This window comes from Apis mellifera, linkage group LG2 (genome assembly GCF_003254395.2).
Source record: "Apis mellifera strain DH4 linkage group LG2, Amel_HAv3.1, whole genome shotgun sequence".
NCBI classification, from domain to species: Eukaryota; Metazoa; Arthropoda; class Insecta; order Hymenoptera; family Apidae; genus Apis; species Apis mellifera.
In genome coordinates this window covers 2,562,339-2,634,427 of record NC_037639.1, presented here as the reverse complement: position 1 = coordinate 2,634,427, position 72,089 = coordinate 2,562,339, and the positions used below count along the sequence as shown (strand labels likewise).

The following is a 72,089-nucleotide window of genomic DNA, read 5'->3' as shown; positions in this document are numbered from 1 at the left end:
GAAATTTTTTATTTTTTATAATATTTTGTATATTTTAATTTTTTGTTTTATGTTTATGTATTTTAGATACATAATATTGTAATTTGAATAAGAAGATAAAAAATTACATGCATGTAAAAATTTTGAGAATTTTTTAGTGAATCATATATTTCAATTTCTGATATATTACTATTATTTTGTACGATGTAAATATAAAATTGAAATATATGTGATTCTCATTGCATAATATCGTATAAGATAAAATTAATTAATCGAAATAATACAATTTCTGGTTGAAAAATATTCGATCCTTTTTCAAAATAGAATAATTTTTAAATTTTAAAATTGGATTAAACAAAACGAATTAAATAGATGACGTATAACAAATTTTTTGAAAAAATTATAATTATGATCGAAAACAGAAAGAAATAAAAGATTCTATTATATATTCTTCAATTTTCTTATCTGAAATTGTAATAAAAAATCAAACAATACGTATTGTAAATTTATATCAGTTATATACGAAAAATTTAATCGAAATCTGTCGATGCAGAGACAAGTGACAAGTATCGAAAAATATATTTTAAGACTGATTAAATATTTTCAACCAAAGATTATATTTTTTCTTGATATATTATATCAAAAAGATTTATTGTATTGGATATTAATTTATTATATAATTTTTCATTAAAAATTTAATCATTTGTATATGTACGTGATATAATTATAATTTTTAAGAAATGAAAGAAGAACTATACAACTGTTATTGTAAATTATCATTAAGATGAGTACATACATATTTTGTTTGTTTTGTGTGCTCTTCTAAAGAATGATGAAGAATGAGTGAAGTTATAAAAGTGAAAAGAACAAATTTTGACGTAGATCATTCGTTCGAAGAAAGTTAATAAATATGTGTAATATTACCTGGAGCATTCAGCTTAATGGATTGTTTGTTGCATGGGAAATGATCCTATGTAATGTAAAATTGAATAATCGAATTGGTGATTTTCGTTGGCCGAATAATAAATCAATATAACAATATATCGATAAATCTTTTTTCTTCGGATAATAATGATATACACGCACGAGTTTCTCTAGAAAATTACATGTATTACAGCTAAATCACCGTCCGATTGAATTTAATTCGTCGATAGTTAATGTTCTCCTTTTGTGCTCCGATGAAAACTTTTATCGAAAACGTAATAAGCTTTGTAATTCATGATACATATCTGTACCTATTTAATTGCGCAGTCGAATTTTTCTACAAAAATGCTCATACGATCGGTAATTTTTATCTTGATTGATAAGATAACCGACTATGTAAGAAAAACAATAAAAGAATAATAAAAATGTATAAAAAAAAAGAAAAATTCTAAAATCTCATAGTAATTTTTAATGTATTTGTGATTCATATCTTTCGTTTCGAATTTGTAAGAAATTTCATATCTTCAATGATCTTAAAGATAATTTTACAAAAAAAAAGTATTTTGAAGTTTTTCTTCAGTTTTTTTTTTTTCATGAAACTATTCTTCTAAAAATATATTTGTTTAATTATCATATATTTATCATATATTTGTTTAATAACAGAATTGAAAATTCTTTTCAATATTCGAAAATAAAATTAAGATATGATTCAATATTTAATAAATTAATTGAAAATTATGTAGAAGAAATATTAAATTTCTGATGAACAGAATTATTTATTCTAAAAAAGTAGTGTAAAAAAGTTTTAAATGCTGTTACGTCTAGTAAAAAAAGTAATTAAGCGAACTTGCCGTATCATAAAATTATTTGATTAGATCTGAATGATTGAATTTCGTTTTGTATATTGTATATATTCATTTTTTATTTTTATAATCTTATTGAAAATAAAATTGAATTACAAATTTACCAAATTTATGAATGAATCAAGTATTACGTTTTTTCTTCTCAAAAGTATTATTATTCTTCGTTTCTAGATGCTTAATTTTTCGTAACATATCGGACTAATTTGAAGAAAAAGAATTTTGAATTATCATTATTATTAATATCGAGATTAATTTAAATTTAAAACACGATAGTTTGAAATAGAATTGTAATTAATAATATTATATTTTTGTGATAAAAAAAAGAGGAAGAAGAAACATAGTGATATGAAATATTCACCATATTTTTCCTCACGAATTTAATAATAATGAATACAATAATAGCATAGGTATGTACTCATTTGAACATTATATATTTGTTATTAACTTCTTTCAAATTTCACTCTTTTGTATCTATAGACAAAAAATTCTAATAGATGAAATAAACTTAATGGATAGCTATAAGATTACTATTCCCAACATCTCAACAAAGAAATATAGTGTTTTATCCATTATAAAACGGAAAATAAAACGGATGAGATATTAATATATCGTCAACGCTAATATCGCAAATATCATTAATCTCTATGTCTCAATTCCAGTATTAACCTGAATGCTGTATCTTCTCTGGTTTTCATAATTTTCAACCAATCACCGCATGTCTTTTTCCAATTTTTCTTTGTATTGCAAATTTTTTTCGTTATTCAATTACACGTTTCATGTCATTGAAAAAAAAACGATAAATTCATTTTTGTACTTTTACATTATTGTAAATTGCTTTTAAAAGAAAATAATTTTAATATATTATTTGAGAAAAAGAGAAATCGATTCATTAACACGATATTTTCAAAATTGATAAAATATCAAAAGTCATGATTATTAATATTTTTTAAATAAAAATCTCTACGATCAAATAAAGAAAAACGTTTTACCGATACAAAAATTAAAGATTATTCTTTTATAAAAGAATATGAAACATGATTTTCATTTTATAAACAGATATAAAATCATGATAATGTTCGGATACTATTTTATTTTATTGAATTTTTTACGAAAGCATTATTTAAATCATTATTTCTCATTATTTTTTATATCAATAATAATATGAATTTTTTGTAATGTAATACATTTTAAACAAGATAATATCGAACTTTGTGAAAAGTTTTTTCTATAAAGAAAGTACAAATTTAATATTTTGTAGCATAGTTTTTCGTTCAATGACTTTATTCAAGCATCTTAATATATTTAAAATAATTTTTTTTAATATAATTTTTTTTTTAAAAATCTGTGGAAATAAATATTAATTCTGCAATGACATTTTATGTTTTTTTATGTTCCCTGTGAAATGTTCGTTTATATCGTTATTGTATCACAAAATTGTTGCAAACTTGTACAATTTTCTTTTCAACATTTACTTATAATAGAATCTCTATTATTTGAATTAATTTTCTAATAATTTGTTGTTCGAATTGTGCATTGTAATTGTAATTATATTCTCTATTTACAATAATATAAATAAAATTTAATTTAAAATTTGGACATATTCACATAATGCATACAAAAATATTAAGTAACGAAACGAAATTGGAAATACTTAAGAAATTATTAGGAAATAATGAGAGTAGCGTTAAAAAATAGATGGATGAAATTAGAAAATTATTTGCAGAATGCACGTTCTTTTAAATATTACAAAAATTTATGCAATTTGACCATAAAAAAAACGGTAGAGTGAGATTCCTACTTTTATAATGCAAACCGTCTTTTATACTATTATCTCAATTATATTATGCATAAACGTATTATTTTCCTCAAAATATAAAATAATTCATCTAAGAAAAATCTATATTCCATTATTCAAAAATTTTCTTATTCTTGTCTTCCTATTAATTCAGATAATCGAGATTCTGTTATATGCAATCTAAAATAGGTAAATATTTAAAAATTTTGAGAAAATTCTTATGCGATATAATTAATGTGAAAAAGAAGATACAATATGATTTCATTGTATTGAAAAAATAATATACTATTGCACATATGTTGATAAGAATTTTTTTAATCTATTTATGAATTATAATAATTCATATTTTTATACAAATAATAAGAAATCAAAAAACAGAAACATCTGTATTCTTTTCCTGTAATTGTCATTTCTTTTCTATAATTCATCTTTTTATCAAATAACTGTGTAACAATTAAAACTGAAAATTAGTTTTCATTCATTTTATTAAAATAATTTTCTCAATCTCAGCCTAACTTAAGAGATTTATTGAGATATTCACTTAATAAAAATTAAATATCAAATGTCTAAATATATTCAATTCTTTGAACACTCTCTTATTCAAATATAGAATCTGATTAATTGAGATTCATTGTTTTAGTAAATTTCTTTTTTAAATTATGTTCAACGTAAATTTAATAAGATAATTTTCATATTTGATGATTCATGAATATTCTGAGTAATTAAATAATTATTATTCATAAAAGGATACATTTTACCAATTTCAATGATCTTGAAATATATTGTTGAAGTCAACATTCTGAATGATTTTTCTCAGTACCTATAATCGTTATTTAGCCATAATTTTCGTGACATTCACAAAAATATATTCGATATTATGTATTATATCTGTATATATGCATGCTAGATTTTAATCTAACTTAATTTCATAAGTAAAAATCGTATGTTATAAAATAAATTGAATATTCTATGGATCCTTTTGAAATGCGATAATAAAATAATTGATATATTTATCATTGCAATTTCGCTTAAACATTGTTTTATATTTTATTTTCATATTTCGTATGGAATATTCGTGTCTTCCAAAATTCAACAAACTGTCAAAAAGTTCTTACTTTTTAACAGTTCACCCGTTATGTATTCTAGTTGCCTGTCTTGCAATGTGTTTCTATAAACAATAGATAAGATGATATGATATTGACGCATGTATTATGAACGTATATAGACGAAATTCAATGACAACTATTTCTTACAAATATCACAGAAAAAATTCCTGCCTAACATAATATTATTCCAAATTGTTAAAACCAATTGTTAAATTCCTATTTATCACGAAATAAAAAACGTAGTCAGAGAAATTATCGCCGTCCCTTTTCCTTTTCTCGTATTTCGCCTATACAATACATACTTAACCTAAAATCTCGAACGATAAACAGTATCACAAACGTGGAAACTATCGCGTGTAACATCCAAATATGCGTATATTTTTGCGGTATCAAGATATATCTAAAAAAAAAAAAAGAAAAAAAAGTCAGAATCATGACTCACCGACAACACATTTCAAGGTCATTGAGATCAACGAGGCGTACCTATTTCGTGAATAATTACCATAAAATCATTTAATCTGTAATTCAGATCCACATACCGTCGTAAGAAGTAACGATCGAACTCGAGCCGAATTGAGCAAAAGGCATTTTCTTTCTCGTGTTTCAGGAGAACAGCGGCGTTCAAGATAGTGTCGAGGGGGAGGCATTGTTCACGATACGTGCGTGGCCGCGTGCGTGCGTGCATGGAAGAGAGAAACGGACGAAGGACCTCGAGGTACGAAGGAGAACGAGGCGGAGCAAGGTGGCTCCGCTAACGGCACGAGCGGCGGTGAAAAAATGTCGAGCGCCGCGGACAGTCCTGATGGGATGGCTTTGCAGTCGCACTATTCCTTACGATGGAACAATCATCAGACGCATATACTCCAGGCCTTCGAGGCGTTGCTACACGCGGAATTACTCGTCGACGTGACCCTGGTCTGCGCCGAGACTAGTCTCAGGGCGCACAAGGTTGTTCTTAGTGCCTGCAGGTAAGAAAACATTGTAAGAAACATTTTCGTGTCGATTTTTCGTGTGCGTGTGTGTGTGTGTGTATGAAGGGCAAAGATACCTAATATGACATAGCAAAAGTTGATTTGCGTACTCTCTGCGTTCTTGCAGAGAGAGAAGATAAAGAAGAATAAATTGTATTGCTTTGTGAAAAATTTTGTATTATTAGAATTTGGAATTTGATTTAATCTTATTGTGAATGTAAGTCAAAGTATTAAATGAAGATGATTGACATTTTTACATCTAATTGATGTTCAAATAAAGAGAAATTATTTGTATTTTATATAGAATAAGTTAGAACTATTGAAAGATAGAAAAGGTATATCGAATATGATTTACTTAAAAGATACTGATTCGGTATATGCTAATTATTATATTATGAAGTTATTTTTATACGTGTCTTTATTATTTATATAAATGTTTTTAAATAGTTTTTATTATATTAATTTTATTGATGTAATAAATAGTAAATTGAAATTATGATTAAGTCATACTAGAAACACACAGTATATTGAGAGAAAAGAAAAAAAACTTTTCCAATTAAGATAAAAAAAATAATCTTTCAGTCGATTAAACTGTTCAAGCATATTATTAATTATATTGCTCTAGTATGTATACATGCATTTACGAAATTCCAAAATGTGACAAAATTATCAGAGATTCAATAATTTTTAGATTTAATAAAGTTCAAGTTTATTGAAGTACTTTTCTTTTTATAATTATTGATTACATGGCATTACAATTTATCTTTTTATACATATCATTAAATACTAATACAAAATGATAAATTTTAGCACTTTCTTTATATGATGAAATGATACGAGTGACCATATTACGTACCTTTACCCTATCTTTGTTCGCATCTTTTACCTTATCTGCTGAAATATCATTATTTTACTTGTTTTCTTTAAGTCGTGATATTTGTTGATAATTGAAAATGTTTTGTCTTGAATAACATATAAATAAAATACTTGAACAATGATATATTTAAATAATTAAATGTATCATGTTATTTGGATTGGTCATTTTTAAATAAAAAATAATATGCGGAAATGAATCAATTTACTTTATATTCATGTTTAAAATATTAAAAATATGTATAAAATATTTTAAATATTTTAAATATATATATAAATATTTATTTTTTAAAACTATTATATAATTTACTGCATTTTTATTTATTTATTTATTTTTTTTAATGTTTATTGGGAACTTATTCATGAACATATATACCTTAGATTATATCATTTTGTAATTCGAAATTCTTAAACCGTTTATTGATAACTAAACTCAAACGATTTACAATACAATATAATACAATATACAATATACACAATATAAAATAAGTTACAATATAAGTTTAAGATATTTATGTTTACAATATTATTCTTAGAAATAATTGTATTAAATATCAAGAGATTGAAAATAAATTATTTTCACATGCTGAATCTCCATTGATTTCTAAACTGTTTTTTAAATTAGCTTAAGAAAAAATAGTTTTCTCAGATTTCTAAGTTAAAAAATAACAGTAATTTTCTAAGATTTCTATGATAAATTGATTTTTATCTAACTGTTATATATAATTATATATAATTAATATTTGTAATTGATTTCTAAACTTATAAAAAATATATATATTTGATACATATTTTTTTCTTTTTATCGATTAAATTTCATTTTAAGATGAAAATGTGAAATTATTCTGTAAAATTGAAAATTGAAAACATATTTTTTTGAAATATCTTATTAGGATTTAGGGAATTAGACTATAAAAAATTTTTTTTTCTTAAAGTGCATTTTTGAATTAGAAATCATATAAGAAATTTTAACTTATAAAATTAACTTTTTTTATATTATATATTAAAGATTTTGAATTTTTATTAATTTTTTTTTAATAAATATTAAGTTAGACTAATAATAATTTATGTATGGAAACTACAAGTCAAAATAGAAGATACATATTTTTGTTTCTTGATTTTATTACGAATTTTATAAATATTATTATTATTTTATATAATGTTTGAAATAATGTTTGAAAGTTTTTGAAAAATGTAAAATATAAATCTTTATATATAAGAATAATGATACAATTGCAATTAATCATTATAGTTGATTTAAAAACAAAAATTTCACGAGATTTTTAAATTTTCCTGAATAATTATAGTAAAATGATTACAACAAAAACATTAAATATCAAAATAAAATTATGTTATAACAATTAATTAATTAATTAATTAATATATTGTAACAATTAAGAGAATAATATGAAGTTATTACAGAATTGATTACAGATCAATGATATACATTTCAATTATATTATTTTTGAATAATATAATAAATTGATATTTAATATAATGATAAAATCTATATCTATAATAAAATCTATACGTCAAGAAGATACTTGAATAAGTGAACTAAGACAATTTTAGAATACAACAATACAAACATTTATTGAAATAAGAGAACAAAAGATATAGATAATGAACATAAATCAAAGAATAAATTTAAAAGGATTTCAAATTTCCATGTATTATTTATCATGAAATTCATATCTTTAAATGTAATTTAAAAAAAGACAAGCTTATTATTTATCATCATATCCACAATTTGATACAATATAATACAAATTTTGTATAAATAAATATTTTGAAATAGATTATTTAAAAAATTAAAAACATTTGAAAATAATATTTATAATAATTACAATTCAAATATCATTAGTACTAATATCATTAGTACTAATATATAGAGTTAAGTTAACTTTCAAATATTATCGTATCGTGTTCTTATACAATTCACTTCGACAAAGTATGCATAGTTACACAATTCCATCCACGGTTTCAGCAAGTGGTCAATTACTTTCACCACTTTCATTGTTGTTAAAAGAAATAAGTAGATAGTTGGGGGACCATACATTCGACAAAATGTGTTCACAGCTCTGAATATACATGGAATATACATAAAATATACATTACGAAATCTAGGAAATTAACGAAAAAGTTATTTGTCTATCAAAGATTTTATTCCCAATGATTCTGACAACGTGATCTTATTACTATCTTTATTTAACTTCAATCTTTTTCTACCATCTATTTCAGTTTTTGATACAGAGATACAGCAAAGAAATTGTACAAGCTCATGAGGATAAATAATTGAAAATTATTGACAAGAAATATAATGCTATTCCAATTATTCAACCGTTGATGTAGATAGATTTTACAATATAGTCGTCATATTAAATATGAATATCAATTTATATTCAAAAAGTAATATAATTGAAATGCAGTTATTGATTCATAATTAATTATTATATTATAGACAATTATTTTGATACACTTGGTCTCATTATATAAGGAAATGTATGAAAATCTTGTGAAATTCTGTTTTAAAAAATTGACTGTGACAATCATTATCAGACAAAAGTAGAATATCTTAAGAATATAGAATTCTAATATAGAAGCCAAATACTAAAAATCAAGATAAGATTCCTATCAATTATTTAAACAAACACAATTTTTCTTTGAATTATTTTATAATTTAAAATAATTTTTTTTATTTTATTTATGAAACTTCATAGCAAGTATTGCTTGATATAATTTCTCATATATTTTTTTGATTCTTAATATTATCAATTGCATTAGAAATATAGACTTCTTTTATATTCTCACAATCACAAGATTGTAATAAAATTGCCTATTATTGAATTTAAATGAATTAAATGAATTAATTCGAATAAAAATTTATTTGTAAAAATGATTCTTCTTCATCTGAATATAAAATAAATTACTTAAATATAAAATTAGTTGAGATAATAGTTCCAAATTATTGAATATTATTTTCAAATAATATTCAAATAATAATTTTCAAATAAAATGAGTGTTTGTTGATAATTTGTTGATAATATTTGTTGATAATATTCAATAGTTGCACTGAAAATAGCATATTTCTATTGAAAAGAAAATAGCTGATAACAATCTTAGATAGAGGCAAAAAATTCATTAACAAGATATTAAAGTAAAACAAGTTTCTTTTCGTAATGGAAAAGTTATATATAAAAAAAAACTATTACAATTATATGAAAATATATTTTAAATGCTAATAAATATATTTTAAATGTATCTTAAATGCAAGCTGATGTAATGGATTTCTATTGCATAAATAATGTTGTAAGAGCCAAAATTTAATTTCTATCATAGTGAATATATAATGTAAATAAAAACTTATAATATTCTTTTGATGAAGAAGTGAGAACTATATTAAAAAATATATTAAAAAGTCTTATATTAAAAAGTATAGAAAAAATTATTATATATTCTATTATACAGTATACTATAATATAATGTATAATATAATATAATGTATAATATATAAATATAATATAATATAATAAAACTATTAATATTATATTAGTATACTATTATATTATATAATATTATATATACTAGTTCAAACGATGTGATGTTTTTGAATTATATGTGTTTTAATTATTAAATATATCATTTTACATTCACAATTTCATATTTATCTAATCCAATTTTTATATGTATTGTCTCTAAAAAGCAATAAGATTAGATATTATAAAAACATAGATCTTTTTGAAAAATATACATTATTTTCCTCGAAATAATTTTTTTTGAAACTATACACCAACGGAGACACTGTTTCAATCTTAGTAACAATGTTAAAATGCATCTATTGCTATACAACATTTTAGACATTGCCCATTGTTTCCAAATCTTGATATGGTTTTTAAATTTCGAGAAGAAAAAAAAAAGAAAATTACGTAAATTTAAATTTGGAAGAATATAAAAAGTGTGAAATGAATACATTTGATTGTATACAATTTGATAGAATTTTCATAACGTTGGCTTAATATTATTATTTTATTTTTATTATAGTTATTTTTAGTACACATAATGTATTTAATTACTTAAATAGTAATTAATACACTTTTATAAAAATGACTCATATTATTCCAATCGAATTGAAATTGATATTGAAAAGATATATATTTTTTTAAATAACAAAATGGCGTTTATAATGTTGTCAAATGTTTATTCTGTATATCCTATATATTTGTTTTACCAAGAATTCATATTTCTTTTTTTTATTTCATATAGTTTGAACATATTTTCTTATTTATGTAATATTTATATATTTACTTAAAATAATAAAAGTTAAAAAATAAATCAATCATTCATAAAGTTTTTTATATTTTTTATCTTTGCTCTTCAAACACATTCAAAAAAAAATTTATTACTTATTGATGTATAACCTTTGTTATGTTATTTTTAATTTCAATCAGTTTATCTGAGAAGATAAAAGATATAAATAAATTCGCATGCGATTAGTCTGTTTCTTAATTTTTGTTAGAAAGTGTATATGTTTAATGAAATAAATTTCATTATTCCAATATAAATATACTATTAAGATATCCATATAATTTTCTTACCGAATTTCTTTGAACTTTGAGTTACATAATAAATATTCCTCTGATTATTGACAAAAATGAATGATTCGTGATCTTGTCGTGTACACATGTAAAATTACACAAGATGATGAAACAATTGATTCAACAACTCGAATCGGTCAAAAAACCGCATCGTTTAAATTATGCATGACAAATACATAATATATAGAAGAAAAAATATTTATAGAGGAAAATATATTGATAATGATCTAACTCGCATCATATTAAAGGATTAAAAATAATTTTACAAAGGATCAATTCGATAAATCATTTGAAAAATGAGAATAAAATTGAAATATGATCCGATATTTCTGTTTATCAATAAACATTTTAAATTGTTTGATTTTATTTTATTTAAGATATTTACTATTAGATAATAAAAAATTTTTATTTGTAAATTCAAAATATTTTTTTAGTATTATTGTTTCTTTCATGAAAGAAATATATGATAAAAATTTTTGGATATTTTTAGAAATAACTACAAATGATTGTTGAGATTTTAAATCGAATGATTGAATTGGATTATATTTAAAATTTTGCATTTCTTATTGTGCATACTTATTATACAAATTATTATACAAATATTGATTATTGAAATATTATACAAATTATAATGAATATGGAAAAGATTTCCAAAATGTTGTTATAAAAATAAAGATTCAATAAAAAAGAATTCCTCGTTCGATTCATGTTCTTTTAAATTTTTCCTTTTGTCTTTCATTTATACACAATTTTTGTCAAAGCTAAACGATTATCAGAATTAAAAATAGAATGTCGTACAAAACTTTTTTACTTTTCGAAATCGTAATCTTATAAATCGATAATATATTCATAATTTTTTCCTCCTCTCCTTAAGCAAAAATAGATAAGAATAATTGTTTTAATAAATGAAAATTTATTTTTTTAATCTTTTACATTTTTCTTTTTTGTTATAAAAAAATAACAAAACTGTTTTGATTGATATTTGATTCTAAATTAACGATACTTTTTTAATCAGAATACTTAATGCTATTGCAATTTGAAATCTAAAATCTTTATTTTCATTTTCATTATTAGATATGTTTCTCAAACAGATAAAGAGTTTCTTTTTCTACCAATTTCAGTATTCAGTTATAATATTTAATTATAAATATATATATATATATAATAATTATAAATATTAATTATAATATTTAATTAAAATATCAAATGATAAAGATTTTTTTTTTCTAAATATATTTTATTTCTTCAATTTCTTAATCTGAATAATATATTTATATAGATGCATGTATAAATAGATAAAGATACATTCATGCAAATACAAAGTATCTCTTGTTTTTACAGATCTTTGGTTGCTAAAAATAAAATTTACCATATAATATTTATAGGCTCAAAGCATAAAATATTTTAAAAATTTGTTACACAGATATTTAAATCCTGCTAGAAAATTATATATCAACAATATAAATTAATATATAAAATAAAATATATATATAATAATATAATATATATATATAAATTATTTTTATTATAATATTTTCAATATTATTATCATTCTTACGACAATAAGAATTTTTGTAATGAATTTCTGTAACATAAATAGTTTTATTGTGCATTAATATTGCATAAATTATGATTATATTATTGAACAAAAAAATGTTATTCTGTTCAAACGATAGTGATTTGTCATTCTTATGTATACTGTTATTTAAAAAATATCTAAAATATATTATCGTAAATATAGTTCATGTACTTGATTCATTTCTAAATATTTCTTTTTTTTTCTTTTTTCTTTTTTTTTATTCAATCGTTCCATACATTATGATAAAACGAGTCATTAGAAAAAATAGTTCATAATACGATCTAAACTCATAGAAAATACGATTTTTAAATATGTATAATAATATTTTATTACGAAGATTTTCTTTTTTAATAAAATATTCAAATGTGATTCATTTTCATTTTCAAAATTAATTCATCTTCCATTAGTACTTTGAAAATGACGATATCTATGTATTATTTTTGAAATAAATTCATAAATATACAAATGATTTTATAGTTTTTTATATGTAAAATTAATCCTGGAACGATTGGATGTGAATGTTCCATTAATAACATTCACATAGTAATGAATATCTATTTATTATTATTTGTTAGATATAGAATATTAGTTTGGATACAAATCAGATGTTATAAAATTTCTTATTCTCTATCAATTTTTAAAATATAATAATTTATTTGATTATACAGTTTATATTAGAAAAGAAGGAAATAAAAAGAAAATAAATAAATGATCGAAAAATTTATAAATAATGTCAAAAATTTAAAAGATAAATTTAAGAAAACAAATTATATTTTTGTATGATAATAAATTGATACGTTTACTTTAATATGATGTTTTCTTTAATTTTATTTTTTCTGCAATTACTCTTAATTAACTTTATGCAATTACATTCAATTAACCACAAAATTGAGATCGATATATTTTTGATTTCTTTTTTAGTTTCAGCTTATATTTTAAATAAATATAGAATTAATGCATTATAGTATATCATAGTATAATATACGAATTCTAAAAATAAATAACAATTGATTTTTTATATATGTATATTGTTGTAATATGTAAGAAGAATTAAAATGTTAAATTTTATATCACATATTGGATCACTTTATAAAAAGAATTAAATAATAATTGTTTATAGAAGTTTAATATTTCTTTCGTAACGTTTGTGTTCTAATAGTAATAATTCTAATTGTAAAACTATATGGAAACGAAGATTTACATTGATAATATTTCTTTCAGTAATCAAACACAAATCGTGATAAAAGAAAAATTAAAAAATTTGAAATTATTCAAGATTTTCCATGTCCTCATTAAATAATTATTAAATAGGAATTAAATAAATTGCAATTATTTGAGTAACTATCTATTGATGATTATTAATAATCATCAATAAATAAATATATTTATTTCTAGTTTTTTATGATCTTGATAATTTTGATATTTCAACAATTTTTCTTAAAATCAAAAATGTTTTTAAGAAAATTTTATCATTTCGAAGAGATTATGAACTACTGTTATGTACTGTATATGTTTAGTTGTCGTTCATTGTGGTTCAAGTTAAATACACAGTGACTTCATATTAGAACAGTGTTTTTCAATCAATATGTCGATTACACATAAATCTATCTCTCGAATATGGTTTATTAAAATTTTTACAAAACATATTTAATATTTATAAGATGATTGCTGCAAATATTTATACATAATAAAATGAATACGATTAAAGAAATGAAGTTTAAATATTTTATATTTTTCACCATATCATGTACATTCAAATTTTTCATAAATACAATCTACTAATAACAAATTGAATACATAATTAAAAAATCATTATTAGTTACAAATTTATTATTTTTATCAGTATCAAGATTTTTTTTATTATTTTTTCGATATCAATATCAAAATTCTGATCTCTTATCAATATTATAAATATTTTTCAATTTTTTTTAAACAAATAATAAAAACTATAAAAGAAATATATATTTAGCATTTCATGTATTTGAATAAAAATTTTCATTCTAAATGTGTAGTAAAAATTTAAAAAATTTTTACAATATGTCGTTAATTTAAAAAGGTTGGGAAACACTGTAATAAAAGTTGAATGTCTTTGATTTATATCCCGTCTGTATTACCTGTGCTAGCATGATTCATAAGTCTGTCTATTTATGTAAACACTATGACATATGTTCGACAAACAAGATTGACGAATCATTACTACCTAAAGAAGCCAATTCTTCTTAATGATAAAATATTAATTTAGTTACATATCACGATATTAATATCATCAAAAAGTAAATTCAAAAAAAAAAGAAAATCGAAGATCGTTCCCGCCCCCCTTTTTCATTATAAATACATTAATAATCTCTAAGAATGATACTTTCATTTCATTTACTATTTATTTTGATAATTACATACAATACATTATATAGAATAATAGAATAATTAAATATCAAAAGTTTGAAACTTCTTCAATTCTTTTTCTAACATTTAACTCTACACAGATTGACTTTAAACTTCTTTAGAAGCGTTAATAAAACATTTCCAAGTAAAACAAAATATGCTTCGAATTTTTCTTTTTATTATTATCAAACATTCTTCATTATCAAAAAATTCCCGTAGCGAGAAAATTCTTCAACATATTTTTAGAATAATTTCAACAAAAAAAAAAAAAAAAGAACCAAATAAAGCAATTCGATAAAAACGAAAACTGTTTGAATTGCAGCCCGTTCTTCGAGAGGATATTTGCGGAGCACCCCTGCAAACATCCGGTGATCGTGCTAAAGGACTTCCCCGGCCACGAGGTGGCGGCGCTGATCGACTTTATGTACCGTGGCGAGGTGAGGGTCGGCCGTGAAGAGCTTCCCGGCCTGATGAGAGCCGCGGAGAGTCTGCAGGTGCGTGGATTAGTGTTGTCGGAGCCGAGACCTACGTCACCACCGGAAACACCGACCGCGGACCTCCTCCTGGGCGAGCCTTCAACGCCCGAGGGGGCCAGACAAGGTACGCCCGAGGAGGATGACAATGCGTCCGAGAGCACCGCGCCCCCGTCCACCCGGGAACAACCACCCCCCGTCACGACACCCACCATTTTCCACCCCGCGAGGGACCACCGTGATATGTTGCCGCACATGGGCCACTTGAACTTTGGGATGCGCGAGTTGCGTGAAAGTTGCGGGTCCCCGCTTTTGCCACGGCGGAAGCAAGCACGGCCGCGAAGGAGATCGGTCGAGCTCGTCCCTCAAGATCTGAGCAGGCCTCATCCACCGCCGAGTTTAAGCCCGCCTGCGAGCGGGTTAGATTTGACCGGGTCTAACAACAATCATCAACAATCGCAGCAACAACAGCAGCAACAACAACAACAGTCTCAGGGTCATCGTCCGCAGCGGGAGGGAAGCCCGCCTACCGGCAGGACAACGCATCCGTATCAGCAACAACAACAGCAGCAACAACAACAGCAACAGCAGCAGCAGCAACAACAAGAATCTCCACTCACGCCGCAACAAAGCTCCGTGACGCCGATATTCCCGTTGGATGGTGTCGTGTCTCTAGGTGGTGGACTGTTCCCTCATGTAGGTGCTTTAGACAGGGGATCCCTTTTGGCGGATCTCCACGATAGTTTTAAACCGGAAGCGCTGCACGGACTTTTCGGCGCGGCCAGCCTCGGGGCTCACCACCCGGGTAAAAAGCCAAAGAAGCACAGGAGCGACGGTGACGCGCCGCACAGGTGGGGCGACCACAGCAGCAGGGGCCTCCCCGTCGGGAGGCCGAAAGGTCAGCACAGCGCACCTAGAGGCGGCCCGCCCAGGTCCTGGACGAACGCGGAGTTGACCGAGGCGTTGCAGCACGTTTGGAACAAGAAGATGACCACGTCGCAGGCAAGCAGAATATTCGGCATCCCGTACAACAGCTTGTTAATGTACGTGCGGGGGAAATATGGGAAGAGTTTGAAACTCGAACAGCTGAGAAGGGACTGCACGGGGGCGACTACGGGCGAGGTGGTTATGAATTCGCTTAACAACAACGACAAGGCCGTCCAGCCGCCCGCGCAAATCATCCACCCTCTTGCTGGCCTGCCGCCCCATCCGGGCGACGACGCTGGATTCCCCCATCACTCGTTGCTCGCGGGCAACCTGCCGCACGGTTTCTTCCCCGACTTTGCCCCCGCGGAAGCGTTGAACGATCGTTACTCGTTTGACAATCATATTCGATAAATGAACCAATCGCAAAAAAAAACCAATTTGTTTTTTCTTTTTTTTTCCTTTTTTTTCTCACCGATCTCTATTTTTGCGATACAATAGCTATATATATATATATATATACATATACATATATATCTATTTATTATATGTCGACAACCGTTATATTCTTAACAACCGGGTTTATTCCATTAATATCGTGTTTCAATCAACGAGAAAGAGAAAGAGAGAAACAGAAAGAAAGAGAGAGAGAGATTGACCAAGCAATGTAGTACCTTCGTATCTTTCTTGCTGCTGCCCCCCTTGTTGGAGCGCGTTCAGACGAGCTTCCATTCCCATTCGGAGAATTATTTCGAAGATACTTGTCATTAACCCAACTAAAGCTGGATATTGTTCAGTTTTGTATACGAGACTGTACGAAACGTTTCTCGTACGGTGGTCATTTTCGTTTTTTACTTTTCATCCCTGATAATGATCCCCGAAGTGACGAGAGAGAGTAACAGGCCCGCAATAAACGGACAAATTATGTCAATTTTATATGGAATTACATTACAATCGGGAGGAGAGTGGGGTAGGATATATATATATATATATATGTATAGGAATGTTTGCACAATAATCACACGCAGTGTCGCGCGAGCTTGCCAAGATTCTGTTTCTTCCTTTCTCGTTATGGAAGCACGGCTACCAGTTGACCTGGTTACACGATTCGTTTTCGGTATTTGGTGCAATATCAAATGTATATATATATATATATATATATATATATATATATATACATGTTCACATATACACATATATACATTTATAATTGTTTTCTCGATCGCTGTTAATTTTTTTTTTTCGATTGCAATCGTATTTTTAATTTTTTTTTTTTAAATTCGATATAAACGCGCGAACAATCGGCCGGTTTTTGAAACTTCGAAAAAAAAAAAAAATCGATGACAAAGACTGTAAACCTCGTAGTTGTATCTTTTTGATCGGTAAAATCTTGGCGAGCTCCTTGAAACTTTGTTCGATGAGTGTGAAAGAAGGGAGGGAGGGACGAATGGGATAGGGGAAAGAGCAAAAAAAAAAAACAAAACAAAAGAGAACAGAAAGAAATGAGAATACGAGTACGTGAAAAGGGAAAAAAAGAAAAGTAAGAGGAACAAAATTCGTATTTAAAACACGGGGACAAATGATGAAATTTTAATCGTAGACCACAATTTCGCAAAAAAACAATATTTCGACAACCAGACGGAAGCGCAGGGTAACTAACACATCAGGGATAGCCACAGACAAATCTACGATAGATAAAGAGAGAAAAAAAAAAGCTAAACATATTAAACTGTAAAAGTAATGGTAATGATGAAAAAAAAAGTTAACGTAAAGCTATAATACATTTACAATGATTATTTCGTTAATGAATCTTAAGAAAATGAAAAAAAAAAAAAAAATGAGAAGAGCGGGCGATGAAACGGTAGGAAACAAAAAAAAAGCGAAAGATGGTTAAATTCCGTTATGTCACATAATACCTTGCTACACTTAGCGAAAAAGAAGAAAAGAAAAAAAAAGCGAGATTAAAATATATTATTAAAGAATAACTTAAGTAGAATATAATGATGGGAGAAAGCGTATGGGTTCAAGGAGGTTAAGTAAAATATTAGAGACCACAGGCTTTCAGCCCTCAAAATAGCCTGTACAATACAAACTGATATTATTATTGATTATTAATATTATATATATATATATTATATATATACAGGGTGTTTTAAAAGAGTTTATAACTGCTTCGACGGGTTATACCGCACGTCTAGCCTCATTGCATATTGTATAGATAATTATATATATTACGATTATATATATATATATATATATATATATTTTACTTTTTTATTCGTTTGACATAATAATCGACAATTGACAATAGAAATAATTTAAAAAAATTTTTTTTGAAACTAGCTCTAGCAATCTTTTTTTAATTTATTTTTTTTCTTGTTTTTTAATTAATAATAAATAACGGTGGCAAGCTACCATGACCAAAAGACAAATATTGTTAACATTTCTACATTTATTACAGAGGTCTACGCGTAGATGCGTACCGTTACTTTTTTTTTTCGTATCTCGCAGCATACTGAGAAAAATGGAGGCGGTATGACCACGTTGAAAATGGTTTTAACAATTTTTTATCCACTCTGTTGACGAAAAGAAGAGCGAGAGTAAGCTAATGAAGTGCTAGCGAGAAATCTAGGGAATGCGTGCGAAAACGAGGCGAGACAGTTGCACAGAGCAATAAAGGCATGTCCGATCGTTCCATAAATAATATCGTTTCGAAAGAATTTTAATTGGGAGGAATCATTAATTTTACGTAAAAAAAAATCATCATAATTCAATTAATAGAAGATATAAAAAATGAATTAGATAATGAATTTCAAAAGAATTTTTCTCCAATTGTAACAAATATACATTTCTCTGATCTAAGAATTTTTAAATTTCGAAATTTTAAAAAAAAAGAAAATGGAGATCGCACAAATTGAAAAAATTAGAATTACTATTTAATCCTTTTGAAAAGGAGATTACAAGCATTAATATGATAGGATGGATTAGATAATGAATTTCAAAAGAATTCTTTTCTAATTGTAATAAATATATATTTCTCTGATCCAATAGTTTTTAAATAAGAAATCAAAGTTATCTAATCTTTTGAAAAGAGGATTAGAAGCATGCTCGAAATACACTTTAAAAACGATGTTATTTATGGTTTGATCCGATATCTCTCTGTGGATCGCGAGTTGTAATTGTATGTAATAAGAAGAAAAAAGAAAAAAAAATGCAGAAAAAAAAATGTGTGTTTGTGCAGGATGTGATCGTGCGTATGAGTTACTTGGAATGACTGTGAATTAAAAGAGACTGCGTAATAGACATATGTGATAGGCACCATGTGCAGACTTCAGTATTATTTTGCAGTTAAATGGGGGAAAGGAAAACACATAAAACACATGGATCTGTACGTTAGTTAGATACTCTTTAACAAAAAAGAAAAAGAAAAAAAAATACGTCTGTTTCGTTGTTCGTGAAAAACTTTTAAAAAGATGAAGGGAACGACTTCCGACCTGCCCCTGATCGCGAAACATAACTGTCCTTCTTGATCGAAATATTTCGATATGTTTCAAGACACGTAGTTCGTGAAAACCGAAGTTCTATCATTTTCTTTGCGCCGTCCTCGTTAGGAAAGAAAAAAATAAATAAATCAGATCCGATTCTAGATGCTTACGAAGCATATGGCTATATCTCTATAATTTTAAAAAATAGTCAAATAGATATTTAATAAGAACCTAATATATTTCGTCGTAAAATCTCGTCGAAGAAATGTTGGACATTTTGGATATTTTGATTAAGAAGAATAGTATTCGAATGCGTTTCGAGCTCCCTCGAGAGGAAGAGAGAGATCTCACGAGCATTTAACACATTCGAGACGATATTCTAAAATGACGGATAAAAAAAGAATTTTCTACGTATCCTTTCCTTTGTGCACGCTTGTTCTATATGATACGAGCGTCTTCGTCGATATACCTCAATATTACATTTCTTTTATAATTTTCTTTTTCGATTTGATCCGAAGATTTGCCGCCCCTTCCAATCTCGAATGTGTTAATATTTCGCGGGAAAGGAAAAAAAAAGAATGATAAATGATAAACAAAACAAATGAAAGGCATGCGAGAAAATGTGCGTGCGCGAAAGATGATGATGATGATGATGATGATGATGACTCTCTGACAGTATAATTGTGCGTGTGAGAGAGAGAGAGAGAGAGAGAGAGAGAGGTTGCATGAAGAAGGATATATACAGCATATTCATACGCAACGGATATACAATACAATATGTATATTCAATCACGGGATCACATGTTCGCATGTGACACGTACGCACGCACGCATACACGCATACGTGTATTACATACGTGTGCGAATATTTTCAAGGGAAAATAGTATCGAGAAATATCGTCGCATTGTCCCGTAAGGTGTAAATATAGGAAAGGAGATGCAAAATGGGAGGGGGGGGGGAGAGAGAGAGGGAATAGAAAAGAAAGAAAGAGAGTGCGTATTATCGATTCGGTTTCTTTATTAACCGCGAAACGTACGGTCATTATTGTATCGTGCGTTTATTTACGAGAAGTGTTTAGTTAAATTGTCGAAAGGAGGGCGCGAAAACGAAACACAAGGGGGGTTAATAATTATCGATTCATTGTTAAAGATCTTGGATATGTGCACGCGCATAATTACGATGATGATGAGGAGGAGGGGGAAAGGGGGAGGAATGGAAGGAAGGGAGAAGTGCAGAAGATCGCGAAAGGTTGTATTCGAAATAGGGAGCACAAAATATCATTGAACGTTGATTGTCTTTATTATGCATACACCGACGCAATTATTGGATTTCTTATCGTACATCGCTTTTATTATTATAATTATTATTATTATATTTATTACAACTATTATTTTATTATTATTATTATTATTTTATTATTATTATTATTTTTATTATTATTATTATTATTATTATTATTATTATTATTATTATTTTATTATTATTATTATTATTATCATCATCATTATTAAAATTTTATTCTTATTACTATTATTATTTACATTTATAATTATCTATCATTGATATTATTAATATTACGCATTAGATAATTCGGATCGATTGGGAAAAATCAATTTGAAATCCGCGCCGCTTAACGATCGCACAGAATGTGACATGATCGCGACATATCATTAGCTCTATTATTATTGTTAATTATTATTGTTTTTTCTTGTTTGTACAGAAAATTTTTTTTCTGATACAAGATTTCTAAAGTTCATTTTTTAAATAGAGAGACCGTAGAGAAATGACGTGTCGGAAGGAAAGAAGAATTTCATTTGTGATTTTAGAATTGCTTTGTGATTTTATTTTATATATTTTATATATATATATATATATATATATATATATATATATATATATATATATATATATATATATATATATATATATATATATATATATATAAAATATTATATAATTATATATATTTTATATATATATAATTATATATGATATATGATATATGATATATGATATATATATATAAATCATACATTATATTGAAATATAAATCTTTATAATAATTATCTATCTTAATCTAAATATATAAATCTTTTCTTTTTTTTTCAAATCGATTCTGATAAGAATTTATTTATTGCTTTATTTAGATTGAATCTTTTTTATATTATATTAATATAAAAAAATATAATATATTATATAATTATATAATATTATTATATATTATTATATAATATTATTATATATTATTATATAATTTTATTATATATTATTATATAATATTATTATATATTATTATATAATATTATTATATATTATTATATAATATTATTATATAATTATATGTATTTTATATATATATAATTATATATGATATATATGATATATAATATATGATATATATATAAATCATACATTATATTGAAATATAAATCTTTATAATAATTATCTATCTTAATCTAAATATATAAATCTTTTCTTTTTTTTTCAAGTCGATTCTGATAAGAATTTATTTATTGATTTATTTGAATCTTTTTTATTAGACTTGTTACAAAAGTCTTTTTCTTCTTATTATTATATACAAATTTCTATGTAAGTTTTTTTAAAATGATTTAAATTTTACAAATGACAAATGATTTTAGTATGATTTTAATTTTAATCTGCCTGAAATTTTAGAACTCTTTTTTTATTTTATGAAATTTATTTATTTGCAAAATATTCGAAATAATATTTTAAAGACTCAATTCTTTTTATGAAAATCTTGAATTTGATTATTGTATTTGTGTTTAACAAAGGAATGGACTGATAATTTGATTATGTTACAATTTGTTAATTTTAATTTCAAAAAGAAGAAATTAGATTTTAATCTTGAATATCACTTACAAATAAAAATCAATAAAAAAATTTTTTTCATATATATTGTATTATAATAAATGTTAAAATTTACTTTCAATTTATGATAGATAATATTATAAGATTTATTAAATCGTACTTTCTTAAATCTTTTATAATGTAACAAATTTTCTTCTTGAAAAAAATCTTCAAGATAAAAGATGATGTAAATAAGATACACATTAATAGTAATACGCAAAATAATAATTAGAACTTTTAAGATTTTATACAAATAAGTAGATTTTATATAAAATACTTATAACTCTTTTAAACGAAAAATATTTTATTGCTCAATTTATAGAATATTTGTAGAAAAAGATAGAGAATTGAATTATTATTAAGAAAGAATATCAAAAATATGATTTTTCATATTGTATTTTACACAGATATCTAATTTATTTTTTCAAAGATGAATATAATACAACAAACATTAATTTCGATAGATCATATAAATGTTTTCAATCGTCAGAAATGATAAAATAGAATTTTCGAAATATCTTCTTATCCTCTCTTCGAAACGTCATTTCATCATATATACGTTCATTCGTAAATTTTTATCTTGCGGCACAACATTTAAATTAATTTTCAACATTGCTCATTATTCTCTTAATTTTATTTTATTTTTTATATCAATTAGTTTTTAAGTAAAGATTATCGTCATTACTACTTACAATCGTTGTATTAAAAAAAAAAAAAAAAAAAAAAAAATACCATTTATTGTGACGTATCGTGATTATCATTTTCATTTTCGAATATCACGCCATGATATTAATCATCGTTGTCATTAAATCGGCATTATTCGCGATCGTGATCGTCGCCATTGCAACATATGAATATATTTAAAATCTATCGCCGCTGCGATTGCCACTATATTGTATACACTGTTACATTAATAATTACACTACTGCTATGGGTACAGTTATACCGGAGAAAAAAAAGCACAAATACGACAAACGAAATATCTTTGATTTTTTTGGGACTCCGATGCCGAAGTCACCATCTTAAGTTCCTACAGTAAGAGAATGAGATATGTAGTACGATTTTATCCGATAAACAAGGGAAGCAAGTGAAACAGTGAAAGAAATAAACAAGAAGAAGAATGAAAAGTATTATTTACATGATGAAAGAAAGAATATATGTGTGTGAGAGAAAGAGAGAGAGAAAGAGAAAGCTACAAAAAGTAAGAGAATGAAAAAAGAAGAAAGCGTAAGAGAGAGAAAGAGAGAGAGAGAGAGAGAGAGAGAGATATGCCTCCGAAAAAATAATTATTTTTAATTTACGTGAAACTACACTTGTATATAGGATCAAAGAGCGCGCAATCGATTATTTATGCGTAATATATACATACATACATATATATATATATTATATATATTTATCGATAATTGTGCAACGCGAATATTGTTCTTCGGATACAACCTTTAATCGAGTGATAGAAAAATGGAATAAGATTAAAAACTTGCGAGGGTGCGAGAAATTAGTGAGAACAAGAGACTGCGTGAATATGTTTGGAAGTGAGAGAAAGAGAAAGAAATAAATTTGAAACGAAAGTAAAATGGAGAGATAGATAGAGAGAGAAAGAGAGAGAGACAGAGAGAGAGAGAGAGAAAGGAAAAGAGAGAATGAGTACATAAGACACGCGGTTTCTGTGTCGTCGTGCAATATTATTGTGTACGAAGTATGCGAAAGTTTCCGAAGTTCCGTGCATCGAGTGCAAAGTATATCAGTGTATCGGGGGTACGCGTTGTCGCTGAGAGATGGCGCTTCGTTTTGTTTTGCTCTGTCACGGTATTATCGACAGTCGGTATGGGTCGCATGTTATTGGTAAAACAGATATTTCGCCATGGCACAAAATCCCTTCGACTTCATCAGTCTCAAATAAAACTCTAAATTTTTCTTCCCCCGATTTCTTTGAATATTTCGCGCGGCTTTTCACTCGACACGGGCAAGAAACATTCCATCGGTCGATTTTGACCGGATTCCAATGGTCGTGACATAGAAACCGTTAAATCGAATTTCACCGAGAATTCATTGTATAAAACAACAGGAAAAATCCAGAAAACAGATGAAATAGTTACTTGCATCGGTTGTGCTGTCACGTAGTTCCTAAATCGCCCTAGCCTCGCTCCGAGCGCATGAGAAAATAACAGATTAACGCTATTTATTCGTGGTACGGTAAACACTGCGCCTTCGATGCTCTTGATTGAAGGAATAATTTTTATATCTTTATTGCTATTATTCTAAATATTATTCCTCCGATAATCACGAGTTTTCACAAATACATAATGTATATCTACTTTGAATAATCAACTCTTTAAACACTGCGCTGAATTTTATGATAAGAGAATGTATATTCGTCGTTATTAGTTATCTCGTCAATTAGTGATGGTTTAATTTTTTACATGTAAAATATTTGACAAGATTATAAAGAATATACGAAGGAAGAGAATGATAAAATAATTTATATATATACATAAATATATATATATATATATATATATATACATATACATATATCTTGATTTCACGCGCAGTGTTTAAAAAAGAATAATTATTTCTTTTGGCGTGAATAATTTAGAAGGGGATATACAGTTTTCTTTACGACAAATGTGTACAGATCGAAGTCGAACGGCGATATATACGTAATAAGTGATATAGGTTCCCTGACGCATTTAGATATACGTGCAATGGTGCTGAACTGTATTTACCGTACAACGAACGAAGCGCTTATACAAAATGTAACGGAGAGAAATGATAGAACGCAATCGGTAGCTGGTACGTCACCGGTTTGTACGATACACGATATGAAAAGTGGTACTCGAGAAAAAAAAAACAAAAATAATAGGAAGCGCACATTGCAGAAATATAATATAATAATATATTTATACGAATTACAATTGTACCATAATGATTATAATACTACTTATTATATTATACAGAGCCGCCGCCACCCAGTATATTTTTTACAGGTTTACATTGTATTACAATTTATAAAGTTTGATATACAATAACAATTACCTAAGCGCAGGAAGCCGTGGTGGTAAACATGTATCCTGCAAGACACCTATTTAACATAGGTGGCACTACGGAACGGTAAACATCGCGGCACTGCGCCACGCTATAACTACAATATTTCCGAGTGTTTGAGAATCGACGTTCTCGTTGAAAAAAAGGCGAATTGGAACTCGTAGCTGCTATTAACATAGGATTTATATCGACCAGACAGGATCGGACAATTACGATTAGAAGTCATTGCGAATCTCTTCATGAGGATATGTATGACAAGATTTTTTTCGTGCCGAAGATTAGCCACGTATTATATATATATATATATATATATGTATATATAATGTGTATATATATATATATGTGTATATATATGTGTATATGTGTGTGTGTGTATACATACGATTGCATCTTGTTTTACGCGGAGATGCAGACTTCTATAAATAGATAAATTCAGAAAGAGATGTTTGGCTGCGATCATAGTGGAGTACAATTTAATTAGTATCGATCAACACTCACGCTAAAGTTGTACGATGATAAAGATAGAAGATAAAGATAGAACTAGAAACAAAGAGAAAGAGAATTTATACATTTGCAGCCATTGCCTTGCGCAGTCATTAGATACAGACTTTTTTTCACTATATTAAGACAAGGAAGTGGAAAAACGCCAGTACTCGTTCGGTAAAATATTAAGAATAATTATCGAACAAAAATCTTGATGATATGCTTGAAAGAGAGAAAGAAAGAAAGAGAGTGAGAATGCAAGAGAGGGAGAAAAAGAAAGAGAAAATGCGCGTGTGAAAGAAAACGAGAGAAAAAGAAAGAGAAAAATGAGAGAAAGAAAGCTCGAAATAGCTTCGATTCTTGAACACTCGTGCCGATAATGCATAAATAATTGCTACATGACTTGTGATACGTTTACCGCTGGTTACTACAGAGACTTCCTAGCTGATCCTACGACAGGATCGGCGCCACTAGTTCACTCACGCACACGATTCAACGTTTATACGGATTTATTACGGATTTATTGATTAATCGAATTATTACGTACATAATTAAATTAGAGGAAATATTTACAAGAGAGATTAACGACGAACGAACAAATAAACAACAAAAAAAGAAGTAATAATAATTACGAAACACGTAAAACGTTGCAGACTAATTACGGTGTGAATGCGCACACGAGGCTAGGACGAGGCTAGCTACCTAAATCCCACGTTCACTCTTCGGACTAAAAAAAAAAAAACACGATACACGCGTACATACATACACACGACCCAATCGTATTCACCCGCCCTGATTACGAGAACTACTATATTAACCCCAAATAAAAACTGTACATACAATTGCAACGTTCATGGTGTTGTTTCTTCACCCTCTTTCATTCACCCCCCCCCCCCCTCACACCCAAAATTACTCCTCTTGTTTGTTGTACATTATGTGGAAATTCTTTATTAAGTACGAATGATTCTTTATTATTGGAATGGAATGTTTTATAATTCTTATTTGTACAATTGTATATCGTTATAACTTATATTCTTCCATTCGGCGTTCACGATATTATTTAAAAGAAAAAGCAGCAGAATGTTTTGAGAGAAAATTTAAGATTCTTTAATACGTTGCGATTTTGTTATGTTATCGATAAGTTCCTATTTTTTATCCAATGATGAGTGCAATTATTTAAAATATTTCGAATAAATAAATATCGAAAAAAAAATTAATATTCAAACGAAATTAAACGATTGTCAAAAAAAAAATCATTAAATAAATGGATTTTTTGTAAACTAATAAAAAAATTGTTTTTGTTGACATTATAACTATCCCATTCTATTATTTTTATTGGTATTTTATTCGTGTTATTAATTTATAATATGACTTTATAATAAAAATATCAATAATAGGGAATGTATAGGGATAGTTCAATATATATTTTCAACAACAATCATGGACAAATACAACTTGAGAGCTCAGATAATTATATTAATAATCTATATACGTGTAATAAGATAAAATAGTGCAAATTAATTAATCTAAGATAGAATTTGATAACACTGAACGCGAAAGATAACACAAGTATGAGTATCATTGTCATCCTAGCTTACGTTGCCCTAAAATCACGAAACGAAACTCTAAGCCAAAGATATAACACAATAATTCCCTGTACCATGGAGCTCAGAGCCCATCCCCATCCTCCTCCAATCTCTCGGAACGAGAGGAGGCCATAACTCGCGAGAAAACCATTCCCAATATCTCCTCCTCCTCTTCCTCCTCCTCCATACCTGGCCGATAAAGTTCGCAAAACCGGAGATAATTCGGAACTCTTCGAAACCTACCGCCCCTCAGATCCTTATCCACGGATCGCTGCTGAACGAGCTATGCCCACACGTAGCTTCGGGCAATCGGCTGTCACCCGGATTGATGAGTAGTCGAAAGTTCCGAAACAATTATTGTTATTCTGATTACATAATAAGCCGAACGTTAACGTCGGCCGAGAGATGCCGGGAATGATGTTCCATCATCGTGGAGGGAGAGATAGAGATAGTCTCGCTCGATGCATAACGGGGATCAAGAAAGAAGGAGACGCAGAGAAAAAGAGAGAGAGAGAGAGAGAGAGAGAACAAGGGGGTGTGTATGTGCGTCGTACGTGAATGTGCGTGTTTGTGCGCATAAGTTGGAAAAAGGTTGAAGGGAGGTCCGCAAGAAGAGGAGAGGAATTACAAAGGCAGGATAGGCGAAGGAAGATGGGAGTAGCGAAAGGAGGAGAGGTGGAGAGAAGAGAGGAGAGCCGAATCTTTAGGAGTGTAAGCATAATTCCGAAGGGACTCGGGCCAGTTCCGCGAATTCGCGTAATCGATTCCGTCATGTCGCGGACCACCCGGGCACGGTCCTAATAAATAAGTAATACATCGGTTCAGCCGAAAGATCAGGATTCCGGGAGGGGCGAGGGCCAAGGAGATGCATTGTATGCCGAAAGCGGTATACGCGTGTACCGCTTTCAGACCGGAGGAGTGTCCCTCAATCGGCCTCTCTTCACCGCTTCCAACGTCTTATTCTACTTGCATTCTACGTTTTGACGCGTTGCTTTAAAGATTTTCGGATTCTGGACGCGCATAATTAATGACCTTGAATTTCGGGATCGGATTGTTTTAGCTTAGGATGTTCGGGGAGGAGGGAGGGAGGATGATGATTTAACTTAATGGCCATTTAGTAGTATTGAAAATGAGGGAATTTGACATTTTTTTGATTTGAAATTTGTTCAACAATTGGGGCATATGAAATGTCTTTACGAATGATTGAATGATCGATATTAGTTAATCGTTTCGTATATTTTGAACTTTCCAATTAAAGAAACTCGTAATAATATAATATTGAAATCTTATAATCTTAAACTTGAAAATATAAAAAGTGATATAAATATAATATGATAAAAAAATATAAAATATGGAAAGTGTTTGAGAAAAAATCCTCTATCTAGATAGTTTCAATTAATTTTTTAGCAATAAATTATTTTTAAAAGAAATTATAGCGGATACATTCGAAGATTTAGATTTTAGGATTGATATAATTATATGAGAATATAATTATATGAGAAACCACGCATGGACAAAGTTTTATTCGAGAAAATAGACATTTCATATAACATCAATCTAATACGTGCAAACTAACGTAATCTTACTTTACTTTCTAATCCTTCGATGAACTGATGCATTAAGTCAGATAATGCAAATATAATTAAAATTGTTCGGAGGATGAGGCTGGAAGAGAAACTTGGAGAAGATGAAATACAGCCGAGTGAGCAATGTGACATCATACACGCGTGAATTCTCGCGAATTTCTACGGTCTTTGCAACACTACGGTCTTAAACTATTTTGAAGAGACCTATAAATACGAGCATGCCGGGTGCAATATGCGACAAGTGTACTGAGACCAAGAATTTGTACTTCGTATTTGGTCAAACAGATGTTAAATATTTAAATTGATAAAATTCGTTGTAACGGTTCGGTTCGAACCATCTTCGTCGTGAACCATGAATCCATTTTCATGGAAGAAATAGATCGATCACTATTTTTAATATTTGAAATTTCTTTATTTAAAAAGTTACTCAAACTTTATTTAAAAAGTTACTTCTTTATTCAATGAAGTATAAATAGTTTTTTAAAGTGATATAATATCAAAAGTATTTCTATTTACGAGAAGAAAGTTAGAATAATAAAAGAAACAAAATAATTAAAATTATGATAATTAAAAGTATGATTATTTTTTAATATTGAAGAAAACTTTAATATTCTTTTTATATGTAACAGATGGTTTTTGTAAAATTAATTTTTGAAATATCAAAGAATTTTTTCTTAATACTATTTTTCTATATTTTTAAATAAAATGATGCTAAAATCAATTAAATCAATTAAAAGATTAAGAAATTTATTCAACAAATTTAAATTTCAATAATTTAAATATAAATAATTAAATACAAATATATTATAAATTTTAATTCGCTATTAGAAATTATGAATAATAAAAAAAAATTTTACAACTATATTTTATTTCATTTTAACAAATGTAATCAATATACCAATGATAATACTTTTTAAAGAAAAATATAATAGAAAAAAAATATATAAAGCTTTTTATAATATAACATTATTATTATGAATTTAATAATATTAAGAATATTAACATTTATAAAATTTCAACATTTAATTTAATTATATTTTACTCACGATTATTATTACTTTTTTATAATATGTAATTATAAAAATATATATTAAAAAATTTTTTTACAATAAATATTCTAAATATTCTAAATATTTCAACTTCAAGAAATAGATAATAAATACTTTGTTTGTTCTTGTTTTAAACGAAAAGCAAGATGTTTTTTTCCTTGTGAAACCAAATTTATTTAGTTTATCATTTCATTATTTTATTAGGGATATTTTTTTAATTATATCGCAGCGAACGAATGTGAAAATATTAAATATGTTATTAAATCTTTCGTGAGAGCATTAAAACTAGGTAGGTATAAATGTCTTTTATAGAATTTTATGTTAAATTGTACGCGAAAATTAAAAGTTTTAATGAAATGCCGCCTAAATTTTTAAAAAGTATAGATCCTACTCGGCGCAATCTCCTGTGTAGACCGAACTTTCAGAAAGTTTTAAATTACAAAATAATTTGTGCGAATTCGGGCTAATTTGTGTGAATTGTTTCGGTAATGTATGGCATTCTTCTACTTCCGTTCCCGATGTATATTATATTCAAAATTACCACAGGAGAGAAATTTGCTGGAAACAGGAAACAGTGGATAAAAGCAAACGTGTCCCGATATATATTTGAACGATTAACAGTTATGAGTTAAAAAGTAAATTTATCAGGATAACTATTAAATATTAAAAAAAGATAAACATTAATTCTTCAACCTGCAAATATTGAAAACTTTTTAATTTTGTAATATTTTATATACATACATTATACATTAATTTTATATATGTATAATAATTATATTATATATTATATATGAAAATGAACGTTTTATTTTAACATGTAACTAAATACTTTTAAGAATTTTTTAATTTGTATTTATATATATAATTTTTGTTTTTTTATTTTTTAATTTTTGTATTTATATATATAATTAATATAGTATACAAATAAAATATAGAATATTCGAATGAAATAGATATAAAATATAAGATGTGATTTTAGAGACTAAAACAAATATAACACATGCAAAAGTATTAATGCTTATTTTCCAAATTATAAACAATGTAATTTTAAGTAACATGGAATAAGAATAATTCTGGCGCAAATAAAATTAAAATTACTTATAACTTGAAAAATTATATTTATTATATAACATTTAATATATATATATGTGTGTGTTTGAAATCAGATATATATAATAATATTTTAATATACAATATTTTCTAAATTTTTCTATCATGTTGTTCATATTATGCAATTCTATATTTTCAAGATAAAATTCAAATCTATATATACATACATAAATATTAAATAACATTACAAGTTCCACGAAATACAAAATCACGAATACGAAAAAAAAAAGAAGAAGGGGAGGCAAAATCGATTCGAACCATGTTGAAACGTGTTAATCGAGCGAAACAAATCTAAGAGCGAATTTGATAGGTCACGTTACAACCAACATAGAGAAATATAGGGTATAATACATACGCGTGTACACGTTCCAAATAAGATCTCAGGTTGCCAATGTGACATCCGAGCACCCGAAAGGGACCTCACGTGGCCAAGTGAGATTTTCTTGCACGGTTATACGGTAACACTTGGACCGCGTAACACTTGGAAGGTGTCGGCAGGTCCTTCGTCCAGGGTCACTATCACGAGGTGGTGGATAGCGAGCGCAGAATAGGTCTTCGTGAACAACACACAAAGAGAGAGAAAGAAAGAGAACATTCGTGGGAGTTACCTGTAAACTCGATACTTGACTGGATCATCGGGGCCTGACATTCGAGGCTCCATAATAATGGCTGGTTCGAAAGAATCGATTTAAAGATTAGATGTATAAAAATTAGGCGAACTCAACTTCGAATTATTTTTTTAATTCGAATTCACTCATGAATTCGAAGAAAATGTAATGTAATAATAATATAATAATTGTAATTATGACTTTTATGGATATTTTTAATATCATGATATAATGATATAATTTCATGTTTCTTTTAAAAATACGAGCTGTGAATCAAAATAAAACGAAAATATAGAATAAAATTTTTTCATTTCGTTTTCAATATTTCATTTCGAATCAAGTTTGATAATTTAATAGAAATTTCAATTTTAATATTCCATTGTTTCAATTTCATATAATTCATAACAAGATTATTGATATAATCGTGAGAAATTTTAATTCTAGAAATTATAAGAAAATTTTGTTATAAATTGAGGTTTTTTTATTTAAATATAAATGATTGAAGTTTGCATTAGATGAAATGAAATATACAGAGATGGCTCTACCATCGTCATATTGCCATGACACTCTATTTTCGTTTCATTTTATCTAAGCCGAGTTTAAATTATATACTTATTATATAAGTAATCTCAATCATTATTGCAAACCAATTTTTTTATTTTTTTTTTTTTTTTTTTGATCTTTAAAATCGATCCTCCAAAAGTGTTTCACAAATATATTAATAACCTATATATCGTTTCTTGTATTTCTACCATTATTTATATAACCAATTCATTATAGATACACTTAATGATCAATAAATATGTATTTATATTTTCGTTCGTATTCATTTAATTTGTTACAAAACGAGACATTTATTTCTCTGCATTATATGTTGCATACTTTACGAAATTTCAACGTGATCACTTAATACATTAATGATAATGAAATATTTGAGATGTATAATTTCGAGTAGTAATGACACGTTCTTTTAAAATTAACATTTTATGGGGAGAAAATTCTGAGTTGATAAATGTAAAAAAAAAAAAAAATATTAAATACATATTTCAAAATTATATAAAAAGTTATATATACATTTTTATATCAATGTGATATATAAATTTTTGTCTGATATAAATTATCGACATAAACATGTGGTTATTAAAATGATTAACTGTCATCTTGATATTAATCTCTCGTGAATTGGGTTACTCGTGATCTGACTTTTAAAGAAAACGAAACACTATCTTAACGATTGGAAAAGGATGAAATGACAATAATTTTATTAATTGCATCTTAATGATTAAGAAAAAATTAACGATTATTGCCAATAATAATTACTATTATAAATTATTATTGTTAATAATTAATTTTGTAATATATATTTTTGATTTTAAGCATTTATCATTTTCACTATATAGTATTTCATATTTATTACACATACATAATAGATATATAATTTCTATAAATTTACAATTTTTATTATTCTAAATTAATAAATAATAATAATAGTAAATAAATACATATTCTTTCGAATATTCGTAATTATAACATCTTATATTTTCATAACCAAATTATTTTATTTAACTATTATTTATAAATATACCATATTTAATTTAAAATAACACACACACACATACACATATATTTTACAAAATAAGTCTATTACAATTTTTTTTCTATGATTTTAATTTTCTTCAGAAAAAGAGGTTATACACTTTTTTTAAAAAAAAATAACAGAAATGTAATAATAAATACTAGATAAATTAAATTTATTTATAAAATTATTATAACTTTTATCATATACTAGTACTTAATATATTTTATATATCGATATCATATAAACTATAAATTCTGAAAACAAAAGAAGAATATAGAAGAAGGTAGAACTGATAAAATCTGTCATTTTTCACAAGAAAGTTACATAAATTCATATATATATATATATGACTCAATCATCCATAGCCATCCCAAAGGTTAATCCTATTCAACATTGTCTTTCCTTACTTAAAATGAAAATTTACGCTTCTCGAATGTTTCAAAGATACTTATCTGTGATTCCGCGAAACATTCCTTGAAATATACATAAGTTGGTAACATTCGCATTATCTTGTTTCGAAGTACAAAAATTCTTATCGGCGTGAAAGATCGTGCAATTAAAACGCGTCATTGTCCCTTTGAGAGGTCGATGCGACGCGCGATTAGAGAAACGGTTTCGCGTACAAGCTGAACAAAAATTTCGTGACGTTTGAGGGAACAATCCCTAACAACTCGAGTTTCACTAGTTTATTGTAGCGGTAGACTTTGACTTTTTTGAAAACTAGAACTTGAAGATGCTTACGTTTTGCTCCACTTTTGATGATTTAACGAGATTTTTTGAAAGATCATCTCTGTAGAGATAAAAATATTAGAAGAAAATACCTAAAACAGCTGGAAAGAGAAAATCAAAATATATGCGTTTATTTTCTAACGATAAATGAAAAGTTATCTTTAATATTTCTTAAATTTTATGAAGAATAATTGTAAAATTTAAATTGTTAAATGCAATAAAAGCATTAAAGATTTTTGGTTCATTTTATAAAGTATGTTTTTAATTATTATATTTTTATTTACTTTTTAATTTTTATTTTATTAATAATATATATACAATTTACCAATAATAGATAATCAATTATAATATTTATAATATTTTTTCTCATTCTTGTTTTAGAGAATGAATATGTAGAATGATGTTAACATGAATGAGAAAATTAAATATTTGTGAAATTAAAAATATTTGTGAAATTAAAAATATTTGTGAAATAATAATTTTTTTCGATATAGTCAAGTTTTAATCCGAATTTCTTCACTTAAAATTATTTTTATATAGCAAAGAGTATTATTTGCTAAATCTCACTTTGATTTCACTTTTAAGTTTGAAATGATTTCTCAAACTTAACTTAAATTTATTCCATATTTAAGATATTGTCCAAACCATTGTGATATTGTATTTGGGTTAAATGCATAGTAAATTTAATTCAAACTCGTTCTAAATTTTAAAAGTATAATAATATCGAAAATATTTCAAGCAATAATAACTATAATGAGATATCGAATCCACATATTTATGTAATAGCTATAATTATTCCAAAGCCTATTGCCTGCTCAAAGGAAAATAGCATTTTCAGAATTATCGATCAAACAACAAAACCTGTCAATCGTATTCAAAACTTAATCACTAAAAATGTATTATCACGATTTTAATCGTACATTATTAATTGTGAAATCCTGTAATAATTATATAAAATATTATAAAATAAGTTCTTTGTAGAAGAAACATGAAGAAGATGGCTAACAAAAGGCGTATAACAATACTTTTGCTAATGTCTTAGAAACAAAAATCGAAATGGCGATTATATATGTATAGGAAAATATTCAAAATAATTAACAATATATTTTAAAAATATCGAAATCGATGAGATGATTGTACGTAAATGATTATCGATCTATCCTTATATCAAAATCCTCGTGTCATTCTTAATACCAAATTTGTTCATGGAATTGATATATATATATCATGAGAATTGTCACATCCAGTTTAGCTACTCGTGAGAACATATTTTTCGCATTTTATTTCGTATCGAATCGATAAAAAAAAACGAATAGAGAGATGAGTTCGATTGAAATGTATGCGAGAGTTCGATGGAAAGTTAAGGTAACGTGGAAAACACGTGTATACATAGTTCAAAAGGCTTATCTGGTTCTTTTACGATATGCGACAAAATTTAGGATATGTTTGAATAGACAGGAGTTGAAAATGTTCTTATTTTTTCTTTTTTTTCATTTCTTTTTACGAGAAATATGATTAATAAGATTGATATTGGCTTTTCTCTATAGCATTCTCTCAAAACCAATTCATAGATTTGTTAAATAATTTAAAGTATTCTATTTATAAATAAAAAAAATGAGATTTTTTAATCTATAAAAACAGTCAGGTGAATAATTTTTTCAGAAAAAGGCAACAGACATCTCTATAAAATGTATAGAAATTGTATTAATATTAAGAATAATATATAATGTTCACAATAACTATTATGAGTTTATATAAAATTTTTAACATATTTATTAATAAATTGTTATTATATATATATTTATTAATAAATTAACATATTTATAACAAATTGTTAAGTTTCTTAGTTTGGTTCTAATGTAACTGGCCACATTTTAATTTAATCAATGTCAATTCAGTGAAAGATGATCAAGAAGAAGATCTAAAATGAAAAAATGACGATCAAAAGATCTTCTGTTTCATCTGTTTATAAATTAGTTTTTGCTAAGCTAGATAAAATTGAAATGGTTATGAGACCAGAAACAAATCAAGAAATCATCTGTTTATAAATTAGTTTTTGCTAAGCTAGATAAAATTGAAATGGTTATGAGACCAGAAACAAATCAAGAAATTTAATAACTTGTTATGATATATGCATGATAAACGCGCATAAAAAATGCTAGAACATGTTAAGTTGTAAAATACATCAGAATAATATATATTACATATATGTAATATATATATATATATATATATATTATATATTTATATTATATATTATATATTATATATTATATATATATATATATATATATATATATATATATATATTTGCAAATATTTCACAAATTAAAATGGTAATTATAAAATATGTAATTATGGAGAAAAATTGCCTATATTATATTACTTTGATAACATATTTCAAAGTCATAAAAATCAATGAGATCTTGCTTTAGAAATGATTACTATAATTTTATCAAGAATCAGAAAATTCTTGCAACAAAATTTTATTCTTTATATTCTCAATTTATTTTTAATAAAAATTTAAAATAACATGAATCATATTGCAATAAATTCTATTTTTCAAAAATTACGATTAAAGATAAAAAAATGATAAGAAATAAGAATTGTTGAAATTTAAAAATTTATAAATATACTATAAAATTTTTAAATATACTAATAAATTATTTGGTGAAATAAAAAAATATTGAAAAATTTTTCAAAATATTGATTAATTTATTATATTTTTATTTAAAAGAAAACAAACAAGTTATTTGATAAGTAAATATATCACTAATATATGTTATAACGATATAATTTCATATCGATAATAAATAAGAAAATATTATCATTATAGATGTTTGAAATTATAAGATATGACGAGCTTTGCAATCACATAGACATATTTATTTTGAATAGTTCATATAAAAAAAGATAAAGATATGTGGTCAGAAAATGGTTACAAGAGAATATATAAAATGATAGTGTTTCCTTTTATTATAACTCGGCATATTCACATATCATAATGATATCTTTATGAACGATAATCCTTCACGATAATAATGTTCTCCATTACAGAAAGTAAAATAATAACGTTTGAACAAAATTAACCCATTAATCTTTTTTAAATATAATTATGAAGATTATTTATACACATATTTACAATTTTACAATAAGTTTAAGAAAACTTTAGATCCTTGACAAACTTTGTAAAATTATAATCGCTTGAAATTTAAATTATACGATGAAGTTCATTTATTTAAAAAAAAAATGCAATAATTCTATCTGTTTTTGTATTATTTTTGAATATCATATTTATTTTAATGATTATGATAATATTAATAAAAATATAAAACTATTTCAATATAATTATATAATTGTAATATATGAAAAATTATTTTTGTTTGTTTTAATAATAATCGAAATGAGAATATTATTCCTTCATAATATTATTAGACCTCGTATTATAAAATTATTCTTCTATCCAATATTCTTAGATCCAATATATTTTCATTTATTTAGATTATTACAAAATATTTAAAACGATTAAAAATTTACAAATCAAAATTTAAAATCTAATAAATTAATCTCAAATATTATTTTACTTAAAATCGATATAAAAAATAATTAAAATTATTATTTCAAATTAATTTTGTCCAACATGATTAATAAAAATCTTTTTATACGAATATTTCTATGTCTTTCTTACTTATATTACCTAGGATTGTCGTAAAGTCTGATTGGATTTTGATCAGGTTATAAAACATGTTGCCACTATATGCCAACGTCTTGTACAAGAAGGTGTGGACTACAATGTTGCTGGTTACAGGTATAGTGTAGATCATCGACGTCCTCACATATCCCCAGGCAACAAAAATGACGACCAAAAGATCTTCAACTTCTTTAAAGTGAAGTCGTTATTTATTGCGATCGGCAATTTCGATACTGAAACTTTGGATTCGATATATGGCCGATTATAAAGTATCTACACACATCACTTTGTTACTGCTGGATCAGTTGTAAGAAGAAAAAAAAAAGAAAAAGAAAAAGAAAAAAAAGAAGAGGAAAAAGAACAAAAAAAAATTGAAAGGCAATTAAGGTGGAGATATATAAGTATTTTTGAAAAAATATTTAGTGATTATGCTCTCGTGATTGAAATTACGCGGGCAGATGGCCGCGACAACTCTGCAACTTTGTTTGCCCCTATGTAAATTTTAAACTGAAATTAATTGCTTGAAATTTAAATAAAATTAAATTTATCCTCTCGAATAACATTTTTTTCATTCTGCCTCTTACCTGTGCACATTTAACTTTCCTCTGTTCTCGTTTATCATTACGTATGTATGCACTTGGTGAAATCGAACAGTATATCGACCGAGTAATACGGACATTTAAACAGCTATATTTTCGAATGAATTTTTAAAATAAATGCTGCCTATGAACGTTTATATATACATGTACATCGAGAAATAATTAGTATCTTGTGATTTATATGTACAGTTCTCATGAATAATACTTATTACGAGGGACAAAAATTTAAGGCGATTATCTTCTTAATAAATCACCGTACAATACTATGTAATAAATATTGAATAATCAGCAATTTGTAATTGCATATATTCCATATATATGTTTTTTTTCTAAAATTAATTAAAAATTATTGATTATCATTTAATATCTACAAATACTCTTTCTTCTACATATTCATTTTAAATTTATCGTCAATATTAAAAATATTATTACATTAATCGTAATATAAATTATTTAAAAGTAAGTTTATTTAAAAATAAAATGAAATAAATGTAGACATTGAATATTTCATTATTGAATATTCATTCACTAAAAATTATTATTGAATTTTTTATAAAAAAGATATATATAAAATTATATGACTTTACATTAAAAAAAGAAATAGTAAAACCTAAAATCATAAAAAAAGTAATAATTACAAAAAAAAATTGAAAGCAATTTAAAGAATATTCTGTAAAATTTTCTCGATACATCAACGATATTTAATGTAGTAAATGCACAGTGTTACATATATCAAAATTAAAAAGAAAAATTGACATTTAGAAAATATTACAGGTTTGATGGTAGGTATCTGAACATGCAATATCTCAGGTATTATTTACGAAGTCAGCTAACGATCCATATCCTGCTGAGATCAACAGAAGGAGATCCAATTTCATTGTGTTAACCCGTTTTGCTGCATTGTGCGTTCATGCACAGGCGAACACATTCGAACAACTGCAGTATACCGCTTGTATATACCGTGTACGCGATATACACATGACTTCTCCGTGACCGTGTTGCAACAGGAAAGTTATACAATATAGCCATCGATTACGAGGACAACAGCTACTCGAATGTCTACAAAGGATTTTTCAGAAGAAAAAAAAAAAAAAAGAAAGGAAAAAGAAAAAAGAGAGAGAGAGAGAAAATGAAAGAGTGACGAAGATATAATGTTAAAAGCGATCGAAGCGACAACCTGCCAAAAAACCTCATGGAAGCCGTATCACAACATGTTTTTATCCGTTGTAAAGATTTTGCTTCCTTGAACAATTCCCTCTTTTCTATCCATCCTTTTTTTCGATGCGTCTATTCGGAACCTGATCTTCTTGTTGAAATGCATGTCCCTTTTTATGAATTACGTTACACTGTTATGTAACGTATAAAGTTCCGCATTACGCGAATAACTCGATGCACGCACGTGTGTGCATCGATTGCAACTTCTCTTCGTGTGAGCTTCTCCATGCAAAATTAGAGCGCGGGAATTCATTTTTAAAAAAAAAAAAAAAGGCCACCCTTCGTTGTTATCTCGCACGACAAATTATCTTAAGCCGTATATGCGATTTTCATTGATATTCTGATATTTATTATTTTATATAATTATACGTTTGTTTCATAATGTTATTTATAACTTCATAATGTCGAAAAAATATTATTGATATCTTCCTTAATGAGATAAAAACATTTTTGGCTGCTTTTGTGATTCGAAATTCAGATAATTTGTGGAAATAATAATCAGATAATTGTACGATGAATTTATTTTTATCGAACAAAGTGCATTTTGAATTTGAGACTCACAATCTAAATTTAAACAGTATTTAATTAAAAAATTATATTATTTGATGTCAAGTTCAAGTTGACAGAGAGATTTGAATCTTTTATATAAATATTTCGAAGAATAGAACCAATCGATTCAAATTAATTTTTTTCATTTTTTGAAAGTGCATAATACTTGCGATAATCTAATTACATACTAAAAATATAGATACGATATTTTCACACGTATTTATCAAACGAAATTGTATTGTAACCAAATACATATTATTTTCAAATTTTCATTATTCATAATTCTATATAATTTCATAAATTTATTCAATTCGATCGATCCACTATTGGAACCGTTTAGTATCCAAAGTACCCGTATATAAACCGTTAATATCGCACCATCTATCCTGTTGAATTTGATTTGGATCACACTCGACTTCTCTTATCCATCGCTAATCGCAACATGGCTACAGCGATGTTCACATTTTTCTTTCCTTTTTTTTTTTTCCTTTCTTTTGTTTATTGACCCGCCGTTTATGGACGGAGTAGATCTCGAGTGTACAATATTGCTGACACGGTTGAATGGCAAGGCTGTGAGAGAGGGATCGGAAAAGAAGTGATTACCGAAAAAGGCCGATCCCCGATGAGCCGGCAGCGCCATTACTGATTATACCGAGATACATCGTTGCCCCTCGCTGTAACAATGTATGATGTATTCATAAGGAACGTACACCTACACAGAGGGCGCAACGCCTGCATCATCAAGCCACGTCGGCCTGTCGTGTGTGTTTTCTTGTACACACACGGGCAGGCGGGCGAGCGGTGGCCCGAGGAGTATGCATCCCGTTGAAGAGTGTGGAGAGAACGGACTCGGGTTGCCGCTCGCACGACGGAAAGAGAGGGAAAGAGAGAAAGAGTTATATGCACGTACGACGTACGTGGTCACCCTGCGATCGACTCACGGGAGTAAAGGTTTTACTGATGGCATACCCCATACACGCAGAGAGGGGCATATAGGCAGAGGTTCCCACACTGTAAGCCATGATTTATTGGCCTGCCACCCGCCAGACCTGCTGTCATCATCGTCCCATGGTTGGTCCAAGATACAGCGAAGCGTACCGTATATAACTTCCCTTTCTGCACGATCTTCGCGCCGTATCGACTCCTTCTTTCCTCGCACCCCGGCGAAACTGTGGAAGGCCCCTGTTTGATGCCGCTCCACAACCGTCCATCCACCTTGTTTTACCTTATGTAGCCCGATATCTGCCGCACTCGTCGCCATTTAATAATTACCTCCTTCTTATCTACGCCACGGACATTATCTCTGCGTAGGTAGCGTGCAACACGGCTTGCCTCTTTTTCTTCCCCTCTTTCCAAGGACCAAGGACGCCTCTTTATCGAACGGTACCTTTATTCCAAAAGGCGATTCGTAACGTGACTAGCTGTTTCGTAGAAATGAAACTCGAGTTTCTTTTTCCTTTTCTTTCTTCCTTTCTTTTTTTTTTCTTTTTCTTCTTTTTGCAAGACTGCTAATTGCAAGACGATGCGCCTCTTGTCGCAAATGATCGGATGCACTTGATGCACAACCCGACAACAACACGAGGAATGCTTGTGAAAGTTTTACTCGCTTACTGTGCTCAATTACGAATCAGGTTTCGACGATTTTCGGCCCGCAGGTCGTTACTCTTTTTGTCTCTATGTTAGCCGCAACACGACCAATCGCAGTTACTAAACTTAAGGAATCTGTCATATTATTATTATTATTATTATTATTCTACTCAAGGAAGGGAAAGCACGTGTTGTTCGTAAGAATTCTATGCAGATGAGCGATGCAATGTCATTGCGGGATTCGATGAATTTATATTTCCAATAAGAGGGGAGAAGGGGAGTTAGTAATATATATTGTAGGAAGGTAAAAGTACAAGACAGGAGAGACATAGATGAGTAACGAGACGTCATATTTCATCGATGTATTGAATTTGACGATATCTATAGAAAGTTGGTTGATTATGGCAATTCGAATCTTTATTTTTTTTTTTTTATAAAATTGCAATTTTGTATCTATTTTTATTTTATGCTTAAAATGTTTATCTATATATATATATATATATATATATATATATATATATATATATATATATATATATTTAGTTTTCAATAATATTACAAATAATTTTGTATCAAGTTAGATAGAAAATAAAGTGTGACAGGATTAAGATTGTATCGGTTCATCTAGTGATAAAATGAAGTTATACGTTGAAAAATAAGCTTCAACACACACTTTTGCATATCAACTTTCATATTTATTTTAATCTCTAGAGTCAGTTTCTTATATTTTTTACCTACTTTTATGATTATATAATATCTCTATATAATACCTGTAGATATAACGCTTTCGAGTCGTGTATTATGAAATCGCAACAATATCGTATTAGCAATTTGCATCTTATTATCAGCCTTTATACCATATAGTTTTTTTTTTTTCATTGATTTGGTAATTTTAATTAAATCGATAATTCTCGATATATATAGTTCATATAATATAATTGTTTATTGTTATAAACAGAATTAAATTATTATATAATAAAAGCGAAAGTATATGAATAGATATTTAATTCGAGGAAATTAATGAATCGATCGAAAAACCGCATTATCTAAATAATTTTTGGTAATAGTAGAGCATTAGAAACATTTCTTTGTCTGAAAAATTTTTATAATTTTATAATATAATTTTATTTCAAAATTATATTTATAAAAACGAAAAAAATTGTAACGATTGATTTTACTCTCTTAAAGAGATTTGTGATTAAAATAATTGTTTCACGTATAATTTATTATGTTTTACAATAAAAATTGCGTAAATTCATTAAAATTCTAAATTTTGAGTTAAGTAAATTTCCTTGTATATAAGATAAGGAATAATACACGCAAATACTTTCTAAAGTCACTGTTTAAATTAATTTTCTCTTATTTTCTCAAGAGTTAATCATTATGTTGTTAATAAAATAAATAGATTAATGGATTAAATATATGAAATAGATTGATATATTAAGGAAACGTTGGTTATAATATTATTTTGAGACATAGTAATTCTAGACATCTGCTGTTAAAACTACTGCCAAAATCAAATAAATTAGAATAGATTAGAATAGAATTAATTCCTTTTCAAACTGTTCTATTCAACAGATATTATACATTTGACTATTATCTATTTCGTTCAATGTAATGTGATTTGAATAGAATGATTGAAATACTTGAAAAATGACGACGAAATGAAATATTGAATCTACTTATTTATCTCGAAATGGAGTTCAATTCTTTTTTTTATAACAATAGAAGTAAATAATTCAAATTGATAAATGTTATTTCAAATCAATTTTAGAAATTGTAAAGAAAAACCACCAGTTTTGTTTTCGAATCTTTAAACACAAAGAAAGTATCGAAATATAAATAAAAAAAGGAAACAAGAAAGAAAGAACATTAGAAAATTTATGAAATATAAAATATTTATAATAAATTATTATAATATTTATTTTTTTAAATAAATTATTTTATTTTTTAGAATTGTCTTTTTCTATTAATCAAAAATATTTTTTTTATCACTTTCTTCAATGCTTCATAATCATAAAATAAATAACAAATCAAATAACACTTAAATATATAAGCACGTGTAAAAACTTGCCATTATAAAGTGGGAACAAAAAACATCTATTAAACAAAAAAATATTAATGAACAGTAATGACTGTTGCAAAAGATCCTAATCTTCGTTTTACTTATCTTTTAATTATTATTAAATGTATAGAGAAAGTTATGTGTATAAATGAGCACAGAATAACTAATATATAGTACAAAAAATTAATTTTCAATTGAATAATTAACAATAATTAAAAACACATACACATAAATATACATCCTTTTCGATCTCGTTTAAAAAAAAAAAGAATCCTTCGAACTTGATTTGACTCCTCGAAACTATTTTCGAAACCCATATTTTCTTCCCTTCCCTCCCTTTTTCTTCCTTTCTTTCCTCCGCTCTATCTCAAAAAGAAAAAAAAAAAAAAAGAAAAATAAACAAACAAACAAATAAATATCGCAAGCCCATCCGTCAAGGGGAAACCACTCGGTGAAAAAAGCTCAGAAGCCGAACGAGCTGACGCGAAGCTGAGCATCGAGAGGGTAAAAGCTCTCGGGCTCGGCCCGCCACCCCTACGGGACAGTACGCCCTTTATGACGGACTTCCTGTTAATCTCAAAACAAATTGGCGGAACCCCCTTCCTCTACCCCTCCTCCCCCTCCCCCTCCCAAAATTCCTGCGGATCAGGGTCACCCACGTATTGGATTGTGTATATACGTATGTATATACACAACACGTGCTCTCCACGGCGCTATGCATGAGGCGGGACGTACGAGTAACGAGTGCACACAGCTCGGTCAGGCCGGACTTACTTACGAGGCAGGGTTGTGAGAGCAAGGGAAAGGAGGCAAGGACGAGGAGAGGAGGGGAGGGGAGGGAGGGAGGGGGAGAGGGTTCCTTCCAGAAGATGGGGCAAACACGAAGTCGCCTCGGTAGGAAGCGAGAAGAGGGGTTATTTCGTTTCGTCTCAGCGTGGTTTCCCAAGCCGGCAGCAGCCTCGCTCGCCGACTGGCATCGTCTACCGTTCGGCACACAGTCGAACTCGTTCGCCACTGGACGACGGACGTCGCGGCGTCGCCGTCGCCCTTTTCCATCCAGCCGCAAATTATTCTTCTCCTTCCTCGTGCAAGAAAAAAGAAGGGAAATCATCGGCCGAGACGATGCGTCACGCGTCGCTCCGCTTCTTCCTCCTCGTATTTGTGCCAGTGTACGCGCGGCAGGCCACCGGTTGCGCTTTCTGCGAGACACTGTCTCAGCAACAGTTGCAGCTGCGCCAGCTACACCAATTGTCCCAGCAACAGCAGCAGCAGCAACAGCAGCAGCAGGGGTACAAGACGATCGGCAGCCCGAGGCCTTTCGGCGGCGAGAAACCGACAAGGGTGCAGGAGTTCAACAGGACCGGCGTGCTGCACCCCGAGTACCAGATACCGGCCACCCTTCGACCCGGTAACGTGTCTCAGTGAGTATTTGCATTCGCTCTTTCTTCTTTTTTTCTTTTTTCTTTTTTTTTTTTTCTGTCTGTAAATCTCGTTTCGAAGATTTTCATTTTCGTTTAACGTAATAATAACGCAAGGATTTTCCCTCCTGAAAAGGATTAACGATCTGGCTTTTTTTTTTTTTTTTTTTTTTTAATTGGTGTAATGATGCATCCGATAGAACATAACAATAAAATTTAATAAGAATATTAAATTTGGGGTTGGGATAAATGGTAATAAATGTTGATCGAACAAGGTAAATCATAAGTTGTTATATCAGTTGTTTGTAATGAATTAATTATTAATCTTATCTCGTATTTCCTGTTCACGAGTATTTATTAATCGAGAAAAATGTTTTATAAAGTTCTTTTAACTTTATAATCGATAAACTTTCGCCGTCTTTCAATTTCTGACTTTCAATTCAAAACATTCGAAAGACATTATGTCATAATTTTATGAATATTGGAATAAAGCGGAAATTTGAATAAATAACAATAAGAAATAAAAATTATATTAACGAATAATTACTTACTGAGCAAAATGAAACATTGAAAAATACGAAATGTATCAAATGTATTTCTTTCGTTTTTCTTATAGGAAAAATCTGAAGATCGAATTGTACAATGAATGAATTCGTCGTAACAAGCTTTCAAATACGAGGAGAGGGAGGGAGGGGGGAATGTACGGTATTCCTTTAAAAAGATTAAAGATCACCCCGTGTACAAAGAATACAAAACAAATATATAAAAAAAAAAAAGGTTAATGCACGCTATTAAGTTGATTATAAGAGGCTGCAAAATTGTATTCTTCTTCATCCTTTTACTGGCAAAAAGAGGTCGGAAAAACGTTAGTTGGCAATATCGTGAACATCCTGTGTATCATTTATTTGATTTATTTCGCAAAGTGAAATTATCCTTTTCGCGTGTACAGTTAAAAAAGAAAATAAAATAATTACATAATTACATAAGACGTAACAGTAGTAATGTTGTAATTGAACTGTTGTGTCTATAAATATAATAATAACAAATAAAAACACGATTAACACGTTTTCTTCATTTTATTATATCTGTAAGCAATTTTTCTCTCTTTTCCAAATAGCATTCCATTCTCGTTTCCGTCGTGGAACAAACTATTTTATCATCGAAGTAACACGGATTGCGTTACCAATCCAATTCGCTTGGAATGCCAAATCCTTTGGCCGGGCAATATAATAGAAACGTAGATACCTGTAGATTACATTACCGAGAACGTATTACACCTCTGACTATCAAGTATCGGGATATGCTAGAACGACTAATATATCTTAGAAACCACCAGTTCATCTATGCAATTCACTCGTGTACGAAAAAACAATTGAAAACTGAGACTATTTTAATCGAAGTGAAATCATTGATCTGAAACACACGCTTTATATCTTATTCGTAATAAAAGGCCATAAGAGTTGAGATAATAAAATCGTGAATTAATCATAGAAGAATCGAATTGTTTCTTAAAACTTTCATTTTCATAAAACGAAGTTGTGAAAAAATTGTGGATCTCGTAAGAAAAATCGATATCACGTTTTCATCTGATCGAGTAAAAATTTGGAAAACTGAGACGAGAATTGAATTACAAAATTGTAGGCTTATCAAAAGTGAAGTTATTAATCTGAAATTATTTTATTCTAACGTGAGGGAAATATTAAAATTATCCACTTGTATTAATGGTAACAAAATCGAGTTATAAAATTCAGGATTTTAACTTAAAATTTATATTGTTAAAATGCTGTAATTTGCCATTTATAACTAATGTGGGTTTCAGCTATAAGAAAGATCGGTGAAATTCAGTGACGTTTTTTTCTCGATCGAGTTAAACTTTGATCTAAAGATAAACGAAACCGTAAGAAAGGTGCATTCACTTTTCGCCGAACCATAGAAACAATTCGTGCGAATTTCGTTTGGGTTACATAGCTTGTTTATTCGATGCACGTGTACCCAGACCCATGGAACTTTGAACGTTTATACGAGAACGTCACGAACCCCGTACCATGTTTCATCAACTGTAGCATAGATTTTACAAATGCAATTTGATTCGAATTATTAGTGAATGATATAATAATTCGCACGAGTGTCGCGATTCGATGATGATTTATACACGGATGAAGAAATTAAAACGAAGCAAATTCATTAATTATCATTATATCTTCTTTATTTATTATTTATTAATTATTTGACACTTTTTTTATTAATTCAAAATACAGATTTGCAAGCGAGAAATAAAAAAATATTATTAATCGATGTATTGATATCATTGACGAATTGTTAAATTAATTTTTTCTTAATTATATAACGAATTTAATCTTTGAAATTAATACTTTCACTCGAAGTTTATTACGAAAAAGAAAAATTGTCGATGAAACTTTCAATGCACATATATTGATACATTTTTATATTTTATCAATTAAAAAATTATTTTTAATGTTATTTTGAATATAATTTTATCTAGAGATATTTTTCACAATAGATAGAGCATTAAAAATTGAACTTTTTTCAATTTATGAAAAGTCAATATCGATCAATATATATTGGTAACGATTAATATCAACTTAGCTAAAACAAATAGTTAAATTTATAGCTCTTCGTATTATTATACGTTAACAGCATATACTTAACATAATTAATGTATTTGTACATGTATTGTGTGAACTTTACAATCTAATTAGTCATACTTTGATAAACTTCGTATTACGTGAACTTCTTTGTAAATTAATCAATTAATCATTGCCCTCATATAAATTAGGAGAAAAAACAATAACGAAATATTCCTCCTAGATTTAGATTTATATAATATATGAATGCAAGAAACAAATCTTCATCATAAAGTTTGATCATTTCATACAAAATGAATCTAATAAGCTTGTCATTAATATGATGTTAAACTTTTAAAAAAATAGAAAATGATAGAATTTAAATAATTAACAATTACCAATTATTGTAAAAAAAGAAAAATTAACATTCTTAAGTTATAAAGTTTAATAATATTATTTCGCTTAAATTCTATTAACATTTTTGCGAAAAAAAAAATATTTGTTTAATTTAACTTTATTAAAATTTATACAATATATACAATTTACAATTATATATATTATAAAATATATACAAATTAGATACAGATAAATATGTACAATCCAAAAGAAAAATCTTTTTCTTCCTTCCGAATAGCAATAATTCTGAATAAATCAATAATTAATAATGAACGAATTATTTCACTTAAACATTACCTTGCGATCAATTTTATAATATTAATATTTATTAATATTTCTCGATTGATTATTTTTATGTGCAAAATTTTCTTTCAAAGGGATTAAAACTCGTCTTGTAGGTATACGTCAATTTGCCGAGTAGGTATTGTCGTCAAACTCTACTTTGTTGCAATGGATCCACCCGCGTGGTATTAATGGTCCGATGCGTCGCGACGCTACGCGTCATAAAGTCCTGCTATCAGATGGTTTCCGCGAAACTCGTACGCAAGTCTAATTGCACAATTGCTTCAAAGATTGAAACGCTAGGTTGCACGTTAAACTTGAACTTAACACACATATATTTAACTTTTTGATAGGTCAGTTAACAAAAGGAAAGGAATTGTAAATAGTGTTTTTTTAATTATCTCTAAATCTTAATTAGATAGTGAACTTTATGATGTGTTACATCTTAAAATAAATAGTTTGTATAAATAATTCAAATTTCTTTATTAATATACTTGTATATAATTATGTATATAATTGTAATGTATATAATTATTATTTAAATTATTATCAAGTTACTTAAAATTTTTCGGAATATATGAAATTCAATTTACATATGATATGAAATATACAGAGAAAAGACTCATTAATATTTATAAGAAAATAAAATCTATGATAAAATTCATAAAATAATATTTATTAATTTATTCACACATTAATTTATTTATACAAGAAAAATCTTTATAATTCGTTAGATATTTCTTTTATGTCTTCAATTTAATATTCTTTTGCTAAAAATGATTTTGTTTCAAAAATAATAAACGAATAATATTATAATCATCGTTATATCACGTACAATTACAAAATCGCTCAAACATATAGAAAAATGATTGTTTCAATATCTAAACAAGAATCTGTCAGAAGAATCGAAAATGCAAATAATACGCGAAATTATCTTTTAATCTCTTGCTAATTTTTATAATTGTTCATTCATCATTAAGATGTTATAAGCATATTTAAATTTTGAAAAGATTCAAAAATAATAAATTTTCATTCGAATAACTAATAATATTCTTCTGATCAAAAAATTTTTGAAATCGAAATTTCTTAATTTCGTTATTATTTCTAACTCATTTATTGTTTGGTTAAAATTTTAAAATTCGAACATCCAATTTATTTGTGAATTACAATCGTCAAAATTATTTATTACTTCGTTATTACTTTTTTTAAATTAATTATTTTTGTAAAGAATTTTAGTTAAAAAAAATTTTTTATTTATCCATTTCAATATAGTTATGTTGCAAGATTTTATTATTGAATTTTTAACACTGTTTTTATTATTGTTTTTTGTAAATGAGGACACAATTTGGAAGCTATTTGTTGTTACGAAAGGGGGCCACGATTCGAAATAAGCCAGGAACCAGTGTTCTAATGTTATAGACGCATCTGTCGACGTTTAACAATAGAAATAGCCAAGCAATACAAATTCCATTAGCTGGCGGCGAGATAGGCATTATATACGAAATATATATTTCAAACAAATATTCAAGTAAAATATTTATTATTTTAAGAACATATTTGAAATAATTATATTATTTTTAAATAACTATATTATTTTTTTTATTGTATTTGATGTATAATAAATTTATTATTTAATTTCATAGGCAGAATAATTTCTGAAAGTACATGAAATTTAAAAATTAGTTTTAAAGACTATATATCAAAAATCTCCTAACAATGAAATTTGAAGAAAATAAATTTTGCGAATAAATTTTTCTTGGAAATATAATATTTCAAATATATATCTTAATATCAAACTCAATATTAATATTATTCATGAAAAAAATATCTTACTTAAAAAAAAAAAAAAAAATACTTCGAACATAATATTTCTAACATTTCAACATTTTGCAACACGATTCAATATTATATAAATAAAAATCTCATATAATATCTTATAAAATTTGTTTCCGATAAGTTTTTCAAATATTTCCAACCAGCAACACTCTTGAATAACATTCCAACCTAACCTACAAAAACAAAACGATTTCTAATAATCTTCGTAATCAAACTACTTTCCAAATCATTTCCCCTATCCCATATAGATGCGCGCATATATAAGGAACGAAGATGCGAAAAGCGATCACGATCAAACTCCTTTCTCAGGAACTCCATTCACGCCGGGGTTCGTCGCCCGTTCCCCCTCCCCCCCACTCTCCCTCTCTCTTCCTCCCTCCCTCCCTCTCTAAGCGCGTGAGAGGCTTAAAGCGAAAGGTCGCGCGCGACGTTTCCCTCGGAAGTGGGGTCTAGGCTAAGGTTCGGCGCGCGTGCGAGGAAGAGGCGTCGCGATGCCACGCGTCGTAGGCTCCACTATTGGCGTGGATTTCCACGAAACACGGTAGACGGCCTCGCGGCGCTGCCCGAATGACAGAATCAATTCCGAGTCTGCCGTGGGACAAACCGGCCTCCAAAATTAGACGGCGGGGGTCGTGGATGCGCGACCCCAGACGCCGCGACGCCGGCATTGTGTGTAGACGCTAATTTTACAATAGCCGTTTTCAGTGCCAGCTTCAGTGAACGAAGAGCACGTGCGGCGTCCCGACGACGCTCTCCTCGGGCTTCGCTTTAACGCGGGACGAGTCCAAAACGCGTTAGGGACGAGGGGGAGGGGATATCGGTCGAAGGGGGAGGGACAGATCGAGCGAAAAGGAGGAGAAAGAGAGAGAGAGAGAGAGAGAGAAAGAGAGAGAGAGAGAGAAGCGGAGAAGGCGTAAACTTAACTTCGGTGTACGATCTTTTAAAAGGGGGTCTTTTGCGCGATCAAACATTACGACTAAATATAAAACGGGTAACTGGGATTTACGTACACCTCTGATATGCTCTGCGTGTGTGTGTGTGTGTGTGTGTGTGTGTGGCACGGGCGTAGGTGGATTTGTACGTATTATTGTTCGAATAATTACGTAGATCGGTCAAGTGAATGGAGAAGATACAGGAGGGATGGAATGGAAATATGAAATGGGGGTAGATAGAGATTTCTCTTGATCTATATATTGTTAGGGAATAGTAGTTTATTTAATTGGAGTAAAATAGATTTTTAGAGGAATGTGATGTGAATTGTTTTTTAGTGTTTAGTTCTTTAAAAATAAAAAATTTTTCAAGAATAATTATTTATTCGATTTGATATGATTCTGTTTAAAATTCTGACAAAATTGAATCTTTATAAAGTAAAAATCCTTTATGCATCCATCTATATGTAAATTAATTAAAATGTATAATTACTTTTGAAAAAATTCGATTTTTATTTAAAGAATTTTTTTAATCGATGAAAAAAACAAATGAATCTAATATTTCTCATGCTTATTATATTTATTATAATAATTGGGTGAAATAAACTTTAAATGTGTAATTATTATAAAACAAAATAAACTATAATTATTATTTTATTTAAAATTTCTAAATTGTTAAAAACTTATTTTATAATTTTTCTCTCTCTCAAAGTTATACTGTTTGTAATATTATTTCTTGATGGTTTTGTTTTAATTTAAAAAATTCTTGAAAATTCTTCAAAATCTGATTCCTTTTCTTTAACATAAATTTATTCATTAGTATAAGTTATATATATTTTGTATTAATTTTTCTTTTTTCTTAAAAGTTAACCATCATAGAACATAGATTGATATATAGATTGACAGTTCATTGACACAAGAGTAAATCGAAAAAGAATTAGAAAAAACATTTCTTATAACAATGCAGATGATAAGAAACGATCACTTTACAACTCGATAATGATCGGTTGCAAACTGTTAAAACATCAAAACTAAATAAATTAAAATAGAAAGTTGATTTTCAACATGTCCAGATATTTGACACTTTATCTTTTCGTTTAATGCAATGTTATATAAAAAGATAGCACTTATAAAATCATAATGAAAGGAAAAATCGAATTATTTTACCTCTTTACAACTATTTTATCTCAAAATGGAATTTTACTTTTTTTTTAAATATGTAGTGAGAATAGATTATTCAAATTAGTTTAGACATTATTTCGATTAAGATAATAAATTATAATAATATAAGTAAAGAATTCACAAAACTTATTGAACAACTTAATAACTTATTGCTTTTCTGAAAAGAAATGCGAAGAAAAAATATTTTTGATCATTTTGATAGAAATTTATATTTAAATATTACTTTTCAATATAATCTGTAAGCGGTGCAATTTATGTAATTATAATGTAATCATGTAATAATGTTTCTGATTTTCTAACACTACTTTAATGTTACATTTTTCAATTTGTCATTCATAAAATAATATATCAATTATACAATTAATCACATCTTTCTTAATAATAAATAATAGAAAGTATGTTCGAAATACATTCAATATATTAGATATTATTATATATTAGTATTATATTAGTATTATATATTATTATAATTAATATATTATTAATAATTAAATTGATATTTAATATGTGATTGTAGCATTATAGTCTAATAATTATTTACGTATCTTTTTTAATACAAAATTTAATAAAATGAGATATTATAGTTTTCGATTTATGGATTTCGAATGATCTTTCTTAAATCTTGATCGATAATTGAATATAATTTAATAAATCTTATTGTTTATTTTAATTAAAACTACATGGAGATTTTTTATTGTTAATTTTTAAATAAAGAAACTGTATTCATATTAATCTAAATTTAGATGATTATTAATTTCTATAAAATTCATATTTTCTTCTAAAAAAAGAATCTTTTATCTGTTGTTATATATAAAATTTAAATACATTTATATACATACATGAATTTTAATATTTTATATTTTAATATGACTATATACATCTTATATATATATATATATTATCTATTATATATTATATATAATAGATATATATAATATATATTATAATAAGATATATATAATATATATTTTATTATAATAGTTTTCTTTATTTTTAATGAATAATTAATATAAATAATCAAGAAATAACTTTTTTTATAAGAATATACAAAATCTGGATATCATATTAATCGCTTGAAAAAATGAAAATTAATAAATATAATTAAAACAAGATTTGTTTTATTTTATAACAAATTTTTGGCATATCAATTTTGTCATTTGATTAAAATATTGCTTCGTGTCTGATTACGTTTAATACGTATCGAACATTAATATCATACTGGATGCAGATAAAATTATTGCAGGTTCTATTACCTGAGTCCACGTGAAGGACCACCTCTCACGTTACTCGTTAGTCCTTGTAATGGACCGATATCATGGACCGTCAGTTACGTTGAACCACCAGAGAACGCTGAAGAAACAGATGGAGCAAAATGTATGTAGGAATTAAAATATATTAAATATTAATAAAAATATTAATAATTAATAAAAAATATTAATAATTAATAAAAAAATTTGAAGTCGAATGAATTCTATTATTTTTTTAAGAGTAAAGCGTATAATTTATTTATCAAATAGATTAATTGGCAAGATAAGAGTAAGAAAATTTAAAATTTAAAAAATTGTATGAAATACAAATTTTATTTTAAATTATTAATTATTTTTTTTATAATGATTATATTTTTTAATTTGCAATAATAAAAGTATAGATTATATTATAGTGTATATATAATTCATAATGTAAACATAATTTAAACATTTTTATACGTTGATCATCTATAATGTATTTAATATTTCTTAATATTATTGTTAATATAGCTTGTTAAAAATTTCAAATTAAAAAAAATGTTTCTGATATTATTATAGTTTTCAAATTTAAATAAATCTTATAATAAAATATGAAAATGCTTCTTTATTAATTCTTTCAATTCAATCAATTATTTTTTATGTATTACATTATTACAGCAGAATATAAGTAAAATTTTATTATATATATTTATTATATGCTTTTGCAACTTTTATATATACATATGTATATATTATATATACAATTATATATATATAATTATTATATAACATTATATATAAAAATCTATCTTAATTTTCTTTTTTTTATCATAACATTAAAATTTTATTTTTATTTTTCAAAATTTACCAAAATAAATAGCAGAAAAAATCTTTCATCGAATTGATGAAACATTTTTGAACATTCACGTTGATGAACATTCAAAATTATTGCAGAAATAATTATTTTTGAATTATGAAAAAAAATTTAAGCTAAAACTTATCACATAGGTTCTATCTAAAAATATTAATTGATCGATACAATATTTAATAAATTGAGATAATTTGAAATTACAAATTTCTAATAAATATAATTAAAATAATACATGTGACAAAGTATAATCAATGCAACAGCTCAAACACGATGGCCTGTGAAGAGTTTGAAGCCAGGTTCCCCCCTTTTCTCGTATGAAGGTGCGGAGGATCAGAATTTCACGATATCGAAGACACGCGCTGGCCTCTATTGGTTCGAAATTAAATCCGTGCATCTTCCTGGTGCCAATTTGGAAAAATTGTTACCAAGCACGGTGCTTTTGTATGCCACGTCAAGTAATTTGAACCACATCCCTCAACTGTACGTGAATGAAAAAGAAAATCGTCGTCGTTCGTTAAGATTTCAGCAACGAAGAAGCAAACGTCGACTTACAATATCTTGGAATAAAAGGTATCGTTAATAATTTTTTTCTTTTTTCTTTTTAATATATATTTAAAATGTTATATAATGTTATATAATATATGTTATATATGTTATTTATAATGTTTTATAAATATGTGTTATATAAGTGTGTATATATATATATATTATTATTATATATATATATATATATATATATATATATATATATATATAATTAATAATCCCTTCTTTTTTTTATATAAATTGAGAAAAATTTAAAAAATGAATACATTTTTTATTATATGTTGAATGATAGAAGATATTATCTTTGAGTTGAACTGGTGAGAGGAATATGGTGATGTGATTATATAAAATAAAAAATATTAAAATAAAAAATAATAATAGTCTCTTAAAGAATCTTTTTTATAATTTTTTTGTGATCACAATCTTTAAATCAAGAACCATTGCAGTACTCTTAAATGTGAATATTCTAATCTTTAGAAATCCAAGCAGAATAATTTAGTATAAATTAAGTTTCCAAATTAAATATTTTATACCTTGTAATCTTAAAATTTTATAACTTTAAATATTCCATTTTTTGATTAATTATTTTAATATTGAAAATTATTAATAAAATTAATTATTTAATAAAATTCAATATTAATCTTTGTATAATTTTAAATATTTATTATATTTAGAGCGCTCTCTTAAATCTTTACATATTTTTAAAAAAATATTATATATAGGATTCTAAAAATTAACAAATAAGTATTTAAGATATCAAGCAAATCTCTAAAATTAGTTTTCATTTTTTATTTATTATGATCTTAATAATTATTTAGAAAAGAAATCTTTCACTTCATCAAATGTCAAAATCATAATCCTAAATAATTTCTTATAAAAAAATTATAATCTTACTGACAATAAACAAAAAATGAATTATTTAATAAATTTTCTTTGATTCATTGATAAAATATTAAATTTGATTTTCGAAGAATTTAATATTAGCTCCAGAGGACAAATTTGAGAAAGATTTGTTTTTACAGCAACATAGATCCCCACCTCTCTCATTATTGTCTAGCCGTAACGTCGGGATCTCAACCTCATCCCTTGACCCTTTGTGCGGCGCAAAATGTTCTTCGTGTTCACCCACATCCGATGAAAGGAAGCTCTGCTTCCAAGGAACAGCAACATCGTGGCATTCCGGAAGGGCTTCATTGCGTGCGTCAAACAAAATTGACGCTTCACAGGATGAAGTACAACACTACGTACAATTTTACCTTATACGTGGTTAGTAATTACAACTAGGAAAGAATAAATTTTATAATAATTGCCTGCTGTGATCTTGAGTAAATTTGAGTGATTTTGAGTAAAAGGAAGTATTGAGCTGATGAGAAAGTTATGTGGATTTTTAATAAGACAAATAATTTGAAATATGAAAATGTTATTTATGATATTTATAATTTCATTTCATAAAGAGGAATAATATTTTCTATTGAAAAATAAAATATTCCATTCTCATGTGAATTTAAAAATCAATATAGATTAAATAATTGTAACAATTAAGATAAGATATTTCTATTTTTTTAATGATTATTATACAGAATGTTAATATATATTTATGAGATGGCTATATTTTTTTAAATAACTTGATCTTTTCAACCTGTTGTATCCTAATATATTTTAAAAATAATTTAATTTACTTTTGAGATTTAACAATTGGTTTATTTTTAACTCAAATTAACGGTAACTCTAAATAAATTAGATAAATTTGTATTTATATATATATTTATATTTATACTCTTCACTTTTTACCCGATCATTGCATCTCTATCTTATATTTAAAAAAGGAATTCATAAAATAATTTATTATCATTAATCATTATTTTTATTCTGTGTTAAAGGTAAATACACGAAATAATGTATCGAACCGTATAGCGACTGATACCATAAAATTTCGGAAAACATCGGAGTTAAGACTGCGCACTGGGCATTATAGCACAGCCAATTTGCGTAAAACCGATGGATTCGTCAATTTCTTTTATCGTCCTCCGGCAAATACTTCGAGTACTTTTTATATTCTTCCTTGCGGTGGCGGCATCGTTAGAGCAAAATTAAGCGCTCCAGGAATTTTAAGGGTAATAATAAATCATGTTTCAGTTATAATTAATATATATTTATATGTTAAAAGAAAATAAAAAACCAATTTTTATTTTATTTAATTTTTATTTTATTTTTATTTTAATATTATAATATTACCTATTCGTTTGAATTTGTATTAAATTTTCAAATACTAATCATAATTTTGTGAAACAAAATATTAGGTATTTAAGATCTTATTTACTTATAATCGTATCCATTAATTGTTAATATATTCTTATATTTTTATAACTTTAAAATAAAAAAATTTTAAAAACATGTAAAGAAATAATAATTTTTTTGCAAATATCAAAACTATATAATTTTTGAATTTATAATTAAAGAAAAATTTTATTTTGAAAATTCTATAAATATAATAATAATCTTAAAAATTAGAAACTAAAGTTTGCAAATTAATTTTTTCAAATTATTAGAATAATTTATAATAAATATTTTTTTCATCGCTCTTATATATCTTTTTTTATTTTTGAAAAATATTTCATTTCTTTTTATTAGGTATGATATTTCATATCATCACACGAAAACTCGTTGATGTTAGATATCAATGTTATAGAAGATTTACATTTGTAGGAAAAGGAGGTAATAGGATATGCATCATTAAGGGTACCACCTTTAACTTCAGGGAAAGGATACACATTACGGATATCCGCTACACCACAAGAATTAGTACGAGTATCTGCCATTAAAGTACTAGCTACCCAAGAATCGTCTGCCATATATCCACAGGTATGTTCATACAAATTGATATCTACTGAATAAAATCCATTAAAAGCGTAAAATTATTTTCTAAGTACGCTCTTTGTTTAATTTTAATAAAAATATGTATATAAAATTTAATAATAGATGATTGTATTCTAATAAAAATTAATATAATTATTTTAAGAACAGCAATTATATCAATATTGTCTTACATTATACTAACATACTATAATATTTATGCAATTCTTTTTATATTCTTCGTTTATTTTTAATTTTCTTCTATGTGAAAAATTATATATATAGTATAAAAATTATAATATATGTATAAAAAGAAATTTTCTCTTTCATTTAAAATTGCCCGTAATAATACTTTTTCTAATATTTTATACTATTTTTAATATTTTCTAAGAAGAAGTAAAAATATTTCGTTAATAAAAATTTGATTTCTGACATAATTTTATTAATTTCTAATGAAATATTTATTATTTAATTATATAATAAATAAATAAATATATATATATATTAAAAAGATATTTAAAATTAGATCTGTTTTAAAAATATCAACGATTAAGAAGAAATATTTAAACTTCACAATTATAAGATATTATTTTTCTTAAGAAGAACTGAAAATTTTGTTTAGATTCCTACGAGAAGCGTACCACGTGAGTACGGATCCTTAAGAACTTGCCACGAGGTGACAGTAGGGGTAGAATCAGCAGGTTCTGCCAAGTATTGTATCCTAGTGCGGGAATTAAAGAGCGGTTCATCTTTGGCCAGCATGACAACTATTCCAGACCAATGTGGTCTTCATCGTCGACGACGTTCCGAATACACTTTTGAGATCTGCGAGGAGAAAGAAAATCCGCCGAAAGATCGAGCGCTTCCATTCACCCTTAAAAGGTTGCAACCAGGAAAAGCTTATCTTTTACAAATCACAGCTCAATTAAAAGGACAATCTTTGTCTTATCCTTTGTTAACTGTACGCACTCGACGTTCCTGTCTACCTTGATAATAACGATTCTCATCAAAGAAAATAGGAATAATCAATGATGATCTTTGAAAAACGAGTAATCTCGATCGTTTAAATCGTTACATTACATTTAGATCTTTTGTATTCGCCATTTTTAATATTTAATATTTTTCCTTTCTCGTTTATATCGGGATGAATACATTAAAAAAAATCAAAGAATTATTTATTTATTAATGTTTGTCTTTTGATAAATAGGTAACTCTTTTGTGCATTAGGACAAAATGTAACTAAAAAAAATTTTCGATTTAATCAATTCAATAGCAATTTAATATCAATTCAAATCTTACAACCTTTAGAATCCCACAGTTTTCCAAATCTATGTAAAAATCCAAAATATTTAGGGTTCCTTATGGATTTTTATAAAATTTTTTAATATAAATAGTTTCAAATATTTCAAATATTTCTAAAATCTTGTATATTAAGATGAAAATTAAGTGATTTTATTAAATATTTTTCATTATGAATAATAAATGAAAAAAAATTTTTTTTAATAATTTAAACCTAAAAAATTTTACAAGATAGAAATTACTTCGAAATACCTATTTGTAGAACGTCTGACTTATTCCTCTTGGGAATCTAAAGAATCTGGCTAAGTATTATTCGCATAAGGTTTTACTGTTTATGTTAAATGCATTTTATTTAAAACGTGCTTTTTCACTTTAGTAAATATATTTTAATTGATTGACATTGATCGCAAACAGATAAAAAAATTCCTAATGTTATCTAATGAAGAGAATTATCCTAAGGAAATATTATGTATATAATAATAAAAATATTTCTATTTTTGATAATTCTCTTAATTCGAAAGTTTATTAACGAATTCATTTAAATAATCAAGATTTAGATACAAATATCGATTGATACACTTTCAAATTCTATAAATTATTAAAATGTTTTCATTTCATCGTTTTTATCGTCATTAAAAATTAAATTCATCTGTTTATAGTTCATTTTAAAATTATTCCGAATAATATTTATATCCGAAAATAATATTTATCGATATCTATATTATAAGCGAATCAATATGTTTAATATCCATTTTATTATAAAAGAACATTTTTTTTTTATCATGGAAAAATCGTTATTCCATTTCGAGGCTAAATCTAGTCTAGATTTACAAGCTATAACCCAATAATAACATTTATTTGAAATTTATATATTTTTTTTTAATTTAAAACACATTTTTTACTTTTATTTTTGCAACAAGTATATTCAACAATAATATTGTTTGATGTAGATATAATTTACATTCACATTGTAAATAAAATGTTACCTTAACCAAATGTAACATGCAAAAACGAATCATAGAACTATATAGCACGGTGCTAATGATATATGTACTGTGTAATTAGTAATTGCGAACTTTTATATCGTTAATATTATGATTGTTTATTTTGTATTACTAACAAAATATCATTTCACCTTTTAAAACCATTTAAAAATAATATATTTTAATATATCCTAATATCCTAAAATAATTTTTACAAAAATTAAGAAGAGTTGTTATTATTTGTTGTTTAATATAAAATCATCTATTGGATTATAAGATTTGATTTTGAAAATTAAACTTAATTTACTTTTTTTTTAATTCGAGGATTCTATAGCAAGAGTGATACGAATTTATTTTCACTAATTATATTTTAAAAAAATTGAAAAAATTTCTTATGAAATTATTGTTTTGATTTAACATTAAAAATAAAACAATAATTAAATAATAAAAAATTAAATTAATAAAAAAAATATATTTTTTTACATAACATAGCATTATTGTATTATAAATAATATTGTATTATAATAATATGAATTGATTATTCACTTTAGTTTTAGACAAATTTTTCAAATTTAAAACACAAATTTGCACAAATTGCAATATTTAATAGCAATTTAAAAATCAGAAATAAAATATTTTTTTACTTGTAGAACATTTTTTTTTATATATTACACAAAATAATAACTGAAAAATTGTCAAAAATAAATCTGTATTTCTCTTGCTGCAGGATTTTTAATTCATTCTGTTTTTTTAAATTAAAATATTTTATCTAGCTATTCTTCATTTTTTAAAATAAAAAATATTACAAAAATATTGAAATATTTTAAGTTTTACATAATCTTTTATTTCTAAAACAAAATCAGAATTTTATTTGTCTTTGGATATTTAATATAACATATAAACAAGACAATCAGGTCTTGTTTATTTATAAAAAAAAAGATAAAAATTTTTATTTTTACATTAGTTAAATGCTAGATAGAAAATTTTAATTAAGTATTGTATTTCATTATATCTATTATATCTATTATAATATCCATTGTCAAAAGAAAAAGTTCAAAGTTCTCGAAAGGGTTTAATCCTGTGTCATGTTACATTTATATCATAGCGAAAAAATATGTAGTATAATAAAAATAGTTTTTATAACATAAAAGCATATTATAAATTTAATATAATATAGAAATAATGAATAATTTTTACAATTCAAAATTTTGTATTATTATACCATTTTATTAAAAGTTATTAAATATAATAGAACTGTTATAATTCGGATTCTATTAATATTCGTAGCTTTTCACCGGCCGAATACTGCGGTTCATATTGCAATAACGATAGTGCTTTTGACAAAAGATGTTTTCTATCTTCTCCGGGACAAGTAGATAATTCTCTTAACGTGACTGCAGTATATAATGCCAATCTCGTACCATAAGGATCCAATGTTTCGGTGGTTTCTATAATACGTTTACATAATTCAAGTTTTTTAGGATTGTCCGCGGGCATTAGTTGAATCAATGAATGACTGACAGTAATGCACAATTGATGTCCAGGATGTAATAATGTAGTGAGCCTGAAATTACATAATTATTATTGAATTACTATTTTAATCTTTAAAATTTATTTAACAAAATTTGTTTATTTAAAAGGCATTTTATCCAATTAAATAATATATATTGAAAATATATATTACAATATATTGAAAATATTTAAAATAAATAAAAATAGAAGATAAAATAATAAGAGAGAGAATACCAATTAAAACTAATTTTTATTTTTCTCCATCAAATGTATAATATATTATTTGAAATAAAAAATGAAATAATAATAATAATAATAATAATAATAATAAACGCATTTTGAAGCCACATCATTTATACCATTTTTTCTGTTTTTAATTGCATACAGATTCTGGTTAATATATTACAAGAATATTTGAGTTAAATTCTCGAAAGTTCTGTTGTTCAAGATATTTTTTTGTACTAAACAGCAATAAACACTATGTTGAGAATAACTATTCAATAACTTTCATTCTCATCGCAGTTTTAATGAAAAATAACTATGAATAGCAATATTCTCAAATGTATTTGCATTCTAAAAAAATTATAATCAAAATATTTTAAAGTTGTTTTAAAATAAATGATTTTGTTCTATTATATATGATACTTCTAGTCTGTCCAATATATACCTTTAAAAAAAACACTTAAATGAAAAAATTAATCTTTAATTTTTTTTTTTGTATATATAATATTGTATATATTGTATATATTGTATAATTTTGTATATATAAATTATGATCTATAAATTACAATTTCTCTCTTTTTTTTTTTAAGTTCTATTTATAAATTTTTATTTTTAGTTCAAAATATAATAAAAAAAAAACTTAGAACGATTACTCGACTCTTTTCTGTAATTTAAATCAATTATAGAAAATATTTGAAAATAAAGCAGAAAGCAAAAAACAATTTATATTAATCATTATTATTCAATTAATATTATATATAATACATATCAATTTATATTAATCAAATATCAAAAATAAAACAAAAAACAAAATAATAATTTTTAGATTAATAATTTAACTATTATTATGTTTTAAAAAAATATCATATATATTAAAAATGATATATTGTTTTCATCATCTAATTTAAATATAAAAAAATAAAAAACTTTTTACCGTGATAGAAGATTAACCAATTTATCTTTTCGCGCTGAACACATAACGTCATCGACGTCTTCCTCCAATTTTCCAATGAATTGTATCATTTCTGATGCGGTAAGAGTTCCAGGGCACGAATCGCATCCCCATTCTGAATCAAAGTCCAATGGATTTTTAGGTAAAATAAAACCATTGTCTTGGGGGCACTTTAACGTTCCAAGATGCGTGCCCAATTCTGTTGGATCGGCACACCGTTTACAGTGACAAGAAAAATATTTTGTTTCTAAAAGATGAGATCTTCGTACCCTTGTTGCCCAAAGTGCATGTGTATACATTGTACTTAAATGGTCCCCTCTGTACATATATAAATATATATTATATATATTTGCAAATTTATTTATTAATTATATAACGTTATCATATATTAATCATAATAAAAAATAACGTTATTGTAATTCATATCATAGTGATAATAATATTAAAAATTTAAAAAAAAATAAATTTTTTGAATTATTATAATAATAATATATAAAGTATTTCTTTTTATATCATATCAAGATAAATAAATTTTAAAAAATACCGAATATTTGAAAAAATATGAAAAAATGTTTGATTATGAAAGAACATATTATGATAGAAAAAGATATATCAAAATATTTTATAAAAAAACTATTTAAATTTATTTTAAACATAAATCATTCTTGAGTTATGAGTTCTTAAAATTAATATGTTAAATAAATTGTAATTTTTATCTGAAATATTTTTTCATATTTTTCAAATACTTCTGGAAGATTAAAATTTTTTGTATACAATCTATACTAATAAATTATAATAATTTATGAAATGCATTTTGCTATAGAAAAAGACTAGTTTTCACAAGTTTCTTTAAAAGAAAGATAAATAATTCGTTATTCAAAAAGGAAGTTACTTTCTTAAACTAACATGCTTTTAAAATATAATCGCATATTATTTTATATATTTAATATATTCGAAACTGAATATTTCTATTTTAATATGTATAACTTTTAGATATACGTATTTGTATTTTATAATAAAATAAACTTGCAAAAAAAAATCAATCGATAGTTTCAAATAAATGAGTAATATGTTTCGTAAAATCGTTTCATATGCAACAATTTATATATTTATGATCTATGTCTAGAAAATTTTAAATTTCTAATTTAATAATTTTAAATTTTATTCTACTTCCCTTAAAAATATATCTATACATATTATAAAGTAATATATTCATGAAATCTTTGAATCTTGAAAAAGTCTTTGATAGATTGATTCTAAAAATGAAAACAAACACAAAAATTGATATATAAAAATGTTAACCAGAGTTTATTTATTATATAAGTATTTGAAGTTTGCATTAAACGAAGCCAAATGAAAATAAAGTTTTTTGCTGTCTTTATTATACCATATATTCGTTTTCCTTCATCTAACATGAACTTAAATTATTTATAATTTAAAATTTTATTCTCAACTGATTTTTATTTGTTTTGGTTTCTAGAATCGATCTTCATATACATATTTCAGAATATTAAGGATATATTCTGTGTATCTTTAAAAATATTAAAAATATATTAAATTACAAATATATATATATATATATATGACTTTTGTGCGAGAGAAACGTATATTTACTTTTGTATAGAACACAAAGCTTTCACCGTGATTCGAGGTCTACCCTTATCGATTGTAAAACTGTGTCTCGTGTTAGCCAGACAAGAATGTTCCAAAAGACACGCTGTTTCATAAATTGCAACACAACCCTCAGGTGGTACTGTTTCCAATGCGTTTATATCTATTAAACCGCATATTTTGCTCACTATGTCCTTGGTAGAGGAATTATCTGGTAAAAGACGTTGAATATGGTAATATATATTCATCGTTTCTTCGTATACGCTCGTTCCTGGACCACGAGAATCTTCGTGACTTTGTAATTTTTGTATAGAATTCCAATATTTTGATTTCTTACACCATAATATTAACATACGTATTACCAAAAGAACATCGCATCTAAAAAAAAAAAAGAAAAAAATAATATCAATTATAAATTGAATTCTGAATAAAGTAGATAAATAAATATATACAATATCTTTCATGCAATTAAATGGAATTATATTTTCGAAATGAAAAAGAAAAAAAATTTCAGATAAAATTAAATTATATTATAATATACATATTAATTTGATTTTGATACTATGAATTGTATTTCTTTTTTTTTTTAGAATTAATTACATTACAATTTTTATTACATAAAACAAATTATGTAATAGATTATATGAAAATATTAAATTATAATTAAAATGATAATTAAATATTTGTAATTAAGTTAAATTATAAATTATAAAATGTTTAATTATGTTTTATCTAATGTGTTACAATTTTTTTTACCAATAAAGAAAACAAACAATTATTAGAAAATGAATAAAATGTAAAATTACGTTAATAAATATTTATTGGGCTCTATTGATAGTTAAAAATAATTATGTAAAAAAAATAATTAGATTATGTAAAAAAGAAAAGAATAGTTACTTGACCATTGCATAAAAGAATGCTTCATATAATTGCATACATAAAAAATGAATAAAAAAATTTCATATAATAGTCGTATCAGGTAGAAGAAAACATAAATATTATTTTTTTTTTTTTTTTGTAAATTGATATATAGAGAATTTAAAAATCAATCATTAAAAATGAAATCAAATTAAAAATGATTCACATAATTAAAAAATCTTTTTATTTTTTAAATTTCAATTAATAAACCAATTAAATCATTGCTAAAATATTGAAATAATTGCTTAAATGATTTATCAATTGAAAGTTTAAATAATAAAGAGATTCTTATACTAAGAGATTCTTATACACATTAAATGATTTTTAAAAAATATAACTTCCACTGATTGGCTAATATATCAAATTAATATATTTTTATATAATATTTTTAAATATATAATATATTTAGTAAAAATATCATAAAAAAAATAAAAATTTCAATTTTCATTTCGAAATGCTAAATAAAAGGGAGGAGGATATTATTTTTCAAATATATCCGTCTTTTGTGTTTTATATATAATGTTACAAACCTTGGAATGATCTTCGCTTTTATAAGAAAAGAACATTCCAAATCGTGTCTATTTTTATCTGTAAGACCAGAACAATCTACAGCGCACGCCGGCCAAAGACATTTCGTGCATCTTATATTGGCACTCTTGCATTGTTTTCCACAACCAACGCAAAGTCTTTGATCCGAATGTATCGATGGTCCCCAAACCAAAGGTGATTCAGACAGAATCACATCACCTGGATTCAAATCCCTTGAGGCCAATAAATGTCGTCCGAGTTCGGAGTTCTCACGAATCTCCCACGCTTGGCAAGTCAACTTGTGTCGAGGCCAATCCATTCGTTGATGCTCCTTTTTACAATAAAATTGTTGCTTGCAACCGCTACATTTCAACGTTGCACGTTGATTACAAATTGGACAGATACCTTTCATTTGTGATTCCATGTTTTTTCATTTATTGAACATTTTTATTATAGTTTATTAGGTTTAAAATTAAATCTTTTGTTTTTTTCTCTGTCGATATTATCTCTTAAATAAGAAAGTAAAAAAAATTGATATTTAAAAACAAATTTCGGAAAATAAAACAAATTACTTTACTACATTTCCGTTCAAAAATTTAAAGATAATTATTGTATTCGCTCTATAATTGAAAACATTAAATAATGATTAAAATGTGTAAAAAAATATGTTTAATTTATACAATTATTACAAAAATTAAAAGAATAGATGTATATTGATATATTAATAATTTTAATGAAAAATAAATATTTTCTAAAATATTTGAGCGGCAATGCTTATATATATGTAAAAATATATTTGCTTTAATAGTTTTAACATTTAGAATTATTAACTTGAAATAATAATATTAATGTTACAAAAATAATGAAAAAAATTTTATTAATAAAAAATTAATAATAAAGAATATATATAGAATGTTCGGATTAAGTAAAAAATCTAAAGAATGATTTTTAGACATTAAAATAAACATAAAAGTGAGATGGTTTTTCTTCTCGTTTTATATAAAGCAAAATTAAAATTGCTTATAAGGTAATAAATAAAATTTAACGGATATTTTTTCTGTCTGTTTTAATCTAAATTATATATATATTTAATTATATTTAATTTAATAATTAAATATATATTTTAAATTTTGTATATATTTTGATCAAACATCTTATATATTTCATTATTTTTTTATCAAAATAACAAATATTCATAATTATCATTTTTTTTTATCAATTTTAAAATTAAAATTTCTTATTAAAAAAACTTAATAATTGTATATTTTTAAATTACTTATAAATTAAATATACAATTGTTATCTACTAATTTTAGATATCACTATTCAAGTTAATTATTGTATTCTTTCTATAAAAAAATATTTTTAATCATATTTTATATTTTTTTATAATTTAAAAATTAAACTATTTGAAAAAAAGAATTTTTTAATTATAAAAAGTTTTGCAATTTTTGAAATTTGTAGACAGTAGTTAAAATTAAATTATTATTATATTTTTATTTTAATTTTTGAAATTTAATATTATTTCATTATATATGTAATATATATGTAATAATAAATTCACTAAATACGAATATTTGTATATTTTTTAATGATTGTGTATATATATTATATTGTTTGATAAAACGTACTAAAAACTTACCTATTTCTAGATTGAAATTTCTTTAAAATTTCAAAGAAATTTATTGCATATGTCAATAGGTACAATAAATTAATAATATAGAAATAATAAAATTAAGAGAAGTATAGCACATATTGATATACGTTAAATATTTTATTAATTTTTCAATTTTTAAAAGAAAATAAAAAATTAATATATAAAACAATGAAAATAGCAATATCACTAAACCTCGACATTACAACGCTGAAATGACGATGGTCTAAACTGATGGTTTAATTATAGAAACAGTATACTTACGTAGACATACCTATTTTTGACAAAACTATATGAGATTATTCAATATAATATTATTTGTTATATATAAAATATTATATGATGATATATTTCATGCAAAAAAAAAAAAAGAAAAGAAAAGAAATTATTTATCAATAGAAAAATGTACATTCATATATATTACATATGTTTCATATGAAGAATATTATAGAAAGAATGTATTATGAAGGATATTATTATAATATTTTTATTTATATTATAATATTAGCACCTTTTATATAGATATTAATTTTAAAAATAATTTAAATATTACATTTACAAATTATTTGTTTTAATTAAATATTTGTAATTATATTGTAATCATATTATATGATATTATATTTATCGAATGTGCATCTATTTATTAAAAAAGAAATGTATATAAAAAGTATTTATAACAAAACAATATCGAAAAAATTTCATATAACTTAATATAAAATGGTCGTAAAATATAACAATGATTATACACATATTTACAAATATCAATATATATAATTTCTTTCTTATTTTTGTGCTAATTATTTTTTGATATTATAATATTAAAAATTTTTTTTGAAAATTTAAATAATAATACATTCTATTTTTAACAAATATAAATATTGTGTATCATTTTATATATAATTTCTTATTGATAAAATTTCGCGAAAAGTTTAATATGTACTCAATTTTAATTTACTGCATAAAGAGTAGTATTATAATTGATGTACTTCTTTACAATCACATGTATTATATTACATGCATTATATTACTTATATTAACATACTACAAAGACTTAACAAATAGTCTGATCATGGCCATATGATTTGTTGTTTTTTGGTCGTGCATATTTGTTCTTTATTATATTAAATAAAATTCTTTGCTTATATTTAATTTTAATAAAAAATATATGAATCAAAGGTGCAAAAACTATTCATATCTCTATACAATACTTATATTTCTATGTATTGTTCCATTTTTTATTTCTTTATAGACACATATCAAAAGTTATAGATTAAACAAATACACAGATTTTTGTATCAAATCAATTTTTAGTACTGTTATTTGTAATTTATTTAAAATTCATTATTATGACTTTCATATTTGGAATTTAAATTTATAATTAAGTATCTTAAATATAATCATGAATTTGATTTATATTAAAAAAATATATAAATAGTTGCAATAAAAACAATTAATAATCACATTTACTTAATTTTAAATTTTTGTTATTTACAAAATTCACTCAAATATTTAATTTTCATAACATATTTATTTATGAAAAAGAAAATGAAATCTAGTTTTAAGTAATAGTAAAAAGAAAAAATAATAATATATTTAAAGTCAAATTTAAATATCAACTAAAGTCAAATTTAAAAAAAGATAATGAAAAAAAAACTCAATATCAATTGTAAAAGAAATATAACATTTTACTAGGTTTTTTTTGGAAAATATTAATTCAAATAAATTATTATAATTGAAAACATTTAAACAAATCAAACATACCAAACATTAACTACAATTAATTTCGTTAAATGATATAAAAAGAATTGTCAAAATTAATATTTTCAAAAATCTATTATCAAATGAATATAAAACTAAAATAACTTATTAAATTGGCTAGTGTTCCTTTTTTGTGCTATTTTTTACACTGCCATGATTTACATTACGCCATGATTTACGGAAGCAAATTGAAGATCGTACTAAATGCCATATGTCTTTTCCTGTACATACGAGATTACAAATAATTAAAGATGGAGATTCATATTCATTTGGAACGATACCATCAACAGAAGACTCGAAAAAACTAAATAATGGAAACCAAATTCTAGTTCTATTTGAATCACGTTGCATTAATGCCTGATTATTTGCTAGAGTATGATAATAAAGAAACAATCGAGAAGTAATATAGAAAGCTACAAAAACATCAATGGAATAATGTTCGTGTGCTGCTAAGATAAAAAATATACCAAACATATTGAGCATCCATGTAAAAGTATGTAAGAAATATAATTGTCTTGGTGTATCTGTAAATAAAATAGTATAATAATAAATAGAATATATTTAAATATATATTATAATACTTACATTCTGTAATAAAAAAATTTAACATAGTTAATGCAACAGTATGTCCACTAAACATATAATCGCCACATGTTCTAACACCTTGAATCGACATACCAGCACCACGCCATATAACATATGCCATAGCAATCTTATTATATAATTCTACATATGCAGAACTATAAAAAAAAATATAAATATAATTTTTTTAAATTTCAGTTATTTTTTATAATAAAAAATTATACTTTGTCCAATCTTCAGGAACCTTCCGTGGTTGACATTGTAAATGTGCACCTGGTACTGATAAGGAAGTAATGAGCATTGTAACGCATCTTAACAGGAAGACTGTACCAGATAAAGCAAAAAATCTTCGTAATAAAATAAATCTGTAAATAAAAATTTGTTGAATGTTTTTAAAATTAATGAATATTTTTAAATTTACCTGTATTTGTGAAAAATTAAAACAATAAGCCATATTGCAAAAAGTATAGTTCCAGTAACTTCACACATATCAAATGCCCAAGGAATATGTGGAACATTATCTAAAAATATATCAGGTAACGGAGGATATTTTTTCATATCAGGCACTCTATCATGAACAATAACCATTACAAAGGCAGTAATCCATGTAACAATAAATAAATATGCCAAACTAATAAAAGCTTTCCAAATTTCAGGAGGTAAATGTGATGCATGACCATCTTCTGACATAGATGCAGAATAAAATTCATGTTCAATAGAACCTTCATTATTTATACCACTACTAGGCATCTGTTAAAAATATATATTTGTACTAAATAATATGACTTTAAAATATTTTATTTATCATTTTTTTTATTTAAAAAATATATATATTTAAAGATATTTAATTAAATATTTAAAATTTTCTTTCTTACTTCATGTTTATGATGACTAAAAAAATTTGATGAAGGAAATATATCAACATATCCTAATTCAAACAATACTGCCATATTAGCTCTTTGTAATTGTTTTATACTAATATATAATCTCTTTATATCACCAATTTTCTTTATATTCATGGATATTAATTTTAAATCATCTTCTTTCAAAGTCAAGAGCACCTTTCCATCAATTTCCTGATCAAAAAATAAATCAACAAATTTTTCATGTCCGCTTTCACTAAGCCACTTTGCCACATCCTTTTGTGTCCATTCAATTATATTTTTCTCAGACATTATTTATCTTAATACAAAGTACTAATCCTATCTAAAAAAAATTTATACATATTACTGTGTCAATAATTTATTAAAAAATTATATTAATAACTTAATTAATAATTTAATAATTTAATAATTTATTATAAATTATAATTAACAAGTTAATTATATTATGAAATAATAATATTAATAAAATTATTGATCTATTATGTTTTAAAATAATAGAAAATATTGACAAATTTATAACATAATCATATTTTTTAAAATATTAAAAATATAAAAATATTATATAATTTCTAATTACTATATATAATTATATAAATGATTATATTAATTCAAAAAAATAATTTTAATTAAATAATAATAACAATATTAATAAATTACTAAATAATAAAAAATATCATAATAAAAATATATTTTTATATAAATTTTTGATTATGAAATTTATCTTTATATATATACATAATTGTTTAAATTATTTTCATTTT

At 25.8% G+C, this 72,089-nt stretch overlaps 4 protein-coding genes and 1 long non-coding RNA gene across 9 annotated transcripts in view; 3 read left to right on the top strand and 2 right to left on the bottom strand.

The window, feature by feature from the left end:
- LOC412955 (protein jim lovell) overlaps positions 1–17,637 on the top strand; it is a 22,620-nt gene extending 4,983 nt beyond the window's left edge. For all 3 annotated transcript variants that reach the window (XM_006557660.3, XM_396406.7, XM_006557657.3), the window contains 2 exons: positions 5,275–5,635; positions 15,390–17,637. In XM_006557660.3, coding sequence (XP_006557723.1) covers positions 5,445–5,635; positions 15,390–16,878 — 1,680 coding nt within the window. In that variant the 5' untranslated portion in view covers positions 5,275–5,444 and the 3' untranslated portion in view covers positions 16,879–17,637. The remainder of the gene's footprint in view (positions 1–5,274; positions 5,636–15,389) is intronic.
- A 1,648-nt stretch (positions 17,638–19,285) lies between these two features.
- Positions 19,286–24,395, top strand: LOC113218584. Its single transcript, XR_003304121.1, has 2 exons — positions 19,286–20,669; positions 24,061–24,395. It is a non-coding gene; the product is annotated as an uncharacterized LOC113218584 (long non-coding RNA).
- Positions 24,396–45,236: 20,841 nt separating this feature from the next.
- On the top strand, positions 45,237–59,761 carry LOC100576121 (protein NDNF). 2 transcript variants are annotated; one of them, XM_003249103.4, is made up of 7 exons: positions 45,237–45,723; positions 54,174–54,304; positions 55,288–55,597; positions 56,596–56,839; positions 57,454–57,687; positions 58,280–58,435; positions 59,049–59,761. In XM_003249103.4, exons 1-7 carry the CDS (start codon positions 45,425–45,427, stop codon positions 59,415–59,417), a joined length of 1,743 nt encoding a protein of 580 aa, XP_003249151.1. In that variant the 5' UTR covers positions 45,237–45,424; the 3' UTR covers positions 59,418–59,761. The 2 variants fall into 2 exon arrangements, with proteins under 2 accessions (XP_003249151.1, XP_026294931.1); XM_026439146.1 differs by lacking the exon at positions 45,237–45,723 and adding an exon at positions 51,828–51,983 and having other exon boundaries at positions 59,049–59,760.
- Positions 59,762–61,558: 1,797 nt separating this feature from the next.
- On the bottom strand, positions 61,559–68,324 carry LOC724300 (uncharacterized). Of its 2 annotated transcripts, XM_026446379.1 has the most exons (5): positions 68,093–68,324; positions 66,454–66,959; positions 65,009–65,383; positions 63,377–63,712; positions 61,761–62,272 (listed from the first exon to the last, which is right to left on the bottom strand). In XM_026446379.1, the coding sequence occupies exons 2-5, from the start codon at positions 66,873–66,875 to the stop codon at positions 61,966–61,968; spliced, it is 1,440 nt and encodes a 479-aa protein (XP_026302164.1). In that variant the 5' UTR covers positions 66,876–66,959; positions 68,093–68,324; the 3' UTR covers positions 61,761–61,965. The 2 variants fall into 2 exon arrangements, with proteins under 2 accessions (NP_001229486.1, XP_026302164.1); NM_001242557.1 differs by lacking the exon at positions 68,093–68,324 and having other exon boundaries at positions 61,559–62,272; positions 66,454–66,875.
- Positions 68,325–69,979: 1,655 nt separating this feature from the next.
- Positions 69,980–71,619, bottom strand: LOC412697 (sphingomyelin synthase-related 1). The gene is made up of 5 exons (XM_016910952.2): positions 71,320–71,619; positions 70,866–71,194; positions 70,669–70,809; positions 70,448–70,602; positions 69,980–70,386 (listed from the first exon to the last, which is right to left on the bottom strand). The coding sequence occupies exons 1-5, from the start codon at positions 71,617–71,619 to the stop codon at positions 69,980–69,982; spliced, it is 1,332 nt and encodes a 443-aa protein (XP_016766441.1).
- Positions 71,620–72,089: the final 470 nt, after the last annotated feature.

Excerpts from the sequence above, each read along its gene's own strand:
- LOC100576121 (XM_003249103.4), top strand. The coding sequence starts at position 45,425 with ATGCGTCACGCGTCGCTCCGCTTCTTCCTCCTCGTATTTGTGCCAGTG. Across the intron at positions 55,598-56,595 it reads ACAATATCTTGGAATAAAAG|CAACATAGATCCCCACCTCT; the intron begins GTATCGTTAATA and ends TTGTTTTTACAG. Across the intron at positions 56,840-57,453 it reads ACAATTTTACCTTATACGTG|GTAAATACACGAAATAATGT; the intron begins GTTAGTAATTAC and ends TCTGTGTTAAAG.
- LOC724300 (XM_026446379.1), bottom strand. The coding sequence starts at position 66,875 with ATGGAATCACAAATGAAAGGTATCTGTCCAATTTGTAATCAACGTGCA. Across the intron at positions 65,384-66,453 it reads AAAGCGAAGATCATTCCAAG|ATGCGATGTTCTTTTGGTAA; the intron begins GTTTGTAACATT and ends TTTTTTTTTTAG. Across the intron at positions 63,713-65,008 it reads GCTTTGTGTTCTATACAAAA|AGGGGACCATTTAAGTACAA; the intron begins GTAAATATACGT and ends ATATATGTACAG.
- LOC412697 (XM_016910952.2), bottom strand. The coding sequence starts at position 71,619 with ATGTCTGAGAAAAATATAATTGAATGGACACAAAAGGATGTGGCAAAG. Across the intron at positions 71,195-71,319 it reads TTAGTCATCATAAACATGAA|ATGCCTAGTAGTGGTATAAA; the intron begins GTAAGAAAGAAA and ends TATTTTTAACAG. Across the intron at positions 70,387-70,447 it reads AAATTTTTTTATTACAGAAT|ATACACCAAGACAATTATAT; the intron begins GTAAGTATTATA and ends TTTTATTTACAG.